Below are 72,089 nucleotides of genomic sequence, written 5' to 3'. Positions count from 1 at the left end.
CGCTTGGGAAAGTTTTACTTGACACTTTCCCAGGAAACTTTTTATCCATTATTGTTACAAGTTACAACTATGTTAAAGATTCTACTTCCATTTTCAGATAAACCCCCACTTTAGAGCAAGGAAAGTTGACAACAAAAAGAACCACTCTTATTAGTGGGTTGAGATCTGCCTGGATTCTTGAACTTAATTAGTATCCGACCGATTTGCATACTTTTATCATATATTTTCAACCTAACCGATTGAGCTGACACCACTATAAAGGGCCGAGCTCCAGCACTTCGATACGACGATACCATCTAGAGGCAAGGGAAAAAATAAAATAGAATAAAATAAAATGGGCTGATTAACATAAGAAATATAAGTCAAACTGGCAAATAATTTTTTCACAGAACCCACCAAGTGCATAGCAGAGCATGTCTATGTTCTCTGCCATGACTCTGGCTGCTGGGTTTAGACAACATAGAAAAACTCTTTTTCATGCTCAAAATCTAAGAGAAGTCGGCATTATAAATAATTTTGAATCTATAATGTACTAGCAGCTTAAAGACATGCTCTCAAGCAATAAAACTCGCACACTTGTTTCTGTTCTGTAGAAAAACAAACAAATGAATATTATCCAATCACCGTTACCGTATACCATACATACATCATCATGGATCACAATCTGCAGAAACTGTGAACTTGACACATTTAAATCATGTAGCATTTGATAATGTTCCCATTTTATATACCAGAGCTTAAGATAGTTTTCTGTTCAATACCACCACCACATCTCCAGATGTCCGAGTCAATTTGTCGGGGGTCTGTGAAAACACATGACATATCTTCCAATGATGTTTTTTATGGGAAGGGGTCCCCTGTTCATTAATTAGACATGGATAATAAAGATTTATAAATGAGAAAATCAAGAGAGTAGAACCGAGTGGCAAGTTCTTCAATAAAATGTCAAATTAGAATATTAAGTACATAGCTCTGATATATTCCTCTAGATAGTCTTCCCTATGATATATGAACACTTGAAAAGGGGAAATTAAGAGGTTACATAAAGCATGGGTGTATAGAATCAACAGAGAATACTTACCAAAAATGCGAATCGTAGCTTTTATTACGGTTGTCACCCAATACATAAACATGGCCTTTAGGCACATACTGCCAAGAAATTCAAGAAAAGCTAAAATTAGTTAGGAAGCAGCAGACGCAAATAGTAGAAAATATTAATGAGAATGATAAATGATACGAAAAATCAAAGGCACACAATGAAACAAAACTAAAATGATCGGATATCCTGATTATATTCCATCTCAACAATAGGGAGTACACCAGATACTTCATGTTCTACCTCAAGACATGGAAAACAAATTATATATGGTATATTGATCATTTTCCATAGCAGTTCCTACCTACAAATTCGCTCATAGAACGTTCTGCATGCAGAGAAAATAATTGAAAATAGTGTACTCAAATGAAACGACAAAGTGAGAGCTCACAGTTAAAGCTGACACATATGTTGGTGGTCCTGCTATAAAATCTTCATCCTTTGCAATTCCATTGACATAGAGTGATCCATGATTAATCTACAAGGTGTTGGAGAAAAATATGCATTAAAAGAGCCTGACATTTTTTGTAGTCCTATTGGCTTTTGTGAACAGTATTAATGATGAGCAATAGATGAAAAGAAATTTTGAACTTCACAAAATTGTTTAACACAAAGTGCAAGTAGCCATACTTCAACCCAGTCCCCTGCTTTGGCAACAATTCTCTTTATGAACACATTTCTTTCCCCATCTCCAGGCTTCTATAGACAAACAAAAATACTATAAAATTTGTGTAAAAGAATTCCAGACGTGCAATTAAGTTCCATAAAATAGCAACAAACCTGTGTTGGATCCCAGAATGTTACGATATCATTTATTGCAGGACTTCGGATGTAGTATGAGCCCTGACGAAGTTATCATGTGATCATACCGTTAGTCATGATAAGAAGTAGAAATAGCAAAAATGGCAAAATCAAGTAGATTCATTATTTTTAACAATTCTATTATAACCATAGCCTAACGCTATTGGACAAAACAAAAGAATAAGAAGATTGAACTTCAACCTTTAAAGTTCATGGAAAAGAAGTGGCTGAGTTTTTCAGAGCCTTCCTAAGAACACTGAAAATAGCTTTGAGGAAAATTGGTATGAGCCAACGGTGCCCCTCAGATGAATCTACATAGCAGTTTTTATACCAATTTAACAGACTAATAGAAATTCACAAGTTGAATGTGACAAAATTTTGATAAATTAGCAAAGCCAATCTACCCTTTCTTCACATTATGTTTTTGTTTTTGTTTTTGTTTTTTTGTTTTTTGTTTTTTTAACAAAAACTAGTTATTATTCTGCACGTGCAAATACGATTGTCAGTGGAACTTCTTGGGGTTTCCCATCATCAATCCTACTGATTCTCCAATTAATGTTAAGATTTAACCTGCAGTTAGAACCATGCCACATATATTCGTCCCTCAAATCAGTTTGGCAGATGACTGCTTATCATTCAAAAGACTGCATCACTACTTGTATAGTAAATAAAATTTCAGTCTCTTTTTATGAAAATTATTGTAATTTTGAACTTAAAAGAAAAAAGCACAACATATGGATCGGAGGGAAAAAAAAATATTTGACACAAATAAAGCCAGGGATCAATCATGAATAAGCATCACAAGAGAAATCCTAGGAATAGGATTTGGCTATGCCCTGTAAGTGGTATCAACTAACTATTGATTCTTCCTCCTACTCCTCTTAGAGAAACTGTGTCATGGCATTCCCACATTGGTCTAGAAATTCATTCCTTTTTTCATAAGAGGCGGCCCGGAAATAAAAGAAAGTAAAGAAGGTAATCAAGGCATCCAAGAGACACTTCCATGTACTACTTACTCCAGAATATAGAAGATCAAATGAGGAAAAAGCACTCAAAATATTCAAATTATTAGCAAGACGTCTACTTCCTAATGCCAATCAATAATAAAAATTATAGTCCACAAAATGTGAAGCCAAAATCCAAGAATTTTGCTATTGTTTCAATCAGCAAAGATGAGATAAGTAACTGCCAACCCATCAAGCATCCAAGGCCCAAAACTCAATAAAAGTTTCTGAACTTCAGCTGAGTATATATCCAATTGTAACTGTATGCCAGATTTAAATGTTCAATTCCACCAGCAGCTTGGGAAAAGTAGAACCCCTAATTCCCCAGTTATAGTTAAAGGTATATGCCTGCTGTTATAATCTCTTATGGTAAATAGGAGACCAAACGACCTCCTAACTCATTGCATGTTGTTACAGTTTTACAGATACATTAATCATAACAGCGAAAAGTTCCATCCTGCAAACATAATCTCTTCATACCATGTACACTTATAGTTGTACCCTCTTTCTTAAAATACCAGATAGACATGAGGACAATGATAATTTTTTTTGTCTTTGTGGTACAACTCTGATGTTATAGGTATGCTAAATTACATAATTTTCTTCCTAAACGACTTTTGGAATCACAAAGCAGTTGAATTTCTTTTCACTTTGATGAACCGACAACCAGCATCTTTTAATGTTTAGCCTGATTATTCAGACAGACTATAAGTTACTGGAACACTGGAAAATTATTCCCAAATCACAGTTGAATAAATGATTCAACACATAGGAAAGGGTGGGAAAACGGTCAAAATCAGAAATATATTCATAACTGCAAAAAGAAGTAGAAACAATGATATGAATTGTCAATCATACAAACCTACAAGTTTTACACTAACAGAACTGAATGATAAGTCATTAGCATTTCATCCCTTACACTTGGAAAAGTATACCATTTCATTAGATTTCAATGGATTTTTCTTTCCACAGTACAAGTTGTGGCTACCTCATAAAGTGCTGACAAAAACAGAGTCTAAAGCGGAGAAACAATGCCATCATGCGCTAGTAAAAGTAAGTATGACACATCTAAAAAAGCAACCATTTCCACAGTTAAGAATCCCTTTCTACACCAACCATCTCCTGAATGGAAATCAGGCTTACTTAGCAATGATAAATTTCAACAAATGAACATAGCATAAAATTAACCAGCAAAGCAGTAATAAATTCCACAGGAACACACTACCAGTCTTCCAAGCTTAAAACACAACCAACAAAAAACTTGCATTTACTTCCTGTATCATAAGCTATATAACTTGGATAGCTAACCCCATTACAGCTTTCCAGGAAACTAATCTACAAGGTTTAGTCAGATACATAAAAATAACAAATATATTCGACAAACTTATAAAGAAATAGGAAAATAAAATTCAACCAAAATCGAAGCCAGATTACGATCAAAGGCCAAAAACCTGTAAACTAATAAAGGAAAAAGAACTGCAAAGCTATTGAACCAGAAGATTAAAGTATTCAGAAAAACATTCTTTACCTTTTCGACAATGATTCTATCTCCAACACGAAGAGTTGGGTACATAGAAGAAGAGGGTATGAAGCGAATCTCCGAAAGCATAGTCCACAAAAGAAACATCACCAAGAGTCTCAGAAACCCATCAAAACCCGGCCACCGAAAAAACCCCCAACTCTGGCAAGGCATCCACTGAAGCGAGGTGTATGTAATCAGCAACTGGGACAATGCGGAAGGTCTTAAGAAGCTCATTTCGGAGATCGAAGGGCAACAAACCCAGAATTCGATAAGAATACAACGCGATCGAACAAAAGCAAGAAGAAGACGAGCAGAGAAAGAAAGCTTGGAATGCGAGGAGGGTTTTTATGGGGGGTTCTAAGTTGAGAGTTCCTGAAAGCGATGGTTTTGGGTTTAAGCAGAGAGGAAAAGAGGAAATGGGTCAGAAGCAGGAAAGGTTGGAAAGGGTTGAGATCGCCATGGGAGACTCTTCTGAGAGCTCCGGAATGGGAAAGAGAAAGAGAGAAATGGTGGAAATGGGAGTGTTTATAGTGGGACGGAACAGAGAATTTTCTTGCTTGTTAAGTTTCCAAATAGTCATGGCCAATGACTTTCTTGGAAGTTGCCGCGTTGACTGCCTCAGTCTTCGTTTGTACCAGTAACGATCACCACCGTTGTCCCTTACCGTCTATCCGAATCTTTTTAACTTATGTCTTCTATTATTATTATTATTTTTACACTAATGGTATGTTTTTATTATGTTCCAAAAAAATAAAAATAATATATAAAAGAAGTTTTCTTTTTTTCTGTTTTTTTTTCGATGTATATTTCTAATTCTTTATATATGTTTGAGTTTTGCGAAGATAATTGATATCGACCACCATATCAAATTATTTGTAATTTGGGATAAATGTGTCTGTTCCTTTTTTTTAATATGAGAGTTGTTTAATGTCGAGTAATATAAGACTTCTTGTAGTATGTTGTGTTATGTTAGAGCCTATACTTATAAAATGGGACAAATGCATTTTCATAACAAATATATACATTCCAGCAAAAAAAAACACAAATATATACATGTGAATATATACATATATATTTCGTTCACTTTATTGAACATGATATCAGTATTGATATGGCACAATACTAAATTAGGATAAAAAAACAAATATATAAATTTTTTTATTTTTTTTCTAATCTAATTAGCCAACCACAAAGTAAGCTAATATAGATCAATTATATATACATATAAATAAGTATTGTTATATGTTACCACTAGTGATGATTACTAGATTACGTTATAAATTTTAATTGAGATTTTTAATTTTATTATTTTTTATATTAAAATTTTAAAATTAATTTTTTTAATAATAATCATTTAAATTGCTATATAGCATGCCAATTTCACTGGTAATCATTTACCAATGGAGATAAATAATATATTTATATTTATATATATTTATTTAAGATGTTTATTATAAGTTAGGAGAAATCCAATCATAGAAACATATATATGCATATATAATATATTTATAAATGGTTTTGTTATAGAGAGGATTAGGTTCTTTTCAAAAAATGAAAACTTAATGCTAAGCATTATTTAATGAGAATTAGTTTTGTGTCAAAGTAGATATATATATATATATATTTTTTTTTTTCACAAAACATGCCTACATAGTAGATATGTTCACTCCGGGTCAAAATTAACCTTCTTAAAATGATAATTAGTTTTAGATTCTTTCCATAAAATGAGAATCTAATCCTTTCTATAGTAAAATTATATGTATATATGTATGTATATATATATATATATATACACATACAAGTTTGAAGTTGGCTTGCAAAAAATATGAGCCAATCGTAAACAAATATAAAGTTCGAATAACATACAAGCTGATCTTAAATAGCTCAAATTTATATATATATATATATATATATATATATGCTTCTAGCCCAGGCTCAACCCGCATCAAAATATTGTCCTCTTTGGCCCAGTCCATCAGGCCTCAAGGTTTTATACCCAAAACACGTCTTGAAGGGAAAGGTAGCATCACACTTATAAGGCATCACACCTCATCCTTTCCAACCGATGTGGGATATTGGGATATTACACACCCATCCTTCCCCCTCCTGGGGCCCAGAGTCCGTCCTGGCACACCGATCCGGGTTAGGCTCTGATACCATTTCTAGCCCAGGCTCAACCCGCATCAAGATATTGTCCTCTTTGGGGGATATCTAGTTCAAATTGGGTTGGGAAATTCTTTTCAGAATGTTCTCCACTCCAAATTGGAACAGATGTGCTGTTGATGATCATGTAGCCGCTGGGGCGAGACATGCTGTAATGAGAATGATTAGAAAAAAGATATTTTGAAATAATGCAAAGAGTTGGAAAAGATGCAAAGATATATTCAAAAGATGCAAAGATATATGAATATATTTTGCAAAATAAAGTTTGAATGATTTGAAATGTATAAAAACATGAGTGATTGAAAAATGGAAGATAAAAAGGAGGACGATAGATTTGGATTTGATTGAGCTGTTTTGAAATAGATTGATCTTGAAGAGTCTGGACATTATTTGATTGAAGTAAGAAATCAAATTTGATTTTTTCACCTAAAGGGTGACTAATTATTCCATCATTGGTTGTAATGAATGGGTATAATAGAGAAAGGAAAGGGATTCCGAGGATGACTTGATCTGTCATATTTTTAATAAGAACAAAAGAGGTTGTATAACTGATTTGATTATGACAAATTTGGACTTGATTAATTTCATATTGTAAATCCATTTTACTACCATTGACAGAATTTAATTTTTCTTTTGTTTTAGTATAATATTGATTAGGGATAAGACTTTCATGAATGCAATTTAAATCTGCACCTGAATCTAAAAGTGCAATTGTTGTTAATTGAAAATCTTTTATGAGTAAGGTGATTTTAATATGCCATTTTCTAAGTTTGATTTTTTGAATTGAAGCTATGCAATTATGATGGGAAGATCCTTCTTCCTGTTCATCAGGTTGACTAGGATGGGGGTTATCCTGAATGAATTCCAATCGATGTTTGATTAAATGATTTTCCATTTGTAATTCTTTAATTTCAGACTTGATTGTTTTAATTTCTGTTTGTAAGTCTTGAACAGTTATAGGTTTATTTTTGGATTTATTAAATGTTTGCAAGGCTTCTGTTAGACATATTTTTTGAGTACTTTTATGATGTTGATTTGTTTCTTTGTGATTATCAGTGATTATCTTTTTATATTTTTTCATGTATTCTATTCTTTCGTCAGGATTTTCTAATTTACTAAGTAATTCTAAAATGATATCTTCATCTTCGGTAGAAGTAGTTAAGACACTAAGTGATTGATTACAACAGGTATCTAGACAACAAGCATCTAAACATCCTAAAGTAATTTTAGGGTTATCTGTGTCACGAGTTGATTCAGTGTGAATACTTGATTCATCAGAACTTGATTCAGTGTAAATATTGTTTTCACTATGTTCATTATCTGTGTTGTGTATACCTAAAACATTGATTAAGTTTTGTTTTTGATCTTCTGGTATTTCTAATTGTTTGATTGTTTGCTTAGCTTTGCAGTTATTAGCAAAATGACCAAATTTATGACATTTAAAACATTTAATTTTAGTATTATCTTTTGAATCTTTTTTATTTTAGTTGTTTTATAGAATTTATCAGGATTAGGTTTATTGAACTTATGAGATTTATAATAAGGTTTAGAATTTGAATATTTATTATGTCTAAGAGTGTTCTTATATGATTTGTTTTTGAACAGTGAGAAACAGTTGATTGGGCACAGTTGATTGAACAGTGAGGAACAGTTGATTGAACAGTGATCTACTTTCGGCTCTTTTTACTGTTCATGAATAGTGATTGAACAGTAAAGTCTCGTGATCTGCTTTTGTGGGTGGAATTTTGAAAGTAACTTTGTACTGTCAAAGATTCCTTCTGTTGATTATGACCTCAGGCTTCCAGCATGTTGTTGATGTTGTGATCTTCTTCGTCATCATACTGGTAAGTGTTATCTTCGTCTGGATCGATTTCTATATCTTCGTCTGATTCTTGATTGTTATTGATGATTCTTTCAACATCTATATTGATGATTTTTTGTTTTTGGAACATTTTATGATAAATAGCAGCAAGGTCTGGATACATTGTTTTGTAATGAAAAGATGTAAATACATCATTCCATACATAACGGAATCCTTGATGTAAATATAATTTTGTATATTGATTTTCTTTTGCTAAAAAATATTTTTGATTAATGTGTTGGAGATTAAAATTGTCTCCATACACTGCAGCTCTCCAATGGCGTAGCTGTTGAGTGATTGGTCGGGAACATCTTCGCACCTGTTCGTCTTGGCGGAAATGATTAGTAGCATATTTTGATTTTTCAAAAGTGATTAGGTGGCGTGCTGGTTCCCATCCTTGGATCCATTCTGGGGGAGTGGATGTGATGTGAACAGCAATATATCCTTGTTGTTTTAGTGGTGCTGAATGGTGAGGTAAAAAGAGGCAGGTGATGGCCATTTTGATTAGTTCAGTACAGTTTTGGGCTTGATCTGTGTGGGTGAATATAATGGTACCAACTAATCCCCAGTCAAAGAGGGTAGCCCAAGTGATTGTTTTATTTTGAAAGATGAAATTATGAAAGGTTGGGGCATATAGGCAAACACGGTAAATACAATAACTGATTTGGTGAGGACAGCCAACATGATTGAGGGGTATATTTTCAGGGTCACATGTGGTACATTTGATATTGGAAGGATGCAAAGCAGCTTCCGAATAGACATACATACCATGGGGATAGGTATTGGGTGATTGGATAAATGAGCGTAACATTTTTTGAAGAAAATTGAATTCATCATAAAATTGTTTTCTTTTGATTTGCCAAATGCGGAAAATAATATCACTGGGTAAGCCAGCTTGATGTAACCATTGATTAGGATAGAAAAATATTCGGACAGGATTCCAAGGTAAGGTGGAATTTTTGATTAAAGGATAAGGATTGTCAATGAGCTGAAAAGGTTGATTGGAATGGCTGGTTGAAGCTTGATTGGGATTAAAAGGTTGTTTTTTGGTCCAATAATCTAGATCTTGTTGAAGGTGATTAATGTGGAGTTGGTGGATGGCATTATTATGAAGTAGAGTTTGGATTTGGTGTTCAAGGCATTGATTTTTGTGTTTGAGTCCATGAACTCGGAATTCTAAAGGATGTTCTATATTGAGGATATCAAGTGGATCTTGGATTTGAATAAGTTGATTAGTGGGATGTTGTGGGTTGACAAAACCAGTGATTGGGCGAGGATGATTATGTTGCATTTTCTGGGCTGATTGGGAACTAGAAGCTTGATTATAGATGATTTTTTGGACAGATCGTAGAGTTTTGGAGAACTCTAGATCCATTCGGACCCAAGGGTGAATAAAGGCTTGTGGACCTATTTCTCGATGGGTGATTTCAAGGGCTTGATGGAGACTGTAATAGCCGCGGTATTGGGTATTGATTTGGCCTGCTATCTCATGGGCTATTTGGGACCATGTTTTATAAAGGCCAGGGTTTGGGCCTGTGAATAAGATATAATGGGAATAGTATTTACTATCAGGTTTTTGTTTGATTGATTGGAGATAAAAACAAAGGTTATCAAGGGTTTGAATAAAATCTATTTGTTCTTCGGGTGATTCAAAATGGGTTTTATTCCAAACGGAATTGATTAAGGCTCTGATACCAACAGGGGAAAGGAAGTAGAGTATTAACAAGAAGAACAAGAATAATAAGAACAGAGTAGAATAAGTATAAGCGGAAGGAAATGAAAATGACAAAAGTTAAAGGCGGCAAAGCCAGCCAAGAACAATGAAATATAAAATATAAATATAAAATAATTAAATGAAAATAAATATGAAAATATTGAAGGCGGTCTAACCAGCCAAGCAATATATGAAAAATAAATAATGTAAATGAGAAATAAATAATGAATGATAAATATGAATGCTTACTTGATTACGAAGAACCAAAGTGTTACAAGCACTCAACACTCAACACTCAGAATAAATAAATTGATTACAGAGTTTTTTGGGATAGAAGAAGATTGAGAGAAGAGGAGAAATATGCCAGAAACTCTCTAAACTCACTCTTAGCTTCAGTCGGAAAAAACTCCAAAAGGGAAAAACTTGAAAGGAAAAATGAAAAACTTGAAAAACTTGGGAAAATAAAACTTGTTTTTGGAAGAGGAATGGGGCTCCTTTAAATAGGCAAAGGAGGACTCGATTCCTGTTCATGAACAGTTGATTGAACAGTGAGGAACAGTTGATTGAACAGTGATTTGCTTTCGGCTCCTTTTACTGTTCATGAATAGTGATTGAACAGTAGTCTCGTGATCTGCTTTTGTGGGTGGAATTTTGAAAGTAACTTTGTACTGTCAAAGATTCCTTCTGTTGATTATGTTTTAGTCAGATCCTAAATCATATGGATCTTGACTTTCTTGGTAGTCGGCCCATCTTGTGCCAAAAGGTTCCTTTGATCGGGATGATTCTGCTATTGGTTGACTGGAGGCTTCATCAGATGTCTCTGAGTCGTTTGATAGTTGATCAACTTCTTCAATTAATTTTTGGATATGAGCAAGCATTTCTTTCTTTGATCTGGTTGATTTACTGGAAGTTTGACTGGAGGATGATTTGATTGGCTTGGGAGGAGAAATGGGAAATTCATCCATGACCATTTTATGAGTTCGGTCTGAATTCCATTTATCCCACCATTTGACTGAATGAATTCGGTGAATAATATCCTGTTCTCGAGAATATTGCCATTTGAATATCCAAGAGACTTTATATTTAGACATAAAAATTAATTCAATGGGAAAGCCATTTTCTTTATAATTGATTTGATATTTTTTGGAAAAATGATTGATTAGGTTTTGAATTTGTGATGGAAGATGTTCCTTTGCAGGACCATGATCGCACCACCACTGGAAAAACCAACTGGGAAAATTTCTTTGAAATTTAGAATCCCAGCTAATGAACCAGGAATGAGAAAATGATTCGTTTTGATGCAAGAAAATATAATCCCATGCATCAATATAGTCATAGTAATTATATGTATAGGGAATCATGGGGACATCACCAGGATAAGTGATCTTTTTTGATTTGTAGGCTGGTTGATTCCATTCTTCAAGGATTATTATTTTATGGATCCAGAATTTATTGGAAATAATGGTTTGATTATCATTTTTATCAAAGAGTGGGGTTATGGTTGCGGATTGGGTATGTTGGAGAATGGCAGTGTAGTATTTTAAAGTTATTCCAAGTGATTTTGGTATGAAATAGAAGTTGGGTGGTAAGAATTGATTAATGATTTGGGGAATGGTAGGTAATTTAGTAAGAGAAGGTTCGATGTAGAATAAAAGGTTTTTGGTAATTTCGAAATAAGGGGTTGATTTGGTTTGTGATTGGGCAAGAGGGGTGAATGGTTGGCTAGATGTTAAACTGTATGGATTGTATGGTTTGGTCAAAGCGGTTTGATAATTGATTTGACTGATTGGGATAGGATGAGTAAGATGAGTGGATTCTATGGGAATTATGGATTGATTTTTGGTTATTTGATCCTCATCGGGGAGTTTTTGATTATGGGATGATTGGGTGTGATGTTGAGAAAGAGGGATGGATGATCCCTTGTGATGGGGAGGAGGAATCAATGATTCCTTTGGGGTTGATGACCCCTTTTTCTTGGGAGGCATGATAATCCTGCAGAGAGATTTCTTTTCCTGTAAAAATTCTCGGGTTAGGAAATCAGGTATGCAGTTTTGATTTCCTTTAATGTATGCAATGTCAAAGTCAAAAACACTTAGGATAGCTTGCCATCGGGCAAAAATCTGTTTAGATGCAAGATTTTGAACATCTTTTTCCAAGATATATTTGGCACTTTGGCAATCAATGCGAACTAAAAATTTTTGATTAAGTAAATCATCTTGAAATTTGGATATACATAATACTAAAGATAAAATTTCTTTTTTAATAGTACTATAATTGATTTGAGAAGATGTCCATGTTCCAGAATGAAACCGGACGATTTGTTCTGGAGAATCAGAGTTGATTTTTTGTAATAGAATCCCTCCATAACCTATGTCGGAGGCGTCAGTTTGAACAATTTTGAAAGCAGAAGGGGAAGGGATGCCAAGACAAGGAAGAGTCTTAACATAGAGTTTGATTTCGTGAACAAGCTTAGTATGAATGGAAGACCAAGGTGGAGGTTCTGATTTAAACGATCAAACAAAGGTTTACATTTGATTCGTAAATTATTATAAAATTCAGCAATATAATTTAAAGATCCTAAAAATCTTTGTAATTGATTTTTATCTAAAATTTCATTAGGAAATTTGTTAGCAAATTCAATGGCTCTTGTGATAGGAGTGATTTGGGATTGGTAAATATTAAATCCTAAAAATCTGATTTTGGTTTGGAATAATTTGAGCTTAGAGGCAGAAACAACTAAACCATGTTGTTTGATTATGTTTAAAAATGTTGTTAAATGTTTCCAATGTTGATCTATGGATTGTGAATAAACTAAGACATCATCTATATAAACAATGGTAAAATGACTGTATTGATTAAAGATGTCATTCATCATATGTTGGAATTCACTAGGAGCATTTTTTAAACCAAAGGGCATTACATTCCATTCATAATGACCAAATGGAGTAACAAAAGCAGTTTTATATCTTTCTGATTCATTGATTTCTATTTGCCAAAATCCTGATTTCATATCAAATTTGGAAAAAATAGTAGCTTGATTAAGTCGTTTAATTAAATCTTGTTTATTTGGAATAGGATACCTAATCCATTGAAGACACTTGTTCAAAGGTTTATAATTGATTACTAATCTAGGGGAGCCTCTTTCTAATTCAGCATTTTTTTGGACATAAAAAGCAGAACAAGACCAAAGGGATTCACTAGGACGAATTAATTTTTTCTTTAAAAGATCATTGATTTCGGTTTTGCAGTATTCCATTAATTCTTGATTCATTTTGATGGCTCGGGCCTTAGTTGGAATGTTTCGTTCATCAAAATCTTTTATATAAGGAAGTTGAACAATATATTTAGCTCTATGCCAAAAGGCATTAGGGATTTCAGCACAGACTTCTTTGATTAAATGTTGTTGGAAATCATTGATTTTTTGTTGATTATAAGAGGTAGATAATTGATTTTCGATGTGTTTATATTTAATTTCGTCTTGTAAATAATGTAGATGTTTAGTTTTATGTTGAATGAAATTAAATGTTTTTAAATTAGAATTTTGTTGTATATTTTTTGATTTTTGAATAAATTTAAATTTGATTTTTTCACCTAAAGGGTGACTAATGATTCCATCATGTTCTGTGGTGAAGGGGTATAACAGAGAGAGAAAAGGGGTGCCTAATATGACTGGATCTATTAAATTTTTAATTAGAACAAAGGAGGTGATAAAACAAACATTGTGGTGGCAAATATGGGCTTGATTGATTTGATACTTTAAATCCATTTTACTACCATTGGCAGAATTTAATTTTTCTTTGGTTTTGGTATAATATTTACTAGGTACAAGACCTTCTTGAACACAGTTTAAATCTGCACCAGAGTCTAAAAGTGCAATAGTTGATAATTGAAAATTTTGAATGACTATGGTGATTTGAATGTGCCATTTTTTAAGTGTAGGTTGGGGATATAGAGATTGATTAGAGGATGTAGGTTGAATTTTTAATTCTTTTATTTCTTTTTTGATTGATTTACATTCAGATTGTAGATCATGAATGGTGATTAAAGTTTGTTTTCGTGTGTTATTAGGTTTTGAAGGAGGTGATCCTATATTTTCTTGTGATGGTTTATCTAAAGTATTGAGACTAGGATTAAGGAGTGGTTTTATACGGGAAGAAGAAGACGTAAGTTTTTCAGAGAGGTGGCTTGACACGACTGTTGATTTATCTGGTGGTTTTCCTGTTTCTTTTGGTAATATGTTTATGTTTAGTAAATGATAATAATCTTCGAGAAAATTAAAAAACAAGATATTAGTTTTAAGATCTATCATTGTTTCTTTCCAACTAGATAAAATATGGGCTTTTTGTTCTTTAGTGTGTGATCGTTGGTAATTTAATAATTGATCTTTATGTTTTTCTAAATTAAATTCTTGATTTAGATATTTGTAGTTTAGTCTCCATTGATTAGTATTGACTTGTTGGCAGAGTTCATCTTGATGTTTTAATTTTGGTATAGATCTGAATTTTTTATTATTAGATGAACCTAAAGATATATTAGAAGTATTATTAATAGATTTACTAAAGACAGACTTACTACAAGAGGGACGACAAGAAGGATAACTAGTATGTTCTTCATTAATTATGTCTGGTATTTGATTTCCATTAAGCGATGACCTAGAGCTGGTACTTAATCTAGAACTAGTAGAAGAATTAGTTCTGAATAATCTATCCATTTTCGAATTTTAATTTTTAAAACTCTATTAATTCAAATTTACTATTGTCATATGATTGCTCTCTTCCCTTGACCTCTCAGACCGCTCCTCTCATGCCTCACTTGGGACTTATTGTTCAGACACGGACCATTTACCGTTCAGCTAGGGACGAACACGAATGACAATAATAAAGTTGGCTTAATAAACCTTTAGAAATTAAGACAAGGAAATGAATGAATTAAGCAGATATAATACTCTACGGGTGCTAAAAGAAGTAGCAAGCATATAGATCGGAACACTTATGGCTTTGATACCAACAGGGGAAAGGAAGTAGAGTTGATGGGTGTGTAATATCCCAATATCCCACATCGGTTGGAAAGGATGAGGTGTGATGCCTTATAAGTGTGATGCTACATTTCCCTTCAAGACGCGTTTTGGGTATAAAACCTTGAGGCCCGATGGACTGGGCCAAAGAGGACAATATCTTGATGCGGGTTGAGCCTGGGCTAGAAATGGTATCAGAGCCTAACCCGGATCGGTGTGCCAGGACGGACTCTGGGCCCCAGGAGGGGGAAGGATGGGTGTGTAATATCCCAATATCCCACATCGGTTGGAAAGGATGAGGTGTGATGCCTTATAAGTGTGATGCTACCTTTCCCTTCAAGACGCGTTTTGGGTATAAAACCTTGAGGCCCGATGGACTGGGCCAAAGAGGACAATATCTTGATGCGGGTTGAGCCTGGGCTAGAAATGGTATCAGAGCCTAACCCGGATCGGTGTGCCAGGACGGACTCTGGGCCCCAGGAGGGGGAAGGATGGGTGTGTAATATCCCAATATCCCACATCGGTTGGAAAGGATGAGGTGTGATGCCTTATAAGTGTGATGCTACCTTTCCCTTCAAGACGCGTTTTGGGTATAAAACCTTGAGGCCCGATGGACTGGGCCAAAGAGGACAATATCTTGATGCGGGTTGAGCCTGGGCTAGAAATGGTATCAGAGCCTAACCCGGATCGGTGTGCCAGGACGGACTCTGGGCCCCAGGAGGGGGAAGGATGGGTGTGTAATATCCCAATATCCCACATCGGTTGGAAAGGATGAGGTGTGATGCCTTATAAGTGTGATGCTACCTTTCCCTTCAAGACGCGTTTTGGATATAAAACCTTGAGGCCCGATGGACTGGGCCAAAGAGGACAATATCTTGATGCGGGTTGAGCCTGGGCTAGAAATGGTATCAGAGCCATAAGTGTTCCGATCTATATGCTTGCTACTTCTTTTAGCACCCGTAGAGTATTATATCTGCTTAATTCATTCATTTCCTTGTCTTAATTTTTAAAGGTTTATTAAGCCAACTTTATTGTTGTCATTCGTGTTCGTCCCTAGCTGAACAGTAAATGGTCCGTGTCTGAACAATAAGTCCCAGGTGAGGCATGAGAGGAGCGGTCTGAGAGGTCAAGGGAAGAGAGCAATCATATGACAATAGTAAATTTGAATTAATAGAGTTTTAAAAATTAAAATTCGAAAATGGATAGATTATTCAGAACTAATTCTTCTACTAGTTCTAGATTAAGTACCAGCTCTAGGTCATCGCTTAATGGAAATCAAATACCAGATATAATTAATGAAGAACATTATAGTTTCACCTCTAATGAATCAATCAACCCAGACTGGAATATTCCTCCAGTTTCCCCTAGTGAAATTTACCATCATAAAACTTGGTCTTTGTCCTCCTTTAAAAGTGAATCACATATTAAAACTGTTGACCAAGTTTACACAATTAATAAGGATCATGAAACTTGCCAGTTAATCACTAAATCAAACATTAATCAACATTTAAAAGATGGTTATAAATTCATGCATATAGGATTAGTCCAAATCGGAATCAAACCCCTAACCAAATTAGGAACCAATTCATCTATACTACTGTGTCTTAGAGATGCAAGCTTTAAAAACTTTAATGAAAGTGTTTTTGGAGTTATAGAAACCAGTTTATGTAATGGTCCTGTTCATTTTGACTATTATCCAAATTTTCCAGTCAGTTTAACAGATCCATGCATATTAAAAGTTTTAACTCTTAATCTAAAAACTTCGGGTTATAACTTCGACGAAGGTCGTCAACCCTTAGCCTTAATTTACAGAATTCATTATAAAGTCTCAAGAACTAATATGAACTTCAAAGCTAAACAACATAATGCTAAAGGTCATACTATGTTAATCCAGAGTCAATATCAAGATTTAAATATCAAAATTCCTAAATTAATCAAATGGTCTGATGTTAATTTACCCTCTGATTGGGTATTAACTGATGTCCGAAGTCCAACACCTATTCAAAATATATTAACCAACACTGAATTCATCTCACAATCTGATGATGGATCAGTTCGAATCTCCTTTGATAGAAATCCTAGATCTAATCAACCCTTAGGAGAAACCTCCTCCCGAAGATCCCTTAATCAACCAATCATCGAGTCAGTCTCTTCTGATAGTATATCTCGAAGAGATCATGAAATAGAAAAAGATTTACAAAGAATTAAAATTCAAGAATTAGAACAACAACTACACAAATTAAGATTAGAAAATGAACTTAAAAATCTTAGATTAAAACCAATTCACCACATTGGACAAGTTAGTCAACCTCGTTACAGTGATGAAGAAATCCAATCCACACAATCACCCACAGCTTCAGATTTTATAGATCCCCAATTAAACACCTTAGATACACCCTTTAAACCACACTGGAAACAATTAAATCACGAAATGATGTCTGATAACAATCATGACAAACTAATCAAATATCGACAATCACACACTAGAAATCAAAAAGAAGATATTTGGCAAACTTGGAAACAAACAATGTTACAACTTAAATTTGATATTAAATTTTTTGATTTTCTTGAAAAATTTTACTATCCTTTAAATAATTTAAAAACCTTAACAAAAGATAAATGGATTAAATCCGATAAATCCACAGTTCTGTCTAGCCACCCTCCAGTTGAAAAAATAATCATTCCTCATTTAAATAACCAAGTCATAGCTTCACCCTTTAAAACTTCCACAAATGAAAATAACGATTTAATTAATGAAACTAGGAAAGTCATTGAACAAAATAATTACACCAATCAAAGTCTCATTACAATAGGTAAACAGTTAGACAAAATAGAAACTAAAATTGATAATTCCTCTAAAGAAGAAATTACACCTCAACCACTAATAAAATTTCCAGATATTACAAAAGCTCCAACTCTTCCAAATAAAACTAATCAACTGAGTCAACTCTTAAAAGAATTACAATTAAAAACTTCCAAAAATGAAGCCTCTTCCTCAAATCTAGCTACCATCAACAATAAATCTTCTTCTGATACAGAATCAAATCAATCTTCCTTGGATAATCATATTAATAGACTTAAAAATCAAAAACCAAGATTTAATACTTTTAAACAATGGAATAATAAACCATTACGCCCCGAATTTCAAGAATCCACCTCTAAAAATTAATTCTCTGTTAGTTCTGATAAATTATACGAATGGAATATAGATGGTTTAAAAGAACAAGAAATACTAAACAAATTACACCACATGTCCATGGTTGCTAATAGTTATTTTACTAATCAAAACCTTCCCCAACCTGACATTGTTGAATTACTAGTCACAGGTTTTACCGGTACTCTACACTCCTGGTGGGAAAAACATTTAACAGATCAATCTAAATCAGAAATCATTCATGCAGTTAAATTAGATGAAGAAGGATTCCCCATATTTGATGAGTCAATAGGTCAAGGTGTTCCAGATGGCGTCAATACCTTGTTAGCTACAATAATTAGACATTTTATAGGCACCCCTACAGCTGTCACAGAACGAATTCATAGTCAATTAACCAATTTACACTGTCCTACTCTTAGTGATTTCGAATGGTATGTCCAAACATTTACCACTGGAATCATGATGAGAGATGATAGTAATCAACCTTTTTGGAAAGAAAAATTTATTAATGGTTTACCCCAATTATTTGCTAGAAAAATCAGAAATGTCTTAAGTAATGATAGTGGTCACATAGATTACGATTCATTAACTTATAGCGATATAGTCTCAATCATCAAAAAAGAAGGATTAAAAATGTGTACTGATATGAAAATAGCTAATCAACTAAATAATGATAAAAAGAAAACTAAATACGAATTAGGAAACTTTTGTCAACAATATGGTCTATCTACTATAGCACCCTCTAGGCAAAACAAACTCAAAAACAAATCATATAAGAACACTCTTAGACATAATAAATATTCAAATTCTAAACCTTATTATAAATCTCATAAGTTCAATAAACCTAATCCTGATAAATTCTATAAAACAACTAAAAATAAAAAAGATTCAAAAGATAATACTAAAATTAAATGTTTTAAATGTCATAAATTTGGTCATTTTGCTAATAACTGCAAAGCAAAGCAAACAATCAAACAATTAGAAATACCAGAAGATCAAAAACAAAACTTAATCAATGTTTTAGGTATACACAACACAGATAGTGAAAACAATATTTACACTGAATCAAGTTCTGACGAATCAAGTATTCACACTGAATCAACTCGTGACACAGATAACCCTAAAATTACTTTAGGATGTTTAGATGCTTGTTGTCTAGATACCTGTTGTAATCAATCACTTAGTGTCTTAACTACTTCTACCGAAGATGAAGATATCATTTTAGAATTACTTAGTAAATTAGAAAATCCTGATGAAAGAATAGAATACATGAAAAAATATAAAAAGATAATCACTGATAATCACAAAGAAACAAATCAACATCATAAAAGTACTCAAAAAATATGTCTAACAGAAGCCTTGCAAATATTTAATAAATCCAAAAATAAACCTATAACTGTTCAAGACTTACAAACAGAAATTAAAACAATCAAGTTTGAAATTAAAGAATTACAAATGGAAAATCATTTAATCAAACATCGATTGGAATTCATTCAGGATAACCCCCATCCTAGTCAACCTGATGAACAGGAAGAAGGATCTTCCCATCATAATTGCATAGCTTCAATTCAAAAAATCAAACTTAGAAAATGGCATATTAAAATCACCTTACTCATAAAAGATTTTCAATTAACAACAATTGCACTTTTAGATTCAGGTGCAGATTTAAATTGCATTCATGAAAGTCTTATCCCTAATCAATATTATACTAAAACAAAAGAAAAATTAAATTCTACCAATGGTAGTAAAATGGATTTACAATATGAAATTAATCAAGTCCAAATTTGTCATAATCAAATCAGTTATACAACCTCTTTTGTTCTTATTAAAAATATGACAGATCAAGTCATCCTCGGAATCCCTTTCCTTTCTCTATTATACCCATTCATTACAACCAATGATGGAATAATTAGTCACCCTTTAGGTGAAAAAATCAAATTTGATTTCTTACTTCAATCAAATAATGTCCAGACTCTTCAAGATCAATCTATTTCAAAACAACTCAATCAAATCCAAATCTATTGTCCTCCTTTTTATCTTCCATTTTTCAATCACTCATGTTTTTATACATTTCAAATCATTCAAACTTTATTTTGCAAAATATATTCATATATCTTTGCATCTTTTGAATATATCTTTGCAACTTTTCCAACTCTTTGCATTATTTCAAAATATCTTTTTTCTAATCATTCTCATTACAGCATGTCTCACCCCAGCGGCTACATGATCATCAACAGCACATCTGTTCCAATTTGGAGTGGAGAACATTCTGAAAAGAATTTCCCAACCCAATTTGAACTAGATATCCCCCAAAGAGCCTTAATCAATTCCGTTTGGAATAAAACCCATTTTGAATCACCCGAAGAACAAATAGATTTTATTCAAACCCTTGATAACCTTTGTTTTTATCTTCAATCAATCAAACAAAAGCCTGATAGTAAATATTATTCCCATTATATCTTATTCACAGGCCCAAACCCTGGCCTTTATAAAACATGGTCCCAAATAGCCCATGAGATAGCAGGCCAAATCAATACCCAATACCGCGGCTATTACAGTCTCCATCAAGCCCTTGAAATCACCCATCGAGAAATAGGTCCACAAGCCTTTATTCACCCTTGGGTCCGAATGGATCCAGAGTTTTCCAAAACTCTACGATCTGTCCAAAAAATCATCTATAATCAAGCTTCTAGTTCCCAATCAGCCCAGAAAATGCAACATAATCATCCTCGCCCAATCACTGGTTTTGTCAACCCACAACATCCCACTAATCAACTTATTCAAATCCAAGATCCACTTGATATCCTCAATATAGAACATCCTTTAGAATTCCGAGTTCATGGACTCAAACATAAAAATCAATGCCTTGAACACCAAATCCAAACTCTACTTCATAATAATGCCATCCACCAACTCCACATTAATCACCTTCAACAAGATCTAGATTATTGGACCAAAAAACAACCTTTTAATCCCAATCAAGCTTCAACCAGCCATTCCAATCAACCTTTTCAGCTCATTGACAATCCTTATCCTTTAATCAAAAATTCCACCTTACCTTGGAATCCTGTCCGAATATTTTTCTATCTTAATCAATGGTTACATCAAGCTGGCTTACCCAGTGATATTATTTTCCGCATTTGGCAAATCAAAAGAAAACAATTTTATGATGAATTCAATTTTCTTCAAAAAATGTTACGCTTATTTATCCAATCACCCAATACCTATCCCCGTGGTATGTATGTCTATTCGGAAGCTGCTTTGCATCCTTCCAATATCAAATGTACCACATGTGACCCTGAAAATATACCCCTCAATCATGTTGGCTGTCCTCACCAAATCAGTTATTGTATTTACCGTGTTGGCCTATATGCCCCAACCTTTCATAATTTCATCTTTCAAAATAAAACAATCACTTGGGCTACCCTCTTTGACTGGGGATTAGTTGGTACCATTATATTCACCCACACAGATCAAGCCCAAAACTGTATTGAACTAATCAAAGTGGCCATCACCTGCCTCTTTTTACCTCACCATTCAGCACCACTAAAACAACAAGGATTTATTGCTGTTCACATCACATCCACTCCCCCAGAATGGATCCAAGGATGGGAACCAGCACGCCACCTAATCACTTTTGAAAAATCAAAATATGCTACTAATCATTTCCGCCAAGACGAACAGGTGCGAAGATGTTCCCGACCAATCACTCAACAGCTACGCCATTGGAGAGCTGCAGTGTATGGAGACAATTTTAATCTCCAACACATTAATCAAAAATATTTTTTAGCAAAAGAAAATCAATATACAAAATTATATTTACATCAAGGATTCCGTTATGATGTATTTACATCTTTTCATTACAAAATAATGTATCCAGACCTTGCTGCTATTTATCATAAAATGTTCCAAAAACAAAAAATCATCAATATAGATGTTGAAAGAATCATCAATAACAATCAAGAATCAGACGAAGATATAGAAATCGATCCAGACGAAGATAACACTTACCAGTATGATGACGAAGAAGATCACAACATCAACAACATGCTGGAAGCCTGAGGTCATAATCAACAAAAGGAATCTTTGACAGTACAAAGTTACTTTCAAAATTCCACCCACAAAAACAGATCACGAGACTTTACTGTTCAATCACTATTCATGAACAGTAAAAAAAGCCGAAAGCAGATCACTGTTCAATCAATTGTTCCTCACTGTTCAATCAACTGTGCCCGACAGCGTACTATTCAATCACTGTTCAATCAACTGTTCATGAACAGGAATCGAGTCCTCCTTTGCCTATTTAAAGGAGCCCCATTCCTCTTCCAAAAACAAGTTTTATTTTCCCAAGTTTTTCAAGTTTTTCATTTTTCCTTTCAAGTTTTTCCCTTTTGGAGTTTTTTCCGACTGAAGCTAAGAGTGAGTTTAGAGAGTTTCTGGCATATTTCTCCTCTTCTCTCAATCTTCTTCTATCCCAAAAAACTCTGTAATCAATTTATTTATTCTGAGTGTTGAGTGTTGAGTGCTTGTAACACTTTGGTTCTTCGTAATCAAGTAAGCATTCATATTTATCATTCATTATTTATTTCTCATTTACATTATTTATTTTTCATATATTGCTTGGCTGGTTATACCGCCTTCAATATTTTCATATTTATTTTCATTTAATTATTTTATATTTATATTTTATATTTCATTGTTCTTGGCTGGTTTTGCCGCCTTTAACTTTTGTCATTTTCATTTCCTTCCGCTTATACTTATTCTATATATATAATCTATATATAAAAAGTGCATCATTGATTTAATCATGTATAATACTTATAATATTAATTTAATAGCGTGAAAAGCTTATAATATATAAATAATATCATAAATATTAAATTTTATAAAAATTTAACAAAACAAATTAAATGCATTAATAATTCAATAATGCGAAAAAATTAATACAATAAAAATTTAAATTTTTTGGACTTTTATATTAAAACAAACTGAGCTTAGCTAAATTGGAATCTTTTATTGATATGTCAAGCTAAATTTGAACAATAAATCTCAAAATTTATAAGTTTGAACCTAGCTTGATCACTATAAAAATGATGCAAATCAAGCTTGAAAATTGTAATACTTAAATCAGTTTATCTCATATCCTACTTACGTTGTGCATTTATCAAAACCACAATTACTAAGAGTTACTATTTTACCAATTAAAACTTTTATTTTAAATCATTAATTGACATGACATCTTTAATATTTACCACATCAATACATTTCTAACAAATCATTTTGTAAAATTGTAAAGTTTGAGGATTTACTAACGTGAAAAAAAAAAAAAGGTTATACCAATTATAATAGAAAGCTTCTTCATACATTTTGTATTGAATAAAAAAAAATTAAATAAACAAAAACGAACTAAACTTTAAAAAGAACATATTTTATTTGAAAAATGTTACTTCTTCTTACTGATAATGAAAAGGGAAACAAAAAAAGAAAAAAGAAAAAAAAAGGGCTTTTCAGCTCCCTCACCAAACACTTCATGCCCAAAGGAAGAAGTAAATCAAAAATAGAATGATCTATAATAGGTTTAGTTTTTCGAACTAAAGCTTCCTTACAAGACTGATTTTCTTATCAATGAAACATACGCTATATAATAATTTTACTAGCTATCATTAGACGTTTTGCTTTTCCATATCAAATTTTAAATACTAAAAAATTTTTTAAAAAAAAAGATTAAATGCCTCCATGATAATTGTCACATATAATAGTCCTACTGATATTAATCACTTTAGTGATAAATAGTAAAACTCTAATTTATCTATTTGCAAATATTCCAAACCAATAGGGTAACCTTTGCAATTTTCCAACAAAAAAAAAAAAAAGGTAACTTTGTAATTAAAAAACCAATGATGGATTTTCACTTTGAACCCTTAAGTGAGTCAAATCAAGTTAAGTAACAGGGCTTTCAAGTTTGAAACACATGATTTAAGAGCTTGAAAATTTTAAAAATATTTTACTTAAGATTGACAGAACTTATTCATGTAAAACTTTCGCTTAATTTTGTTTGACTTATCTTAAAACTTGACCATTTGATTTTTATTTTTAAAAATAAGTTATCAATAAACTCCATCTATTATATTAATTTTTTTATTTTTTTGAAAATTTTATAAAATGAAATATGAAAGATATTATTTATGTATTATAAATATTCAATTAGATTTAAATAATGATATAACTTGTATATAAATATCTACAAATGATAAATTCGAATTACTGGTGAGTTTTAGTTAATGTTTAAAAATGACTTGTTTGACAGGATCCGCCCCGGGAACCCGCCTAGGACCTCCCAGGTAATCCTGCCTAGAGAAGTCCTACTGCACAATCCCTAGAAATATCCAATGGAACCTTACCTTAAAATGTAGATAATTAAACACCAGCATTAACATTAATACCTCAATATATATATATATATATATATATATAAATAAGTCCACAACATGCCTACTGTACTACAGGCTATAACTATATACATGAGTACCATGGTCTCTATTGAGTCCCATATTTAAAATTAGAGCATTCTAAGAGTGTCAACAAAGTCTATGAGTACAAATAAGTAATAAATAAGTCCAGAAGATAACAATAGGTAAAAAAATGATAAATACGGCTGCTGTAGTGGAAGGAAACAAGCGATAAGCTGTACGCGAGGTAGACTGCTACTAGCTGCCTGGGCCTAGGGGAACGAATTTAAAATAATAAAACGTGAGATAAAGAAATCTCAGTGAGTGACATAGTATAATAGAAAAATAATGATTTATTTCTGAAAAATCTTTCTCTCAAGACCTCTCATTCCACTTGTTGAACAATTCCCCGTTTAAAAATTATTTCACAAAATCCAAACTTGTACCCCAATTAATATCATAAAAACCGATGCTCAAAAGTATGAATGAACGATCATTGTAATATTATGAAATGTCTAAAATCAAGGTATAAACATTTGAGCATAAACTATAATAAATACGGTTTCACCAAATAAATATGAAAATGCAGAAATCACCACAATATTTGTAAAGCAACAATATATACAAACATATACAATGTACCATACGATGTACCAATCTGTAAACTGTGGGATACACCCACCTCACGACCCTCAATATATGAACGGTGTCGTGGAAATAATAAATGACCGTCTGAATGTACCCAACCTCACGGTCCGTGGCAATAATAAACCGTTGGATAATGTCAGCCTCACGCCAACGTGGTAATAATAATAAACAGTCGGATAAATACGACCTCACAGTCCGTGATAATAATAGATAACCGATGGATGAAACCAACCTCACGGCACCGTGGTAAACCCAGCGCGCTGTAATATAATATAATATAATACTGATCCAAAGTATTGGTATTACATGGTACATCAATAAAAAAAAATAACCAATAAAGTATACATAAAACAATCTTGTAAGATTATATATATACTTCTCCAAACGATACTGTATCATAAATCATAATTTAACATTTAAACTTCCACCGCTTAATTAAATATTTCAAAAATCTCAAAACATCATTTCATATGAAAATTAGAAATACCACAGTGAAATATATTCACCGTAAACCAATTTTAAGCACATAAAATTATAAAATATTTGATCATGTTTAAAATTATATGATTTTGAATCTGGTTTCTCAAACCAAATAGTTTCCAAAATGATTTAAAAACTCATTTAATTATCAAAATATTTAAATACCACAAGTCCATTTATGGACCCATTAAAGTTGGAAATCACTTAAAATATTATCAAAAGTCATATAAAATGATAACACATATATGTGAAAGCAAATATTTATATATGCATAAAACAACATTTCAATCAAATGGTATATACGTAAAATATTTAAACCACATATATATTATACTATATACCCAAAACATTTAAAAATGATATAACCACTCACGGTACTGTAGATGTTCACGCATGCTCCTCTATAAGATCGCCTCCAGGCTCAACTCGAGTGCCTGTAATATAATAAAATATTCCTTATGCTCCAAACAACTAAACCAGAGACACTTGTATAATTTAAATGTCTTAAAATAATTTAAAGTACTACAAAATTGTATAAATTGGACATCGGACAGTCCAATTATACCACGTGTCCTTAAGACCCGGTACCTAAAATTGGAGATTTTCACCTGAAGCCTAATATTTCGAAATCAAACCACCTAATGGGTCATAATAATATCCAATTTCACTAATTCAACTCCAATTTTAACTAATTTGACCAATTTTATCCAAATACAATCCCCAACTTATCTGAAAATTAACTAATTGATCCAAAAATAAAAAAATTATCAAATGACCTCCAAAATTCACAAACTTTATATTGAAGGAAAGCCCAAGAGACAAGAAACTCATCAGTATGCTCACCTTGGTCCAAAGTTTCCTCCGGTGGCCGGAAAACACTGTTGAAGCGTCGGCCGAATTTTCCATTGTTGGATCTTTCAAATGGTGAGAAATCTGGACAAAATAACCAGGGAAATGGGTTCAGAGCGATCAAAAAATAGTGGAAAGGGTGTATGGGTTGGCCTGAAACGGCCAAGAAATGAGAAATCTGACGACCCACCTCGCCGGCTGCCGCGGACTTCGCCGATCCTATCTGGGCATGTCCGGCCGCTTCTTGCCGTGAAATTTCACAGCTGAGCTCGCCTTCAAGTGACCTTCCTAGGTGGCTGGCGCGTGTAAGTGGTGGTTGGCTGAAAATGGGCAAAACGGCAGTGACCTGGTTCAATGGTAAATGGATCGAAACGACCCAGTCCGAACCCATGGGTTTGAGGAGAGAATTTCTCAGGTTTTGGGGAAGAAATGGGTATTTTGAACTTTGTTTCCTGTTTGACACACTTACCTAGGCTTATATAAAGCCTTGGGTCACTAACAGACAAAAACTGGGGACTGGCTTGGACACTGATTTAAAATTTATGCTTAAAATTTCTTAGAACCATAATTTTTTATTCGTAACTCAGAATTTGGCGTGCCGCCAGTTTATGAACTCGTATCGACGAGATCTACACAATGATACCTTAGTCAAACAAAAAAAATTAGCTATTGAAAAAGTCAACTTGAACCCATATATTGTTCATTTGGTCAAACTTAGTCAATTTGTTTAAACTTGTTTAATCATATATATTTTTTGGTACGGAGTGTTACATGTTAGTTTCACTTATTGTTCAAAATTGACTTATTTTTTGAAAATTTTGCTAGCCTTTTTTAGTTTTCATTTTTGTTTCACTTTGTCCATTTAGTAATCAAATTATGAATCAACTTATATATCTCATTTGAAATAACACTTTTAACCTTTCTACTTTTTTGTAGATACAAATAATCTATTTATTATTTTATTATTTATATTGGTCTTCAAACAAAAAAAAATAAAATTATTTTTTAATATTTTATACATAAATGTTGTGAAAAAAATTGGTTAGTTATGACTTTTATATATGAATAAAAGAAAATGTTACAATTGTGATGTTGAATAAAATATATAAGTGGATTAAAAATTGACAAGCAAAGTGTGTTAAATTAAAGTGAAGCAAAAATGAAATGTAAGGTGCTGTCAACAGGAAAAAAAAAAAATCAAGGTTATGGCAAAATTTTTAAAAATAGAGATGCGTTTTAGTTTAAAAAAAAAAAAAAAAAGATTTCCAAACAAAAGGATTGAAATGAAATTTACCCAAAAAAAAATAAATAAAAGAGCCAAATTTTATCGATTATCCAGGTCAAATTATTAATCTCTCTCTCTCTTTCTTTCTTTCTTTTTTTTTTTTTCTTTTCAAAATTACTAATTTATGCCAAACATTATATGAAAATAACATCTATCATCTAAAAAAGAATTTATCTTTGATAATAGATACCATTTTGATATTGTCATTTTTATAATTTAATATTGATATGAATTTTTTTTTAATGGTTAATGTCAATATCAATATTAAATTTTATAATTCATGCCTCAACATGATAAAAAATAAAAAAATTAAATTTTAAATTTGATTAAATAGCAATAAAATTCACTTTTAATTATTTTTTTACCAGTCAAAAACAAAAGTAGTATTAACTAATTTATTAAATAACATGAACTCATATACTTTATAAAAATGGGATCTAATAGCAAATTTTATCAATTTTTAGTGTGATAATAAATTTACAATTAGACAAAATTTATCATTTGCAATTGAAAAAGTAAAAATATATTTATATACTATAATTTGGCAATAAAATGACGGAAAGACACCCAATTGGAGATGCCTAAAAGAATCAAATTAACATTTTTTTTTATAGAAAATAAAATTAGATTATTTAAGTAGCAAGCAAGCAGAACAAAGAAGAGGCAATGTCGCAAATCCTTTTAACAATGGCAAAATACGGAAACAAACAATGGCTTTGTAGTCCCGTGGACAAGTCAGCGTATTCTAGATAGATAACAGGTTCAAGAGGAGGAGACGAATAATAAAATAAAATAAAAAACCGAAAAACATAAATAAAATAGCGGCTCTCCCCAGTAGCAGCTCTCCAATCTGCTTCTTCTTCACGATCCCCACCTAGGTTTTGTCTTCTCCATTTTCTTTCTCTAATTCACGATCTTTAATCACATATTCATTTTTTTTCTTTTATTTTCATTCTCTTACGACTTTTGTTTGGATTTTCGTTGTTCTTCTGCAATGATTGGTTTTATGTTTGATTGTTTTTTCTTCTCTCTTTTAACTTGCCAAAATCTCATATGAATGGCCATTTCTGTTTTTTTTTTTTTTTTTTTTTTTGGGGAATTCCTGAAATTTGGTATTTATAACGTTTGTGTTTGAATGTACACTGCGTTTGAATTTCAATGGAATAATAGGGTTCTATGACACTTTTCAAGTTATAATAATATGGAATAAGAGCTGTTCAGAGTTCGCAATTAGATAGATTATCACAATGTGTCAATGGTCATACATAACTAGATTTAAATGGAAAAAAAAAAAAAAAAAAAAAACTTATGCAGAATTTCAAGCCAGCCTTCTTGTTTCTAAAGGTGGGGTGTACAGTTGAGTTGTTCAAAAACATTGGAAGTTTCTTTCATGTAGGAATATGATTTTACAGTGGGAGTCATTGATTGTTTTCAACGTTCCCTATTTTTATTTTTATTTTTTATTTACATGCTCTCAAGCTATTGAAAAATGTTGCAGACCATAGTGGAGGATAAACTAAGCGGAAAAAGTTTTAGAAGATACCAACAATAAACTTGATGTACATGTAATTGAAATGGTGGGAAGTAAGTAGGAGGAAAATGGAATGGGCGGCAAAGGCAAACCATATGGGAGGGATTCCAAGGAAGATAGTGATCACGGCGATTGGGGGTTTTGCAAAGGCCTATGCTTCCCTTTTCAACTCAACCTTCATTCACAATGCCGATACTCTCATTCGTCTTGTCCAATCTAGACCTCCCAGAATACCCCTCATCACCGTAAGCAACCATATGTCCACCTTGGACGATCCTCTTCTCTGGGGGTTCAGGGGATTTCCAACCTGCAATCATAAACTTGCTCGTTGGGTTCTCGCCGCTGAGGACATCTGCTTCAAAAATAGTATCTATTCTTATTTTTTCAGACTTGGTAAGCAAACTAATTTTTTTAAAATTTTTTTTTCCTTAAATTGTTTATTTCAAATTGAAATTGGTGCAGGGAAGTGCATACCTATTACAAGGGGTGCTGGAATTTATCAAAAGCATATGAATGAAGCTCTTGACCGCTTAAGTGATGGAGAATGGGTAATTTTGCTCTTTTTCTCGCCCTTCTTCCCCCTCTATTTCCTTGTGTTTGGACTTACTAAGCTAGATCCTATTTGTTAATGGCTGGAGTTCCTGCCTTACCTGCCTTTGTATCAAACAGCCAGATTGTTGATGCACTACAGTTTTTGCTAATGCTGCATTATCTTTTGTCTACGTAGTTCATGTCATTGACTCATTTTGTTTCTTGTAATCAATGGAATGGTGCATTTTTAATGAATGCACTTAGAATTTTGTTGACTCCTTCTGCTGCAGTCCATGTTATATTTTCTGTGTCAATGCAAACTTTGCTTATTCCATAGTTTATTGGCAGCTTCATACATTCCCAGAAGGAAAAGTATCCCAAGAAGATGCACCCATAAGGCGATTGAAATGGGGAACTGCTAGTCTCATTGTTCGGGCCCCTATAACCCCAATTGTTTTGCCAATTGTACACAATGGATTTGAGCAGGTAGTTTTTCTAATTTTTTTTATATTTATTTTTATAGATTTCTGTGAATATGCTAAGAATGTTTTCCATTTCATATACATTATTTCAAACAAATCATCTGATGCTTTAAGGTGTGAAAATTTATCCTTTTTTGGGAAAAGCATCAAATGAGTTTGTGGTATTTCTGACAGGACTAAAAATGCTAGCCACCAGTTGTTTTGAAATTCCTTATCATTTATCCTCTTAATTTATAAAACTAAAATTTCTCTTGTTGTATTTTTCCAACATACATTTTGTCATATGAAGTCAGGTTTGGATTGTTTGACCAAGCAGTTGAACCATGACTGGAATCTAACCCTGAAATGATAGCCAGTTTGTCCTGGTAATTATATCTGCTCTAAACATTGTTTTGAGTTGTTGCTGTCATAGCATATTGGATGTTGGAAAACTTCTTGTATTCACCCTCCCCCAAAAACACTTACACACATGACTGCTTCAGGTGCCATTTGTCATCTTACATGGAAAGCATTAACACACATGACTGCTTCAGGTGTCATTTGTCATCTTACATAGAAAACATTACCATCTTATCCCGAAAATATGATGTATAAGAACAATTAAGGTGGTTGGACCCTAATTCATGAGAAAGGCAAAAGATTATATTGGTGCCCATCATTTAAACATACAGTTTGACCACTGAAAAATATCATTTTTCGTCGAGAAAGCTAGTTATAATATGTTTGACCACCTGTTTATTGCTGCTAAATATACAACAATCTCTTTATACAACAAAATTTAAGCTTTCTTTATCAAAAGGAATTTAAGGAAAAAAAAAAAAAAATGTTGCTGGATGGTACCTACTTCATTGCCTCCAACCGTTTCTGGTTCCTCTATTGAAACAGGATCCTTCATTGATTTGTTATTCTGTCCACTTTTTCCAATTTCTGTCTCAACTCTTGATTAGTTTTCAAGATTGAATGACCAATTCTTCTTTGGATCCTCAATTGGATTGTTTTCCAAGAATGTTGAGCTGGGTATGTAAGCCATGTATCCAGGAGGAACTTAAAAGAAGAGCTTTTGGTTTTTTGCACTTGCTGCAGGAATTGGAGACATGAAAAGGGAAAGATGGAAGAAGCTGCTGTAGGCAGCAGGAACATATGCAACTACTGATATTGATGTCGAGGCTTTAATGCCTGTAGACATTCTGTTTGCTGCCTGACCTCAATGTTCTTGACCCCTGGTCCTAGTTGTCCCATTCATTCCAACGCTTTTGCTTCTCCTTTAGATGCCAGATGCTTATTTCAATGTCTTTCTTAGTACTGTCTTGGGCATGACTAACTCTTCTAAATACTCTTAGATTTGCACAGTTTCAGATTGCTATATTATATAAGTTCATTGTGTGAAATTTTTTAAGAACATAATTTGATTTTGTTTGCTATGACATATCTGTTCATATTTGCTCCTGTTTAATTTTTCCAGGTGATGCCTGAGAAGTTTTTTTGGGGTAGAAGGCCACCTATTCCATTATGTAACAAGAATATTAACATAATTGTCGGCGAGCCAATAGAATTTGACCTTCTTAAAATGAGGCAGATGGCAATTTCTCTGTCTCATAATGTGTCATCTCCAGCATTAGGATGGCCTACCTGCGCTAATGGTCTGGACGAGGCAGCGCAAAGATATCTCTACACTGCAATCTCTGAGAAAATTTGGACTGCCATGGAGAACTTACGAATTTTGGGTAAAAATTTAAAGCCTAAGCTCCAAGAATAATAGGTAAGAGCATTTTGATGATCTTTCCCAAAAAAAAAAAAAAAAAATTCATAATAAATGAGGGATAACAATCTTTTTTGGAGGATTGTCCGATTAAATTTTTGTAAAATCTCTTTATTATTTTATTTGTTTATCTAAATTGCTTTCTTTTAAGTGCAAATGTAATCCTTCTTGCTTTTATTTACTGCAGTGTAAGATTCTGCTGAGCTAAATATTATGCTTATGAGGCACAAAAAACTCTCAATTTGCTTTTGTGTCCAGTGGATGGAAAGCATTAATGTGATAAATTTTGCTTGTAAGTAAAACGAAGATGTTTTATCAAAAAACAGAGGAAAAGAAAAAGTAAATAGGATTTAGGCATTATTATGAAATGTTATTCAGTTCGTTTTACAACAAAATAAATAAATAAAATGTTATTAAGTTTAGCCATTTCAATTAATTATGTGTGATTCCTTGTGTGCACTGGCCAAAACCGGCTTAGGACCTCTTTCCTAAAACATATTTCCTTAAAATAAAAAATAGTGGCCTCTTAAAAATATAAAGTGTCCCATTTTTTTTTTTTTTGTTATTTTTTGAAAAATATGTAATTTTTTATTTATAATGTAATCTTTTGAAAATAGTTAATTTTTCTTTCATATACCTATTTTTCCTATGGAAGGTACGTAAAAATATTTTATGACGTTATTCAACCGAAATTTTCATTTTCTATCCAGTTGTTTGTTTCTATATTTTATGATTTTGCATGAATGTTAAGGTCATTTTCCGAGGGAAAAAAAAAAAAAAAAACTTCATTTCAGTTTGATTCAAAATTGTAGCACATAAATCCCAATTTAAGATGTATTTGGACAACCAATAAAGAAATAAAAAAAGAAGAAGATGTATTTGGACAAAATTTTGTGTACATAATTATTAGTTTAATGAAATAATTTGTATCATCATCCATTTCAAAAATATATTTTATTCAGTATCCCTAATCAAAATTTATGACAGCTTTATTGGCCAACTATAGCTCACATGTTCTTTGTATCAATTTAAACGTCTTTCGTCCATCCATTCTTCATCTAAACTTATTTTTTACCATATTACCAGAAAACAAAATTAATAAATAAAAAAAAAAATTTCCTTTTTTTTGCTTAAATAAAAAAAACTCATTTCTGACTTTGATTTTTGAGGCCGTTAATTGAATACACTCCCATCATAATAAAAAAATAATATATAAATGAAATGGAAATAAAAAATTCTTCTTGTTCAAAGATAAAATCTACGAATAACAAAGTTCACAACTATTCACCTAAAAAAAAGTTCACAACTTGGCCAAGATATTAAATTAGGAAATCTACATCAACATTGATTGAGAAGATAATTTAATGTTTCAAAAAGAAAAACAATCAAATTAATTTTTTTTTTCTTTGAAATATATATATATATATATATATTTATAAAATTTTGACAAATATTCTTGCTTGCTTGTGTTTAGAAACAGTTTTTCTATATTTTAAAATTAAAATTTGTTTTTGGAATTGGAGCTGTTAGGCTATCGTATGAATGGGAACAGATTAAATAAATAAATAAATAAATAAAATAACAAAATCCGGAAACACATTAAAAAAAAAAACGCGGCTCTCCCCGGCAAGCTTCTTCTGCAAGTTCTCTCCTCTCCTGCACCGCATAGGTTTGCTATTTTCTCTTCTCTTTCTTTCATCTATTTTCTTCACGATCTCTGCTATCAGATATGAGATTTTTTTATTTAATTTTTTTACTAATTTTGTTTGGCTTGTTTAATTTTTTTTTTTTTTTTTTTTGGGTGAGTTTTTACTTGTTAAAAGCCAAAATTGATGTCTACTTCTGATTTTTTTTTTTCTTTTGGTTTGGAATCGCTCTGGATATCTGAAATTTGGTATATATCTTTTGTGTTTGAATGTCCACTGTGTTTGAATTTTAATGGAATATGCGGGTTTTTTTTTTTTTTTTTTTTTTTTTGAAGTGGGTTCGAATTTTGTGTAGGTGGTGAAGTATTGATTAGAAAAGTAAGTGTTTATTGAATCATTTATTTGGGTTCAAACGAATAATAAAATGGAATAAAAGCTATTGAGAGCTTGCTTAGCCTAAGATTTGTGAGAAAAAAAAGTGATGCCAAGTTGGAGCATAGATCACAATTTGTGCAATGATTATTCATAAGTAGATTTGTCAGGAAAAAAAAATTATATAGAATTCGAAGCATTCTTTGTTGTTTCTAAGGTTGGATGTAAATTTGGGCTGTTCAAATTTCGTTTAAGAGTATGATTTTACAGTGGGAGTCATTGATTGTTTTCAACATTCGCTGATTTTTTCCATGCCCCTAAGCTATTGGAAAAATGTTGCAGGCCCCCTAGTGGAGGAGAAATTAAAAGAAAAGTTTTAGAAGATACAAACACTTCACTTAATGTACATGCAATTGAATTGGTGGGAAGTAAGCAGGGGGGAAATGGAATGGGCAGGAAAAGGCAAATCATATGGGTGCGATTTCAAGGAACATGATGTTCATGGTGGTTTGGGGATTTGCAAAGGCCTTTGCGTAACCTTCTCAGCTCCACCTTTGTTTACAATGCTGCCACTCTCATTCATCTTGTCCAATCTCAACCTCCCAAATTAGTGCAAAAGCAATCTGGCTGTTTGTTGCAAAAGGCTGGTACTCCAATCTTGCCTAATTGGATATAAGCTTAGTAAATCTAAACATATGGAATTGGGAAAAAAAGAATGCAAAATTACCCATTGTCCATCAATTAAGTGATCAAGAGCTTCGTTCATGTGCTGTTGATAAATTTCATCAACTCTTGTCATAGGTATGCACTTCCCTGCGCCAATTTCATTTCAAAATAAACGATTCCAAATAATAAAAGAAAAAAGAAAAAGATGTTAGTTTGCTTAGAAAGTCAGAAAACATAAGACAAAATTGTATTTTTGAAGCAGATCTCTTCAGCAGTGACCGCCACTAGCGAATTTGTGATTGGAGGATGGAAATTCCTTGAACCCCCAGAGAAGAGGATCAGCCAGGTGGACATGTAGTTGCTAATGAATGAGAGTGTTGGCATTGTAAACGGTGGAGCTGAGAAGGGTGGCAAATGCCTTTGCAAAACCCCCCACAACCATGAACACCGTCTTCCTTGGAATCCCTCCCATACGCCCATTCCATTTTCCTCCTACTTACTTCCCACCATTTTAATGTTTTCTAATAATTATTGAGGCCTCTTATTGCGTTGTTGGACAACATAACTTTTTATTTACTTTTTTTAACATAGCAAAAGTTAAGAGTTTTACAGTTTTATTATATTATATATATAAAAAGAAATTGTGTTGTTATGGTAATAAAAGTGCAAAAACTGATAAAACTCAATTGGTTGGTGTTTGTTATAGAAGAAGAATAAGATGAAGGTATTTGATGCGCACTGTCACCTGCAAGACCCGAGAATCTTCAGCAAAGCATCCCAAGTGATTGCCAAAGCCGTTGATTGTGGTGTTGTTCGTTTTGTGGTGAATGGAGTGTCAGAGAATGACTGGCATCTGGTGAAGCAAATGAGCGAATCTTATTCTAATTCTGTCATAATTCCTTGCTTTGGTCTCCATCCCTGGTATTATGCACTAACTAATTCTAAATCAATCTTCTTTCTTCTTGTTGATAAATTCGGAAATGGAAATTTTAGGTATGTTGCGGAAAGAACGCCTAGTTGGCTTAACACCTTGAAACAATTGTTTGAGTCTACACCCTCTGCTGCTGTTGGAGAGATTGGGTTGGACAAAGGTTCCCGTGGAAAACAAGTTCCTTTCACTGAACAGGTAGTTTTCTTTTTAGCACTATTATATGCTTTCTGCTTTATGTTTCAATTACTTTTTAAAATGCTCTTCTTGTCTTCAGCTTCAAGTATTTGAGCAGCAGCTTAATCTTGCCAAACACTTAGGAAAACCTGCATCTGTACATTGTGTTCGCGCTTTTGGGGATCTTCTTCAGATATTGCAGTATGCGTGTAATTAATTTTCGCCATACATTGATCATATTGTCATAAGATTTATATCTTATGATGAATTATTGTTATCTCAGACGTATGGGGCCTTTTCCTGCTGGCATAATTCTTCATTCTTACATGGGTTCTGCTGAGATGGTTCCTGAATTTGCCAAGCTTGGTTCTTACTTTTCATTCTCTGGATTTCTCATGTCCATGGAAGCTCGAAAGGCTAAAAGGATCCTGGAGAAGGTTATTTTCCATCACATTCTATCATGTCATCTTTTATGTCAAATCCCTGAACATTGTCATAAATTATGTGGTCTTCCTTTTGTAGGTTCCTCTAGAAAGAATCTTGTTGGAGACAGATGCACCTGATGCATTGCCCATGTCCAAGTTAGATTCCTTGTATCTGGTTGAAGGAGATTCTTCCCTCGAACAGCTTCAGGTCCAACAGGGCATTTCAACTTCAAATAGTGCTGCAACTCTCCCTGATACTGTAAGGGATGCATCAGCCCTCCCAAAAGGAACACTTAATCATCCAGCAAACATTCTTAATGTAAGTCCAGCATACGCTTCTCTACAATTGAAGTAAATTATATAATATTTCTTATAAGCAAACATGCCCTGTGTAGATTTTATCCATATCTTACAAGTGATCAATTTCGGCGTGCTGATGTGATGGTAGATATTATTCCAGTAAAAGCTTTGCACTCTAGTTAAGGCAGCATCATTTGTATCATGGTTGTCAACATGAATAAATTTCCTTTTCCAAATTAATTTGGTCTTTTGGGAAGTGTTATCCTTGTGCTTCTCTTGTCTCATATTTTGTATATCTTGCATTGTGAAAATTCACCACAATTTGATGTGGATAACATGAAATCATCCGAGGAAAGGAAAAAATCACGATGAAATATTTAATTGGAGTAAATTTTTACATCATTAAAATGTATTTTTTACTGCAACTTCCATTGTTTGAACTTTGGATGGAATAGATCCAACCAATCAGAGGAAAAATGTTAGAATAATTTTTATTATTTTTCTTTCCTGATGCACCATAATGTAGTATTAAATTTCATTTCTGTACATCCAAATTTTTTGAAACTGTTATCTTGAAGAAGGTATTTTATACTCTTATTATCTCTTTACTATGTTGTGTTTCAAGTTCGGTTTAGTTTTATGGTAAATGGCTCCGTTTCAGGTACTCACTTATGTTGCCTCTTTGATGGAGATGACTACAGAGGACCTTGCAGAAGTAAGTTATCAGAACGCAGTACGCTTATTCTCATTTGAAGATCGTTCAAGTTGTTGAAAGAATGAATCAGTTTTCTCATTACCTTGTCATATATATAGGATCTACATTGTACCTATTTTTACTTGAAAATGTATGATACATGTATACTCTTAAATAATACATGGGAAATGAATTTTCTACTTGGTTACACTATGATCGGCGTAGTTTTTGCCTGTAACAAAATATTAGTAAGCTATATTTTCGATTCCAAACGTCATGTGCTCAAATTCTGCAGTCATGCAAGAAAATGCAGGAATCATATCAGATGAATTTCAAGTCCTATGACATTGTTCACTCATGTATCCAGAAGTAGTTCAAACATTTCATTAAGATTGATTGGATTTCCCATAAATTTTTAGAGTTAATGTGGAAATGGATCACTGTTTTTCCCCCACCTTTTTTTTTTTTTTTCTTTCGTTTTTGGTCCTTATTCTAAATATTGAAAAAACATTTTAAGACACATGTTGAGATAGAATCAAAAACTCGTGTACTCCACCACAACAAGATCTTCGCAATGTCTTTAATAATTAGGAACAAATGCCACAATAATTTTTAATTTGTTGGTTGTAACACGTTTTAATTTGCTATTTTTTCAATATTGTAATTTTATTATGAAAATTATCAGTACAAGTATTATTTTTTTTAGAACTCTTATTTATAAAATGAGGGTTTATGTTTAAATATTTTATTTTTGTGTATTGTCAGAATACTAAAAGATTATTTAAATTGTAGTGTAGATAATATGATTTGTAGCATGGATGAAGTTATATTTTAAATAAATAATGTTATATTTAAAGAATAGTAAAATAGGAAAAAGTTATATTGATATTTTTCATAATAAAAATATAATATTAAAAAAATAACAAATTAAAAGAATACAGGCGAAATTTATCCTTTTTTTAATTATAGAATATTAGCAAGATTTTGTTTGCTTGTATGCCCAAAATAATAAAGTGAACGAGGATGAAATAATTAATAGACTTGACGGACAACAAAGTACCGCCATTATTTCTCCACAAAAGGATAGCATAGAAGTTGACAATATTGTCAAAAAAAAAAAAAAAATGGAAAGAAAAGATTGAAATTGATATCCTCCTTCCCCACCCAAATAAAATCCTCCACTTAACGACTTAAAATCTTACACGTGTTAATTTTAGAGAAAAAATAAAAATAAAAGTGGACCCACTTTTCGTTGTTCATGCTTCAACCACGCCATGTCTTACACGCCACAACCTCAACCTCACGCCACTCCACTCATCTTCTGCTTCTTCACTCACTCGGACTAAAATCGACCAAGTCACTCAGTTTCGGACTTTCAATCCCTGATGAGTCTCGCTCTGAAGGAGCCCATGAAACCCACTTTGCTTGTTTCTTTTCTTCTTCATTTTCTGGTTCTGTTATCCCATGCGACGACGGACCATGATGCCGATTCCGGTAGCAGCGGCACCAGTATAGTTTTCACCACGCTTGGCAGACTAGACTACGCCTTCGACATCTTCAGCCTTCCCATTCAAAACCCACCCTCTGAAACCCGCGAAACCAAAATCACTGATGGTCAATCGGTGAATTTCAATGGCCACTTTCCATCTCCATCATCGATCTCTCTCCTGCGCAATCGGACTCTGATTCGAACCGTCGGTGGACGACCTGACGCACCGCCTCTGCAACTCATCTATGTAACCGAGAGAGATGGGTTGTCTAATATATACTATGATGAGGTTTATTCCGACGATCTTTTCCCCCAAATCGCTGGAAAAAGATCTGCTCTCGAAGTTCGGAATCGAGTTCAGATACCTTTGTTGGATTTGAAACAGAGCGAACATCGAGCTTCTATGAAAGACAAACCCAGTTTGACCGGAGATTACTTGGTCTACGTTTCGACCCATGAGGAATCCGGCGAGGCCAGGACGAGTACGGCTGCTGTGTACTCCACCGAGTTGAAATCCGGCGTGACTCGGAGACTGACTCCGTACGGTGTCGCTGATTATAGCCCTTCGGTTTCGCCTTCTGGGGATTGGACGGCCGTCGCTTCGTACGGACCAAAAGGATGGCAAGGTGAGGTTGAGGAACTCAGTACGGATATCTATGTTTTCTTGACTCGGGATGGGACTCAGCGAGTCAAAGTGGTTGAACACGGTGGTTGGCCTGCTTGGGGAGACGAGAGGACTCTGTATTTCCACCGGAGAGGAGAAGATAAGTGGTGGAGCATTTACAGAGCGATTCTTCCGAAAACCGGTCCGATTTCCACCGAATCGGTGGTCGTTGAGCGAGTCACCCCGCCGGGTCTCCACGTCTTCACTCCGGCGACATCCCCGGGGAACAAAAAGTTCATCGCCGTTGCAACGAGAAGACCAACTTCTCAGTTTCGCCACATAGAGCTCTTCGACCTCAAAACCAACGAGTTCAAAGAGCTGACTCGTCTTGTGTCGCCAAAATCCCACCATTTGAACCCGTTCATCTCGCCCGATGCAACCCGGGTCGGGTACCACCGTTGCAGAGGACAAGAAAATGGAAGAGGAAGCTCCAACTCCAAGCTCGTACTTCAGAACCTTCCAAGCCCAGTTCCGGAGATCTCTCTCTTCCGAATCGACGGTTCCTTCCCGAGTTTCTCACCCGCCGGTGATCGTATCGCTTACGTCGACTTCCCAGGTGTTTACATCATTGATCCTGACGGTCAGAATCGACGCCAGGTGTACGAAGCAACCGCCTTCTCCACCTCGTGGGACCCAGTTCGCAAAGGGATCATATACACCAGTGCTGGACCCGAATTTGCCACTGTGAGTACGGAGGTTGACATCATATCCATCGACATTAACGATGTTGACCAACCAGCCGTCAAGAAGTTGACCACCAACGGCAAAAACAATGCTTTCCCTTCAGCTTCACCCGATGGTAAATGGATCGTCTTCAGGTCGGGTCGGACCGGGTACAAAAACCTGTACATAATGGACGCTGAGAATGGAGAGAAAAGCGGGCTCCGCAGGCTAACCGAAGGTCCATGGTCCGATACCATGTGTAATTGGTCGCCCGACGGTGAGTGGATCGTGTTTGCTTCGGATCGGGATGACCCGGGTAGTGGGGGCTTCGAATTGTACCTGATCCACCCGAACGGAACCGGGTTGAGAAAATTGATACAAAGCGGGTCGGGTGGTCGGACCAACCACCCGTGGTTCAGTCCGGATGGGAAGAGTGTAGTATTTACCTCGGATTACGCAGCTATATCAGCTGAGCCGATATCAAACCCACATCATTATCAGCCTTACGGTGAGATCTTCACGGTGAAATTGGACGGGTCTGATTTGAGGAGGTTGACGCATAATTCTTATGAGGATGGGACCCCGTTTTGGGTTCCGAAACGCATCAAGGCCGTTGATGTGGTGTGGCCTGAAGATAAGCCACTGTGCGAATTTGAGGATTTGCACTGGCTGAATGAGATGCCAAGCCAATTGTTTGGGGCTAAAGCCAGATTTCCCAACATGACTTATCAGTGTGGTGTGTCGTTTTAGTTGATCAAACATTTTGTTTTAGGTTCTACTTTGTATTTCAGGCTTGCATAACGGTGTCTTTATATATATATATATATATATATGTATATATGAATGTAGAAATCGCCCACGAAACACATTTTGTAACATATTGTAACATATAATAACAGCATGGATTTGTTGTTGTATGTTTCATATATTCCGTAACTTCCATTTTATGGAATGTTTTCGACTTCCTTCACAACAATAACGATTCTATATATATATATATTATATAGCCACACACATCTTCTTAGCGAGTATTTTGGAGGTGTACCAATAAATAACCAAAAAAAGGAAAAAGAAGAAAATCTAGAATTGATCAATTGCGTTTAATTTCATATTATTTTGCGTTTTGAGTTTCCTCCTTAATTTCTCTCTGGTATCTCGAACATATTCTGACAATTTGCCATAGAGATGGCGATGGTTGCATACCTAACAACCGCAACACATGGAGATGGCTTATGGATGATATAATCTCAAACAACACAGTCTAACTTAAGCTTAATTTGCAACATTAATTAATTGATTTGTCGGGTAGATTAGAATGTAATGCTTCATATTTGTGCTATTTCAAATGTGAAATATATTAAGCTACCTAATGTCAATACAATACAATATAATAAATATATGTATATATATATATATATAAATAGGGATATTGGCGCATGTCGTGCCTAAACTATACCGCATTTTGCACTTTGATCTTTCTATATTTATTTATTTATTTTTGTTTTTGTACATTTGGTTCCTAAACAATTTATCATTCAAAAATTTGTTATTAGGAGGGACCGAAGCACAATTTCGGTACATTTTTCCTTGGACCATATGTACCAATATTTAAAAAAGTAAAATAAAAGTACTTTTTAAAAAGATTTTTAAAAAAATAATTTAAATTTAAAAAATATTTTAACTAAAAAGTTGTACATTTCATACCAAACCATATTTAAGATTGAATTCGGTACTAACGTTTTTGAAATTTTTTTAAAAGAATATCAAATAAAAAATAATATAAAAATATATAAATGTTAAATAATATTTTCTTATAAATTATAAAAAAGTAAGATAAATAAATGAAGGAAGTAAGAAGAAACTTCGGTGAATGGCATTTGACTCTAAGAATAAAGTTTTTAAAGAATTATTTGTATATATATATATATTTTTTAAAATTTTTATCTTTTTTAGAAAATAACAATTCAAAACAATTTTAGTACTTGCCTGACGTTTTACTTTCCTGATTATCTATTTTAAAAAATATAATTTCTTAAGATTTTTAAACAATTACTTATGAAAAATATTTTATTTTTAATGAAATTATTTAAGGCTTTTTTTAGAGTTTATTGGATATGTGGTCACTAAACTGTGTCAACGTTACACTTTGATCCCTTTCACATGGATTTTTGGACGAAAAATTGGTTAAGGACTAATAATGCAACAAAATCAGCAGTTGACCATGTTGCTTAAAATAAAAAAAAAATTAGAGAGCAAAGTTTGAAATATAGTATGGTTTAGGGACTACATGTGCGAATATCCTCTCTCTCTCTCTCTCTCTCTCTCTCTCTCTCTCTAAATATATATATATATATATATTATAATGTTACATATGTTTTATGTTTTCAAAAAAATAAAAACAGTTTTTACAATTATTTGGTAATTAAAATTGTTATTAATGATTAATTATAATATCATGATCAACCAAATTTTTGTATCAGCCTAATCGATATTCTTTAATTAATTGTTTATTGAAACAAATGTCTATATTTAACATTTTAAAATTTAGTCTTCAGGTATTTATAAGCTTGATTCAATGGTAAAAGATAAAAACTATTGAGATGTAAAAGTTTTTTTTTTTTTTTCTCTCTGTATAATGATCTAAATTTGAATATTTCATTTTTAATATCAAAACTGAGGTTTTCAATGTCTAGTTAAAATCCTTCTTCTTCCATCTATAATGTTGAAAAAAAAAAAAAAAAAACATATTTGCAATGTTGACCTTAGCTTTTGTGTTCTAGATATTTTTGTTAAAACAAGGAAGAATAGAAGAAATTAAACTTATATTCTAAAATTGTTGTCTGATTACAGTATGTGGTAATTAATCATATAATTTTGGATCGATATCAATTTACTCCGATTTAAGTTAAAATCAATATTTATACCTCTTTGGTTTTAAAAATATCACCTACTTTTCTTTTCAAATTTTTTTACCTGCTTACTTATTATTACATTCACATCCTTACGCTTAATATCAATTTCTACAAGATTATAATTGAAATTTTCAAAACAAGATGGGTTCAAAAACCAACATACGATCAACTTTGATGATAAAAGGTTCCATTATCAAATGGTACAGTCAAGCATGGTTGTCCATCTAAGACGTCGATCCTCTGTTTGGCTTTTTCAATATTAGTGTATGCTTGACTTCTTATCTTGACTATTTATTTTAAAAATCATTTAATTCATTTAATAAATCACATGACTTTCATATGGCTACTAAAGCTCGTCTCATGTGCTTTACATGTGAGGTTTTTTTATTTTTTATTTATTTATATTTTTAACTTGTTTCTTTGTCCCCTCGGTTTGAGTACGTTATTCAATGGAAGAAAATAAGATTTGCTTTACCAACCCAAAAAAAATAAAATAAAATAAAATCCATCCATATAAACAAGGAGAAGCTGCTGGTAAGCAATGGATAAAAATAAAGAACTTTTACATGCTTGTTTAAATTAACAACTTCTTTGTTGTTTAAGTCTAGAGCACATGATGGGAGTGTTGGGTGATGTAATTGGACAGAGAAAGAGAACAGAAGATGATTCAGGGATAGATCAAGAAATTCATACAAGTCTCCTACATAGTTGATGTGAAGCCAAAGTTATCGCTATGGAAGAAATTAGAAGGGGGGGGGGGGGGGGGGGGATTCTTTTTTAATTATTGGAGATGACAATTGCAAAAACTTGAAGTTTCTTTAATTTTCCTCCATTGCTTACCAACAGATTCTCTCTATTTATGTAGATTTTGTTTGTTCCATTGAAGATCAAACTCAGACAAAAGGGAAAAAGCAAAGAAAAGATAAAAAAAGAAAAAAAGACAAAAAGAAAAACTCTTGTGTAAAGCACATAAGATGATCTTTATCAGCCATGTGAAATCCATGTGATGCGCCTTTTACTTTTACCTAGGGTGGACAAAAATCAAACAAACCAACTAAGTCGATATATTTGATTTGGTTTGGATTGATTTTAGCTTATTAATTGGTTTGATTTGGTTAAATATATAAAAAAACTCAAAACGATCGGTTGGGATTGCGGATTGCGGATTGAAGGAAATTTTATCCAATCCAATCCAATCCGCATCAAACCGATCATAAATTAAATTAATATTTTATTTTACTTATATATATAAATATAATATATAATTATAAAATAAAACTATTATTTTATTTATTGTGAGAATGGGATTGAAGAGTATGGACGAAGACCTTTTAAAACAATTTTCATTTTTATGGATTGTTAGTTTATTTAATTATAAGTTCATTTTGAAATTTAAGATTCAAATATAGGTTGTATTCTATTTTATAATTAATAATGGTTGTAGATTTGTTGTAAAATTTATTTGTTGGTATATAATGTATTTATATAATTAGGTTGTAGTTGTCAACTTATATTGTAGTTGAATGATTTGTTGTATTATTTTACTTGTATTGTAGTTGTATGGTTTCATGTTATATTGTAGTTAATAGTTAGTTTATTTGGTGTTTTTGCTAGGTGAATGTATGTTAAAATTACTTAATTTAGATATTATTTAATTTATATAATAGCTTGAAAAATATACTTAATTCAAAATATAATGCATGAATATGATTGAAGATTGATAATTAAAAAGACCTAAAAAAACTTTATGCAATTTTGAGCCCAATGTATACAATTTCTATATCAAAATAGCATAAATATAAAAATTTGGGCCTAGACCTAATATGAGATCCAAACCGATCCAAACCGTTAATTCAATCCAAACCAACCAATGACCATCGGTTTGGTTCAATTTCGGATTGAACATGGCAGTTGATTTGGTTCGGTTTCGTACCCAATCCAAACCAAATTGGTCGCTTCGGTTTAAAAAAATCTATAAAACCGAACTGAATCACACCGAACCCACCCCTGCCTGTGGATTAAATGGTCTTTAAAATGAATGTCCAAAATGGGAATTTAAACACAAACACTGAAAAGGCCAAACAAAAATCTTGGTCCGTCCATAAAAAGCTGAAACAAACTTGCATGGAATAATTCATAGCAAGGATTGACATATAACTCTCTAATCTAAGCCATGAAAGTTCTTGCCTAGAAAACATAAAATATTTAAATTCAAATGAAACAGCAAATAAATATGATATTATGAATTAAAAAAAAAATTAAGTTAATCTTACAATCAACTTGCACTTGACAACTTAAAAACAGAGCACAAAACAAACATATTGTCAAAGTTATTAGGATTATAATTTCTCCCAACAGATTAATCTTGCCATGTTGTCAAAACTTTTTTTTTTCCTATGTTGATAAACGTGTTTATATATATATATATATATATATATATAGGGTCATATTCAAATTAAATCTTTAATAATAAAAAATAATGAGAAATTAAAAAGGTAAGAGTATTTATATGCTGTATATATTCAAGAAATAACGATACTAAAAATTGTAACTTTATTGGAGGGAAAAAAAAATTAATATAACTATGGTTGCAAATTTTCTAGGAAAATTACAATAACTTATAAAGATATTAAGTACTATTTAATAAGAAAAACCTAATATAATAAAAAATGACCCACCTTATTATTATTTTTATTATTTTTATCTTGTAATTTAAAATTTCAATTTTTAAAACTATTCAAAATATTTTTTAAGAAATTTAAAAACAATCAAAATATTAGGGGCTGATTAAATGGGGAACTTATGTCATTGGACATTAAATGTATGATTAAAGGAGAGTGGAAATAAAGATTACGACTTTTTAACTTATGACAGATAATTTCTTCTTTCATACACTCATCCAAAATTTGAAAATAAAACCTAAATGGAAATATTTTGTCAAGGAAATGATCTTATAGCTGAATATTAAACCAAGTAAGTGAAGCTTAGACAAGGTTAGAAAAAGAAGCAACATACTTCCAAATTCGCTTTCTTAATGATGTGCATGAGAGCACCTGAAGAACACCACAGTACCTACAACCTCTAAGTCATTTAAAAAAATATATATTAAAAGAGCCAATCTACATTAATCAACTTAGACATTTACCAGTATACTTGAAATCAATGAAGGGTGATCAGAACCTGTAAACTCACATGCAACTCAGATAAATACACATATTATGCATTATAACAATTATGTGTACGGTGTATCTATCAAAGTAGCACGCATGTACAAACAGGCTAATACCCAATTTTTTTGTAATGACATATCTTAGGCCTAATAAATCATTTTACCATACAGTAGTAGCCCAAAGAGGGAAATAAAAAATGAAAGCGTTAATCCCCAATTTCAATTGAGTGCGCCAAATTTCAACTTTTCAGATATATGCCTTTATTTTTATTTTGGTTTCGATTTATGCCTCCATTTTCAATTTTTTAGTTTTACTTTTATTTAATATTTTTGAAACAAATTATCTAATTTACAACCTATTCGGAATCTTTTTTGTATTTTTATTTAATTTGAATATTTTATATTTAACCTTTAAACTTATAATATAGAATTTTATTCAATTTTTAACGGTTTAAGTTAATAAAATTCTTTAATTTATAAGAAGATATTTTTTTAGCATAATTTTCATAAGATTTATCTATATTAAAAAAAAAAAACTAAAATTGTGAATTAGTTGAAAGAATTGAAATGAAGCCTAAATTCGAAGCAAAATGAAAAAAATAAGGGCACTGAATTGAAAATTTTGAAACTTTAGGCACTTAATTAAAATTGGAAGCAAACTTAAAGGGGCTAAAATATACTTTACTCAAAAAGAAAAAAAAATAAAAATCATAAAACTCAATAAGGAATCGATTCAACTAGATGCATGCAATATCTTTTATAAAATACTAGAAAATACCAGAGTTGGGACACGATGCGTAATAATAAGGTAAAAGATAAAAAGAGACACATACAGATAAGAACCGCCATTATTTGGTTGACCAACCAACGTGATCCTGATCCAAAAATAAAATATAAAAAAATAATGATCTTACACCTACAGAAAGTACAGGTGACGGCATAAGCAGTTCCACGTGTAAATTCCACTTCACTTTTCTGCCACGTCATAACTTATGCTTGCTGGGTTTTATTTCATTCAAACTCAGCTTCTGCTACAAAGATCAATTCAGTGAGATAGTCTCACGGAGTTAAAAGACCATGAAACCCATCTTCTTTGTTTCTTTTCTTCTCTATTTTCTTGTTTCTTTATCCCGTGCTACACCCGACCACCATGAAGACACCGGCAACGGTGGCAGCAGTATCGTTTTCACCTCACTTGGAAGATTAGACTACCAATTCGACATCTTCAGCCTACCCATTTCGAAATTACCAGCATCTAAACCCCGTGAAACCAAAATCACGGATGGCCAATCGGTGAATTTCAACGGCCACTTTCCCTCTTCATCGTCTTCGTCATCCTCTCAAACTCTTATTCAAATTGCGGGACCACCTGAACCACAGCCTCTGCGGCTGGTCTACGTGACAGAGAGAAATGGGTTTTCTAACATATACTACGATGAGGTTTATTATTATGATGATCATGATCTTGAAGTTTCGGATCGAGTTCAGTTCCCTTTATTGGAATTGGGAGAGAAAGAGCAGCGGATTTCCATGAAAGACAGGCCCAGCTTGGTCGGAGATTACTTGGTCTACGTCTCGACTCATGAGGACTCGGGCGAGCCCAGAACGAGTAGTGCCGCTGTATACTCGACCGAGTTGAAATCGGGCGTGACTCGGAGATTGACGCCGTACGGAGTGGCTGATTACAGCCCTTCGGTTTCTCCTTCTGGGAATTGGACCGCGGTGGCTTCGTACGGTGGAAAAGGATGGCACGGTGAGATTGAGGAACTCAGTACGGATATCTACGTTTTCTTGACTCGGGATGGGACTCGGCGAGTCAAGGTTGTTCAACACGGTGGGTGGCCGTGTTGGGTGGACGAGTCGACTCTGTATTTTCACCGCAGAGGTGAAGATATGTGGTGGAGTATATACAGAGCGATTTTGCCGGAAACGGGTTCGCTTTCTACCAGGTCGGTCATGATTGAGCGGGTCACTCCACCGGGTCTCCACGTCTTCACTCCGGCGACATCGCCTGGGAACAAGAACTTCATCGCCGTAGCGACGAGAAGACCCACTTCTCAGTTTCGCCACATAGAGCTCTTCGACCTTCGGCGCAACGAGTTCAAGGAGCTGACCCATCTCGTCTCGCCGAAAACTCACCATTTCAACCCATTCATCTCGCCGGATTCATCCCGGGTCGGGTACCACAAATGCAGAGGAAAAGAAGATGGAATTGAAAGCTCCACTATCCTATTCCTTCAGAACCTCCCAAGTCCAATCCAAGACGTGTCTCTCTTCGCATTTGATGGTCGGTTTCCTAGTTTCTCACCTGCAGGTGATCGTATTGCTTACGCGAAATTCCCAGGTCTTTTCGTTGTTGATCTTGACGGTCAGAACTTGCGCAAGGTGTACGATGGAAATGCGTTCTGCACAGCATGGGACCCAATACGTAAAGGTGTCATCTACACCAGCGCAGGACCCAATTTTGGCTCAGTTGATACGGAGGTTGATATCGTATCCATCAACGTTGACGATGTTGACCATCCAACTATCAACAAGTTGACCACCAACGATCAAAACAATGCTTTCCCTTCACCTTCACCCGATGGTAAATGGATCGTCTTCAGATCGGGTCGAACCGGGTATAAAAACTTGTACATCATGGACGCTGAGAAGGGAGAGAGGAGTGTGCTCCATAGGCTAACCGATGGTCCATGGTCAGACACTATGCCTAATTGGTCACCAGACGGTGAGTGGATAGTTTTTGCTTCGGATCGGCATGACCCGGGTAATGGGAGCTTTGAATTGTACTTGATCCACCCGAATGGAACTGGGTTTAGAAAATTGGTACAAAGCGGGTCACGTGGGATAACCGCCCACCCGTGGTTCAGCCCGGATGGGAAAAGAATAGTATTTACATCAGATTATGGGGCAATATCAGCTGAACCAATCTCAAATCCACTTCAATATCAGCCTTACGGTGAGATCTTCACGATTAATTTGGACGGCTCTGATATAAGAAGAATGACGCATAACTTTTACGAGGATGGGACCCCTGTTTGGGTTGGGAAACACATCAAGGCCGTTGATGTGGTATGGCCCGAGGATATGCCTGCATGCGATTTTGAGGATTTGGACTGGCTCAATAAGATGCCAAGCCAGGGGTTTGAGGCTAAAGCCATGATGATTAAGATGATTAAATGTGGTGGGTCGCTGTAGTCGTTCATTTTTTTTTTTTTTGTTTACTTTTTTTTAACACTTCTTAGTTATTATATTTCAAGTGAGTATATTTATTTTTATTGGCCATGAAAGTATAAAAATATTTAAAAATTCCATGTTTAATTTTTGGGACTGTGAAAGAATTAGTGTACAATAATCTTATTTGTTTGGGTCTGAAGTGTACAATAATTTTTAAATACAACATACGTAGATGTGTTTATATGTATGAGTAATAATATGTTGGCTTAAATAATTATTGCAATGTAAATTCCAATCAATGCAAAATAAAAAATACTTTATTTTATTTTTATTATTAGAATATATGATCTAAAACAATATCAAAATTGTGCTTGGGTACCTCATAGTAATGGATTTTAGAATGGTAAATTAGTTAAAGACTAATGGTGCAACAAAATAGGAAGACGAGGAATCAAATTGTCAGAAAAACAAAAAAAAAAAAAAATGCCTGAAATATGGTATAATCTAGGCACCACACATTCTAATATTCATATATATATATATATATATATGGAAATTCTATAGTGAGCACGGTCCGTATGAGAATCGCAGTATTAGTGATGATTTTTTATAGTATTAACGACGGTTTCTTAGAAAATTGTTATCAATACTATAAAAAACCGTCATCAATATTATGGTCCGTATGAAAACCGTCCGCACCATAAACGGACTGTATATATATATATATATATTATATTGTATTCACATCAGGTAAGCTAATATATTTTAACACTTAAAATGAAACAAATATGAAAAATTACATTCTAATCAGCCCATAAATCATTTAATTGATGTTGCAGACTAAGCTTAAGCTTTAAAAGAAAGGAAAAAAGAAAAAAGAAAAAATAGTAATCTCTATTGTTTAGAAAGGGAAAAAAAATAAAAAAATAGTAATCTCTATTGTTTACATATATTATCTAACATACAGACTATTAAAATGTAATTAACTCATGATTTAATATATATATATATAAATGAATAGTTCTGCGTACTGCCAAATTGTAATTAACAAAATTGAGAGAGTACACATTGAAAAAGCTTTTTCGCTTATTGATCGGGAGGGTTAGTTTAGTGAAGCAAAACGAAAAATATTATAAATTTAAGACATTAAATGTAACAATTAGAAGTAAGAAAATGGGAGTGGTGGTGTTAAACCCTATACATATTATCACTTTATTTATTTATTTTTTACAGACACATATATTCGTTATAGTTTTCATGCAAATAATCAGGTCGACAAGAATTGAGTATGGATTTCATGGGAGGAGAAGGATTTTGGCTACGATGAATGATAATACTCCTCTGCACAACTCCATCACTATCTCTAAAATTTGATTCCTCATCTCCCTATTTTGTTGCACGTCTAGTTTTTTAACTAATTTACCCTTCTAAAATCCCTTATTAGGAGGTGCTAAAAGCACAATTTTGATGTTGTTTTGGATCATATGTTCTAATAATAAAAATAAAATAAAGTATTTTATTTATTTATTTTGCATTGATTGGAATTTGAGGAACGTACCTGTTTGTTTGCTTTTCTTTTTTCCATTGCAGAAACTATAATTTGTGACGGTGGAAAAGAAAAATAATATCTACTATTATATTTATTTATATATGACAGAGGATTTCTTTTAATATATAAATTAAACTTTATATTATCTACAACATAAAAAATATATAAACATAAATTTCTCTAACTTGTGCAATAAGTTATATATGCATGGTCAGCGTTTGTGTTGGGTTACTGGAAGTGCTGTATACTTTCGGTTTAGATTTTTCATATAATATATATATATATATATATATGTATGTATTGGTGTGTATTAGAAAGTTAATTTTTAAAAAAAATCCTAGTGAGTCCTTAGGTCCCAAACCCTTTTTTTTTGGGTAAATTTGGGAGGGGAGATTAGTTTAACACCAAGTCTTAAACCTACAATTTAAGAGATATCACTTATGTTCATTATAATTGAGCTGTCCACAAAGACCCTAACACCTAAAATTAGATGGAAAAGGTTACCATATAGGAAAATGCTTAAATACTGAGCTTTCGTCTTATTAATCTTTTTTGTTTAAAAAAAAAAAAACTTATACGTTTTCATCTAACCTTTTGCAATGTTGTGAAGTTAATATAACTGTATAACAATAATGTTACGTTCATCAAAACTAGGGGTGGGCAAAAACCGACCTGACCCGACAAAACCGACCAAACCGAAGAATTTGGGTCGGTTTGGGTTGGTTTTTATTGTTTAGTCGGTTTGGGTCGGGTTATACATATTTAAATGTTAGATTTTCGGTTCGGGTTACGGGTTGGAAGGAATTTTAACCCACCCAACCCGAACCGAACCGTTTCATAACCAAAGAGTCATTTTGCAAAAATTATTTTCATTAAATTATTTCTATGAAATTTTGTAAGCCATTGATCTCTCACCATCTAATTACCACCGTTGGATTTCAAGATGAAAACACAATACACAACAGTGACAGCACTCAACAGAACACAATCTCAGATTCTCACAAAACGAAATTGAAGCCCTAGCATTCGCGTCGCCAATCGCCACTCGCAGGCAGCATCCTCCGGCCAGCCACCACCCGATTGAACTCCCAAGCAACGCCACCACTCGTCACCCTCCCAAGTCCCAAGCTCTGCAGGTAAAAATCATTATATTTCTTATTATTATTATAGTGATTATTGATTGATTGAAATTGAAAGGAAATCTTTCATAATTTTATTTTATTTCGAGTTAGCAACTTCTATTTTATTTTTTTTTCGTTCCTTTCTGCTTCCCTTCGGATTGGAAAATTAAATAGATCTTTGCATCTCACACAATTCAAATCTTGTAACACTCAACACTTTCACGAGGCTCACTCTACATCCTAATTACACAAACACTGAAACACCTATGCACAAATTAAACAATTTTCCGGGAAATTGCAATCATCCTTCACAACCCAATTAAGCTAAAAACCCAGAAATGAAAGCAATGAAACACAGAAAACAAAGAGACAGAGACAGAAAGAGACTGACTTAGCTGAAGCAGACAAACGGAGTCTGGGCTCCACGGGACTCGGAGAAGCTCCTCTCATCTCAATCGATACAGCAACAAGATGAGAATGGCACCATCTGATTCTGATTTAGAGAAAAAACAAACACAAGCAGAAAAATAGAAAAATAGTATTTTTATTACTTTCTGGAAACACCCAAAAAAAAAAAAAACAGATTCAGAGAAAGCAAATACAGAGAACTGAAAATGAAAAGTAGAAAATAGTAATACCCAGTTGCTGTGATCTATTTAAAAGAGTGAGTAGCGGAGCTTTTGCTGGCTTAAAAAGAGTTAAAGACTGCCATAGAAGGCAGTTAATTCATTACTTTTTCATGCTCTTGTCTAAAACCCGGTAATCCAATAAAATATTGAGTATTGACTCAGACTAGTCAAATTTCCTCTTAAAAGATAGTCAAATTTCACTTTTTTTCTTTTCGGTGATGTTTAAGTTTATTCTTTTCTTGTGTAATGGTGTAGGTGCAGAATGATTTGGTTGGGGATAAGTGATATAAAAAAGAACAATGATTAAGAAAACTAAGTGGAAACTTTTTGGGTTATGTATAATTTCTTTATCAAATAATAGTAATTTTGAATCTAGAACTTTAAAAATATTTAAAAATTAATTTCTTTGTTGAACAATCTGTCATTGCCAATTTGATTCTTGCTCTTAATGGTTAAAAATGCATACTTGTACTCAATTATGTCATTTGCATGAATGATGGAAAATAAATATTATTTTTTTATTTCAATTCATTTATATTTATGCCCTAAAATCTTGTGCAAATCAGAGTGTTTATATTGTTGTTTGTTTGATTCAAATGGCTTATTTTGTTGAATGGTGGACTTGGCAGTATCTGTCCAATTATTATATAAATTCATCATAATAATGTTCATAATTATGTACAAGCTAAACTTAAAGTACAAGCTTCATATATATATATATATATATATATATATTTTATTTATATATTTATATATAATTATATATGAGGTTCTTTTCCTCAAGTCACTCAAAATTATTTATGCATAACTAAAACTTTTTGTCTTGATAAATATGAATAAAAACCTTAACCTGCATTTTTTGTTCACAATCGCAGAATATATTGGAAGAAAGCTACTTCTTCAGTCACCTTCAAGGACCAAACAGCTTGCCTGAATCACCTGTTGGACAGGCTTCTCAAACTCTCAGCAATCAGCACTAATTTGGGCAGTGAATCTAATTCCTCTCCAAATGGTAGAACAGATGTGGCAGGTTTGATAAGCTTCTAATTCTCTGGAATTTATTCTCTTTTAATTTCCTTTGGTGGTTGTTTCCCATTACTTAAAGAATCTATGCTATTTTAAATACATAAAATATTATACATGGAAACTATGGAATGCTGTTTTTTCTAATCAGTCTTAACACCAGGAGTTTGGATGGAAGAAGTGTATTTTTTTTCTGTTTTTTCTAATTAGTATTGCAATTTTATTTTTTTTATTTTGCTTTGTGGTCTAATATATTTTTTTCCCCTGTTTTGTAGATAAAATCAAACAGCCTATCGTGACTTGCATAAATCGAATAGCATTCCTTTTCTTTGTTTAATTCCAAGATCACAAACAATTGTGTGATTGTCTATTATTTGGAGGTAAGTTACTTAGCCTTTTTCTCGTTATTTTTGCATGTGGGAAGGTCAAAAATTGCTTTTGGAAAGTGTAGTGAAGCATAGGCTGTGAAATTGTTTGCTGTGAAGTTTGGAGATTGTGAAGTGATGTGTGACTTGATTGCTGTGAAGTTGTTAATATAACCTGGCCTGCTGATTTTGACAGCTATATGTATATATATTTGTATATATATATATATACATATATGTATATGTTTATTTTGTTTTTAATAGGTTCTAGATGGATGAAGGCCACAATGATTTGTATGATATTAATGAATTGGAAGAGTATTTAAATGAATCAGATAAAGCTGAATCTCAACCTTCACAGTTGGATAAACCTTATAAAACGCAAAAGAGAAAACCTTCTAGGGCTCCATCTTGGGTTTGGGAACATTTTGAAAAAATTCCAGATTATGATCCAAATAATCCTAGGTGCAAATGTAAACATTGTGGGGTAGATTATGCATGTAATACCAAGAGATGTGGAACTAGTACATTGCGAAACCATTTGATGAACCAATGCAAAAAATACCCTAATAGGATGGAGGATAAAAAGCAACAAGTTCTTTCATTTGAAAGTGGTAGTAGCAATTTGGTCTCTATGAGTACAACATTTAGTAAAGAGGCATGTAGGCTTGCATGTGCAGAAATGATCATCATGGACGAGTTACCATTTAGCCACGTTGAAGGAGAAGGGTTTAGAAAGTTTTGTAATGCTTTGAACCCTAAGTTTGAACCGCCATCTCGTAGAACAATTTCTAGAGATGTGTTTCAGTTGTACTTAGATGAGAAAAAATTTTTGAAGAGTGTGTTTTCATTGAGGAAGCAAAGGGTTTGTCTTACGACGGACACATGGACTTCCATTCAAAATAACAATTACATGACTCTTACCGCTCATTTCATTGATGATGATTGGAAGTTGCATAAGAGAATTTTAAATTTTTGTATTGTGCAAAATCATAAGGGTGAGACAATTGGTAAGGTTATAGAAAATTGTTTGATTGAATGGGGTATTGAAAGGGTTTTCACAATAACGGTTGATAATGCTTCTTCAAATGATGTGGCTGTTAATTTTTTGAAAGAAAAATTAAATTATTGGAAAGGAAATGTTTTGGATGGTGAGTTTTTACATGTTCGTTGTGCTGCACATATTGTAAATTTAATTGTGACATTTGGATTAAAGGAAATCCATGATAGTATTGCTGGAATTCGTAATGCTATTAGATATGTTCGATCATCTCCTTCAAGGTTAAACAAATTTAAAGAATGTGTAGAGAATGAGAAAATTGAATATAAAGAAACCGTGGTTTTGGATGTGTCTACTAGGTGGAATTCCACCTATTTGATGTTGAACTCGGCTTTGAAGTATCAAAAAGGTTTTGATAGGATGATAGATGCTGATGGACATTATCTTAGATATTTTGAGGAAGATGAAGTAGGAAGGAAGAGAGCCGGACCACCTCTAATTAAAGATTGGGATAGTGCAAGGGTTTTTGTGAAATTTCTTGCTACTTTTTATGAAGTTACCTTAAAGTTTAGTGCCTCTTTGACTGTTACTTCTAATATATGTTTTCATGAATTGAGTTTGATGTATAATGCACTTGTTGAATGGAGTAATAGTCAAAATCATTTGATGGCCGATATGGCAAAGAAAATGTTGATAAAGTTTGACAAATATTGGGGTTCACTTGGAAATGTCAACAAGTTGTTGCTTATTGCCATTGTGCTTGATCCACGATATAAGCTGGAATATGTATCATATCTTTTTGAGGATGCTTATGAAAGTGGTATGGTTGAATCTTTGACTAGGGATGTAAAAGATACTTTAGTTAACCTTTACAACTTCTATAAGGAAATTGATTCTATGAATGGGAGTTCAGTATCAAATTCAAATGATGGTCAATCAATGCAAGCACAACAAAGTGGGATGATGATGGATTCATTGGATGATGGAAGCATAGATGATCGTCGGCGTTTGAAAGAATCACAATTTAAAAAAAGAAAAATGGAAAAAAATGAATTGGAAATAAAGAATGAGGTTGATAAATTTTTGTTTGATCCATGTGAGGATGTGGAGAGTGAGAAATTTGATATTTTGGCTTGGTGGAAAAATAATTGGACAAAATATCAAATTTTATCTCAAATTGCAAGAGATGTATACGCCATTCCAGTTTCTACAGTAGCATCCGAATCTGCTTTTAGTACCGGAGGGCGTATTCTTGATGCATTCAGAAGTTCATTGGGTCCAAAAATGGTGGAGGCTTTGATTTGTTCTCAAAATTGGTTGCAATCAAAGCCTATGACGTATGATTATAGAGTTGAAATACCAATAGAAGATGTCGCATATTATGATTCTATTGAATCGGGTAAGAATTTTTTTTATTATTATTATTTGTAATTTTATTTTTATTATCTATTTTAGAGTTTTTAGAATTTTTTAGTAATATTTACAACTTCGTTTAGCTTACTAATTAATCTAATATCATATTTTAATTTGTTTAGGAGCATCTTGGGTTACAAAACAAAGTTTACCTCCACCTAATTGATATATGATTACTTGGTAAGTTTGTTGTTAATTCCAAATCATCAATTATCTTTTACGTTAGATAATATTTTAGTAATACACTTAATGTTTATTGATTGCTAATTATTTACATTTAATGCTTAATGTTTAATGTTTATTTATAATTTTAATGTTTGTTGAAGGATGAATGGAATTTGGTTTATTGAGGTAGTGAGCTTGTGGTTGCTGCTGGTGGCTTTTCATGCAATGGAGAATGTGGAAGAAAACAATATTTAAACTAATTTTTATTTTTATGGATTATTAGTTTATTTAATTATAAGTTTATTTTAAAATTTTAGATTTCAAATATGGGTTGTATTTTATTTTGTAGCTAATAATGGTTGTAGACTTGTTATATACTTTATTTGTTGATGTATGGTTTATAATTGGGTGGTGGTAGTAGTAGATTTGTATTATAGTTGTATGATTATGTGTTGTATTATTTAATATGTTTGATGCTTAATAATTAACTTATTTGGTATTTTTGTTTAGGTGGATGGATGTATGTTAAAATTATTTAATTTAAAGAATAATTTGAAAAGAATATCTAATTTAAAATATAGATTGATGATTAAAAAGGTCTAAAATTTTTTTTATACAATTTTGGTCCAAAAAATACCAAATTCGAAATATATATATATATATATACAATTTGGGCCGAGGCCCAACACGAAGCCCAGACCGGTCCAACCCGCAAACCCAACCCAAACCGATCAAGTATGGTCGGTTCGGTTTTTGTATTGGGTTCGGTTCGGTTCGGTTATGTAACCAACCCAAACCGAATTAGTCGGTTAGGTTTAAAAAAATCCCAAAAACCGAACCAATCCGCACCGAGCCCACCCCTAATCAAAACGTTTTCCAAATAATATATTATTGATTGGCATCTAAAATTATTAAATTCTTAGAATCCAATAAGTACTAAATTCTTGTACTCATGAAACTAGAACAAAATAAAGGACTTGCTTGGAATTTTGGACTGCACTGAATTTAATTGAAATGTTTAAAATAATTATGGTTTCAAGATTTACCATTCTAAAATATTTTCCGTTTTGGCAACGGACCCTAATGATGGTGTGCTATTATTATTATTATTATTTTGATATGAAGACTTTAAGTTAAGCTTATCTTAAAAAATGAAGGGCAATTTTTTTTTTTTTTTTCCTAATGTTATTTTAACTGCTTTTATGATATAATGTTGGATTTATTATGTTTTGTATTGGTTGGACTTTGAGGAACAGGAAAATCAGATTTGCACAAACTATGTTACTCTGCTTCCCCTGTTTTGCATATTAAGAGATGATTAAACAACCCAGAATAAGGAAATTGGAAATCCTTTCAGACCCAAATAATGCTTTAAAAGATTTCAGTATTTTAAATTTGCTTATTTCATTTACTTGTTCAGAAATCAATGTTCAAATCAAATTGAGCTGTTTATAGCACACTGCCACTAAGTTCAACCAGGTGGAATTATTGGCTTCCTTCCATCTGGTTTTGTATCAATAATTGAGTCAGGGTTATCCTCTCTCCATAAACCAATTATGGAATGCTAAATAAGGATCCAAATAGGTCTTTTTTCCAACAAAATCATTACAGGGAATGAGTTCTGCAATTAGTTATTTCTCTATATTCATGACCATGTATATCGGATGTTGCATTCACCACATTTTTGTTCTCTCCTATTTTCAGCATTTTCTTGATTGTAATTTCTATTAGGCTTCCCCATCCTCTTCTCTCACCCTTTACCTTTTGATGATTTATAGTTGATGCTATGATGTCAAGCAAACATACATGATTACTGACAACTGGCAAGGAGGTCCATGCATACCTGTGCAATATGCATGGAATGGACTCAAGTGCAACTCCGATCTTAGTTCAAGGATCATCTCCTTGTGAGTGCTCCTTTATCCCGTAAGGAAAGTTGAATAAACCCACATCAGTTTATGTATTTTTGAAACATTTTATCAAAAAGAAAAAAATAATAAGAATAATTAGAGATAGAACTGAATCTTGGTTACCTCAAAAGATGATACTTTGTGACATGTAAACAAGTGGGGATAAGTTCATTGCATGAAGTATACTTGCTGTGCATTTGCTCTAGATTAATTTATATTTACTCCATGAACTATGAGCAGGAACCTCAGTTCAAGAGGTTTACCAGGGAACATAATTGGTTCATTCTCCAATCTCAAAGCGCTACAATCACTGCGAGTATCATTAAATTTCTTTTAGAGTAACATTAAGTGATGGTAGATCCATGTATTAAAATGCATGTGTATCCAAACTTCTTAAAACATTTAGAAAGCAAAAATAGGAAGATTAACACTTGAATAATACATTCTCTGATATCCCTTCATGATAACAGCATGAACAATAACTAGAAATACGGAACACTGAAAACATGCGAGGTTCGAAAACGTGCAGATAATACGAGTTTAGTTTGACAGGACGATTTGACCATATTTACATTTAATAAGATTTAGCCGTATAGCATGTTAATCCTTATGAGTTGAATTTGTGGATATTCTGTATGTCCTAGCTAGAGATATTATTATTATTATATGTTTTATAGTTTTTAGAAATGGAATAATATGTATAATTTGTTAACCAATATACTAACTGAAAATTTCATGCTTTTCTCTTTGTTCTTTCTTTCAGAGATTTATCACACAATGACTTGACAGGAACCGTTCCAGTCTTTGGGAGAACTGCCATTCCTAAAACTTCTGTAAGTTAATTACTAATAATAATTTTAAGGATATTCCTTTGTGAATGGTGCTAATGATCACACTTTTTCTCCAGTAATTTGAAAGGAAATATGCTGGAAGGTTCAGTTCCTAGGAATCTTATGGAGAAGTCTAAGAGATGGGCATCAAAATTGATGTATGCATCTCTTCCATACTAAAGAACTCATTCTATGCAGCTTTTCAATGGTTCATCAATATATTTCCCCCTTTTGTAGATGGATATTATTTTTAAAACAAACTTATTGTCTTGCTTCCGTTACAGGTTACAGTGTTAACTGCGAATAATATTTCTTAACTTTATTTTGTTCACTTAAGAACACAAATTAATACATATATATATATATATATATATATATTAGATATTCTAATTTGTCTGTAACAGTGGCTAATCTAACAATGAATTATAAAAGAAAGATCTTTGGCCATACGATCATATTCAATCAATCATGCTAACAATTTGTCATGAACTATTTTATCCCAGTTTGGATGGAAACAAGAAAATTTGTTTGGCGGACTCGTGCAAAGAAGAGCATAGAGAAGCTTTTATTGCTAATTCATCAGTCCTGACTTTAGTGCTCCTATCTGGTATAACAATGTTTTGGGTTCGGAAAAGGAAAAGACAAGGAGGTAACTCTCTCTCTCTCTCTCTCTCTCTCTCTCTCTCTCTCTCCGTGTGTCTCTGTGTCTCTCTCAAACAACAGCAAAAATTACTGAACTGATTGATCCAAAATAGTATTGCATAAATGGAAAAGTCTGTATCTTATGATCACGATGAGATTGCAAAATAATGTAAAAGATAAGTAGGTAACCTTATTTTAGGACAGAACTATTTACAAGGCCTAACAACCTCTCTCTTAACAACCTCCATAGACTGAAAATAATTTTCACCATACCAAAAATAATGCATCAGTAACCAAGACCAAGTCCGATGTGTGGTTGCTCTGCTTAATGAACTTATTGGTATGTAGAATAACACAGCAAAATAACATGGAGTTTCAGAAAGTTGACTTAAGAATGCAATGCTTGTTCTGATCTGGCTGCTCATTTCCGTATCCAGATTACACTAACCCGAGCGGCTAAAATGTCTTTGCATGGGGTTTTGATGGTGCAAGCCCTGTGACCCTCATCTCATCTAGCCATTCAGGCACCACAACTAATTAACATTAACTTATAACATTAGGCCCTAAATTTATTTCCCAACTCTATTTGAAATTCTCTAAACATCACAGCATAATTTGTTTATGCAATCATGACGGTTTTTCCATGCTGCAGAAATATACAACAAATCCAAGAAAGAATTTTTATGGAAATCAAATACTCGCCCTTTCAAGTTTTCTCAGGTGGTGAGCATTACCAACAACTTTACATCACTAATTGGAGAAGGAGGATTTGGAAAAGTTTATCTTGGGAATCTGAAAGACGGCACTTGAGTTGCTGTCAAGTTACTCTCTTCATCATCAAAGCAAGGCCTCAAGGAATTTCAAACTGAGGTAGAAACAGTCCATCTGGTTTTCCTATGCACACAAGATACTAAGTTTTCATCTACAAACATGTCCATATGCTTTTAATATATGAGCACAAACTAATTTGTTACCGTTCAGAATTTCAGGTGAAAGTCTTGATGGGAATTCATCATAGACATCTGGTTTCTCTTATTGGATATTGTAAGAAAGGTGACAAGATGGCACTCATTTATGAGTATATGGCTTGTATGGTTTTTAGACAAAAAATACAGTAAAACGAAAAGGAAAGAAAAGGAAGCTTGAATTGGTGTGGAAACTTTCTGCATTCATTTCTGGACAAAAATATATAAACACAAGCTTACAACAGTAAATCACCTACTTTTCACCTACTATTGCAGTAATCATACCACCAAAAGATAAGTCATATTTTGGCTATCTAATACAACAATGTTTCATCAAAAAACTGAATATAAAGTAACTAAACATTAACCAGCAACTACGACCACAGTAAAAGTGTCATTACACTAACACTCCTCCTTGGCCTTTTTGTTGGAAACACTAAGATCATTTCTTAATGTTCCAAACCTATTTCTTGGCAATGCTTTTGTCAAAATATCAGTAAGCTAGACCTCAGACCTATAATGAACCAGCTTCACTTCACCATTTCTTTTAACTTATAAACTTTGTCTTCCTTTCTTTGAACAACAAAGCCTTCAGGTTGTTCAACATACACTTTTTCTTGCAAGTAGCCATTTAGAAATGTAGATTTCATATCTAAATGGTAAACTTTCCCACATTTTTGAACAGCAAGAGCTAGTAGAAATTTGATTGTCTCATGCCTTGCAACTGGTACAAACGTATTTCTATAATCAATACCTGGTTGCTGTACATAACCCTTAACTACCAATCTTGCTTTATACTTGTTTATTGTACCATCTGCATTGAGCTTGATCCTAAAGAAGCACTTCACTCCAATTGCCTTTTTGCCTTGAGATTTGTTCACCAATTCCCAAGTTTTGTTTTTGTTTATGATGTTGATTTTAGTTTCCATGGCCTCTCTCCACGTTTCGAATTGATTTGCATCATAGAAAGTAATTGGATCACACAATGCTAAATTGCACCTCTCATATACATCATTTAACGGTCCAAGGATTTTGTATCTCGGACATCGGCCAGGAGTCTTGTATCTTGGACATCGGTCAGGAGTCTTATATCTCGGACATCGATCAAGTGTCTTACACCTCAGACATCGACTAGGGGTTTTCTACCTTGGACAATTGTCAAAGGTCTTCTACCTCGGACATCGATTAGGGGTCTTCTACCTCAGACATCGGTCAGGGGTCTTCTACCTCGAACATCGGTCAGGGGTCTAGTACCTTGTATATCAGTCAGGGGTCTTCTACCTCGGACATCGGTCAGGGGTCTTCTATCTCGGATGCTTCTTTCGGATGCATCAGTAAAGGATCTTGTATCTCGGATCTTTCTCTCGGATGCATCAGTCAAAGGTCTTGTATCTCGGATGCTTCTCTCGGATGCATCAGTCAAAGGTCTTGTGCCTCAGATGCTTTTTTCATGTACACCAGTCAAGGATCTTATACCTCAAATGCTTCTCTTGTTTGCATCAGTCAAGGATCTTGTACCTCAGATACTTCTTTAGGTTACATCAGTCAAGAGTCTTGTACCTCAGATGCATCTATCGGATGCATCAGTGAAAAGGGTCTTGTACCTCGGATGCATCTCTCAGATACATCAGCCAAGGGTCATGTACCTCGGATGCATCTCTCAGATACATTAGCCAAGGGTCATGTACCTCGAATTCCAACAACATCTTCATCATTTGAATCAGCCTCCTCCTGAATTTTACCATGTTCATGGATAAAATTCTCTTCTGAGGCATGAACTTCACTCTTTTTCCAATTTCATTCTACTACAAAGCTTTTATCTTTTATTCTAACATTTAGAATTTCACTTCTATGTTGATTGTATATTGTGCAAGACTTATCTTGAAAATTCAAAGAATATCCATTTTCAATCATTTGTCCCACACTCAACAAGCGTTGATTAATTTGAGATACATATAACACATTTGAAATGAATTTAGTACCTGTTGAAGTTTCTACAGCCACATCTCCTTTGCCTTGAATTTAAATAAAATCTCAATTTCCTATTTGGACTTTGGAAACAAAGCTTTTATCCAAGGTGTTGAAGAGATCAGCATCATGAATCATATATTGAGTGCAGCGACTATCCACCAACCAAGCTTCTTTGTTGTCCTTTTTTGCATAACACGTAGCAACAAACAGCATTTTCTCACTTTGCCATGCTTCATCAGCAACTTGTATATGATGTGCTTGTTGTATTGGTTCTCCTTTGTTTTTGCAAACTTTTTCAACATGTCCAAGTTGTTTGCAAGCTTCACATTGAGAATATATAAACACAAGCTTACAACAGTAAATCATCTACTTTTCACCTATTATTGCAGTAATCATACCACCAAAAAACAAGCCATACTTTGGCTACCTAATACAATAGTGTTTCACCAAAAAGGTAAATATAAAATAACTAAATATCAACAAGCAACTACGACGGCAGTAAAAGTGTCATTACACTAACATGGCTACTGGAAAAGAATCATTTATCAGTTGGTGATTACCACATTCTACATTTACATTTCGAGTTTTTAGAAGTTTCAGCTTCTACATAGTCATAAGGGGAAACATATATATATATATATATATATAATCACAAATATAATTGACATCTTGTAATGCAGATACAAGAAAAATTCTCACTTAGACAGATAGACTGCAAATTGCAACAGATGCAGCACGAGGTCAATAGAAACCAAAAAAATATAATACTAATTTGGTTTTATTCTTCTTTCATTTTTTGTAAAAGCGTAATAGTGTAAGTAATCTGACAATAAATTGAAGTTGCAGGATTGGATTATCTACATAATGGCTGCAAATTCTGCAGTCATGCTAGAAAATGCAGGAATCAAATCAGATGAATTTCAAGTCCTATGACATTGTTCACTCATGTATCCAGAAGTGGGTCAAACATTTCATTAAGATTGATTGGATTTCCCATACATTTTTAGTGTTACTGTGGAAATGGATCACTGTTTTTTCCCCCTTTTTTTTTTTCCCCCTTATTCTAAATATTGAAAAAAACATTTTAAGACACATGTTGAGATAGAATCAAAAACTCGTGTATTCCACCACAACAAGATCTTTGCAATGTCTTTAATAATTAGGAACAAATACCACAATAATTTTTAATTTGTTGGTTGTAACACCTTTTAATTTGTTATTTTTTCAGTATTGTAATTTTATTACGAAAATTATCAGTACAAGTATTATTTTTTTTAAAACTCTTATTTATAAAATTAGGGTTTATGTTTAAATATTTTATTTTTGTGTATTGTCGGAATACTAAAAGATTATTAAAATTGTAGTGTAGATAATATGTTTTGTAGCATGGATGAAGTTATATTTTAAATAAATAGTGTAATATTTAAAGAATAGTAAAATAGGAAAAAGTTATATTGATATTTTTCATAATAAAAATATAATATTAAAAAAATAACAAATTAAAAGAATACAGGTGAAATTTATCCTTCTTTTAATTATAGAATATTAGCAAGATTTTGTTTGCTTGTATGCCCCCAAAATAATAAAGTGGACAAGGATGAAATAATTAATAGACTTGACAGACAATAAAGTACCGCCATTATTTCTCCACAAAAGGATAGCATAGAAATTGACAATATTGTCAAAAAAAAAAAAACAAAATGGAAAGAAAAGATTGAAATTGATATCCTCCTTCCCCACCCAAATAAAATCCTCCACTGAACGACTTAAAATCTTACACGTGTTAAGCTTAGAGAAAAAAATATATATATAGATAAAATTGGACCCACTTTTCTCGTTCAAGCTTCAACCACGCCATGTCCTACACACCACAACCCCAACCTCAACCTCACGCCACTCCACTCATCGTCTACTTCTTCACTCACTCGGACTAAAATCGACCAAGTCACTCAGTTTCAAACTTTCAATCACTGACGAGTCTCGCTGTGAAGGAGCGCATGAAACCCATTTTGTTTGTTTCTTTTCTTCTTCATTTTCTGGCTCTGTTATCCCATGCGACGCCGGACCATGATGCCGATTCCGGCAGCAGCGGCACCAGTATAGTTTTCACCACGCTTGGCAGACTAGACTACGCCTTCGACATCTTCAGCCTTCCCATTCAAAACCCACCCTCTGAAACCCGCGAAACCAAAATCACTGATGGTCAATCGGTGAATTTCAATGGCCACTTTCCATCTCCATCATCGACCTCTCTCCTGCGCAATCGAACTCTGATTCGAACCGTCGGTGGACGACCTGACCCATCGCCTCTGCAACTCATCTATGTAACCGAGAGAGATGGGTTGTCTAATATATACTATGATGAGGTTTATTCCGACGATCTTTCCCCCCAAATCGCTGGAAAAAGGTCTGCCCTCGAAGTTCGGAATCGAGTTCAGATCCCGCTGTTGGATTTGAAACAGAGCGAACATCGAGTTTCTATGAAAGACAAACCCAGTTTGACCGGAGATTACTTGGTCTATGTTTCTACCCACGAGGAATCCGGCAAGGCTAGGACGAGTACTGCCGCTGTGTACTCTACCGAGTTGAAATCGGGCGTGACTCGGAGATTAACTCCGTATGGTGTCGCTGATTATAGCCCTTCGGTTTCGCCTTCTGGGGATTGGACGGCCGTAGCTTCGTACGGACCAAAGGGATGGCAAGGTGAGGTTGAGGAACTCAGTACGGATATCTATGTTTTCTTGACTCGGGATGGGACTAAGCGAGTCAAGGTGGTTGAACACGGTGGTTGGCCTGCTTGGGGAGACGAGAGGACTCTGTATTTCCACCGGAGAGGAGAGGATAAGTGGTGGAGCATTTACAGAGCGATTCTTCCCAAAAACGGTCCGATTTCTACCGAATCGGTGGTGGTTGAGCGAGTCACCCAGCCGGGTCTCCACGTCTTCACTCCGGCGACATCCCCGGGGAACAAAAAGTTCATCGCCGTTGCAACGAGAAGACCAACTTCTCGGTTTCGCCACATAGAGCTCTTCGACATCAAAGCCAACGAGTTCAAAGAGCTGACTCGTCTTGTGTCGCCGAAATCCCACCATTTAAACCCGTTTATCTCGCCCGATGCAACCCGGGTCGGGTACCACCGTTGCAGAGGACAAGAAAATGGAAGAGGAAGCTCCAACTCCAAGCTCGTACTTCAGAACCTTCCAAGCCCAGTTCCGGAGATCTCTGTCTTCCGAATCGACGGTTCCTTCCCGAGTTTCTCACCCGCCGGTGATCGTATCGCTTACGTCGACTTCCCAGGTGTTTACATCATTGATCCTGACGGTCAGAATAGACGCCAGGTGTACGAAGCAACCGCCTTCTCCACCTCGTGGGACCCAGTTCGCAAAGGGTTCATTTACACCAGTGCTGGACCCAAATTTGCCACTGTGAGTACGGAGGTTGACATCATATCCATCGACATTAACGATGTTGACCAACCAGGCGTCAAGAAGTTGACCACCAACGGCAAAAACAATGCTTTCCCTTCAGCTTCACCCGATGGTAAATGGATCGTCTTCAGGTCGGGTCGGACCGGGTACAAAAACCTGTACATAATGGACGCTGAGAATGGAGAGAAAAGCGGGCTCCGCAGGCTAACCGAAGGTCCATGGTCCGATACCATGTGTAATTGGTCGCCCGACGGTGAGTGGATCGTGTTTGCGTCGGATCGGGATGACCCGGGTAGTGGGGGCTTCGAATTGTACCTGATCCACCCGAACGGAACCGGGTTGAGAAAATTGATACAAAGCGGGTCGGGTGGTCGGACCAACCACCCGTGGTTCAGTCCTGATGGGAAGAGTGTAGTATTTACCTCGGATTGCGCGGCTATATCAGCTGAGCCGATATCAAACCCACATCATTATCAGCCTTACGGTGAGATCTTCACGGTGAAGTTGGACGGTTCTGATTTGAGGAGGTTGACGCATAATTCTTATGAGGATGGGACCCCGTTTTGGGTTCCGAAACACATCAAGGCCGTTGATGTGGTGTGGCCTGAAGATAAGCCACTGTGCGAATTTGAGGATTTGCACTGGCTGAATGAGATGCCAAGCCAATTGTTTGGGGCTAAAGCCAGATTTCCCAACATGACTCATCAGTGTGGTGTGTCGTTTTAGTTGATCAAACTTTTTGTTTTAGGTTCTACTTTGTATTTCAGGCTTGTATAACGGTGTCTTTATATATATATATATATATATATGAATGTAGAAATCGCCCACGAAACACATTTTGTAACATATTGTAACATATAATAACAGCATGGATTTGTTGTTGTATGTTTCATATATTCCGTAACTTCCATGTTATGGAATGTTTTCGACTTCCTTCACAACAATAACGATTCTATATATATATATTATATAGCCACACACATCTTCTTAGCGAGTTTTTTGGAGGTGTACTAATAAATAACCAAAAAAAAACAAGAAAAAGAAGAAAATCTAGAATTGATCAATTGCGTTTAATTTCATATTATTTTGCGTTTTCAGTTTTCTCCTTACTTTCTCTCTGGTATCTCGAACATATTCTGACAATTTGCCATAGAGATGGCGATGGTTGCATACCTAACAACCGCAACACATGGAGATGGCTTATGGATGATAGAATCTCAAACAACACAGTCTTACTTAAGCTTAATTTGCATCATTAATTAATTGATTTGTCGGGTAGATTAGAATGTAATGCTTCGTCTTTACCACATTTTGCACTTTGATCTTTCTATATTTATTTATTTATTTTTGTTTTTGTACGTTTGGTTCCTAAACAATTTATCATTCAAAAATTTGTTATTAGGAGGGACCGAAGCACAATTTCGGTACATTTTTCCTTGGACCATATGTACCAATATTTAAAAAAGTAAAATAAAAGTACTTTTTAAAAAGATTTTTAAAAAAATAATTTAAATTTAAAAAATATTTTAACTAAAAAGTTGTACATTTCATACCAAACCATATTTAAGATTGAATTCGGTACTAACGTTTTTGAAATTTTTTTAAAAGAATATCAAATAAAAAATAATATAAAAATATATAAATGTTAAATAATATTTTCTTATAAATTATAAAAAAGTAAGATAAATAAATGAAGGAAGTAAGAAGAAACTTCGGTGAATGGCATTTGACTCTAAGAATAAAGTTTTTAAAGAATTATTTGTATATATATATATATATATTTTAAATTTTTTATCTTTTTTAGAAAATAACAATTCAAAACAATTTTAGTACTTGCCTGACGTTTTACTTTCCTGATTATCTATTTTAAAAAATATAATTTCTTAAGATTTTTAAACAATTACTTATGAAAAATATTTTATTTTTAATGAAATTATTTAAGGCTTTTTTTAGAGTTTATTGGATATGTGGTCACTAAACTGTGTCAACGTTACACTTTGATCCCTTTCACATGGATTTTTGGACGAAAAATTGGTTAAGGACTAATAATGCAACAAAATCAGCAGTTGACCATGTTGCTTAAAAAAAAAAAAAAAATTAGAGAGCAAAGTTTGAAATATAGTATGGTTTAGGGACTACATGTGCGAATATCCTCTCTCTCTCTCTCTCTCTCTCTCTCTCTCTCTCTCTCTCTCTCTCTCTCTCTCTCTCTCTCTCTCTCTCTCTCTAAATATATATATATATATATTATAATGTTACATATGTTTTATGTTTTCAAAAAATAAAAACAGTTTTTACAATTATTTGGTAATTAAAATTGTTATTAATGATTAATTATAATGTCATGATCAACCAAATTTTTGTATCAGCCTAATCGATATTCTTTAATTAATTGTTTATTGAAACAAATGTCTATATTTAACATTTTAAAATTTAGTCTTCAGGTATTTATAAGCTTGATTCAATGGTAAAAGATAAAAACTATTGAGATGTAAAAGTTTTTTTTTTTCTCTGTATAATGATCTAAATTTGAATATTTCATTTTTAATATCAAACCTGAGGTTTTCAATGTCTAGTTAAAATCCTTCTTCTTCCATCTATAATGTTGAAAAAAAAAAAAAAAAAACATATTTGCAATGTTGACCTTAGCTTTTGTGTTCTAGATATTTTTGTTAAAACAAGGAAGAATAGAAGAAATTAAACTTATATTCTAAAATTGTTGTCTGATTACAGTATGTGGTAATTAATCATATAATTTAGGATCAATATCAATTTACTCCGATTTAAGTTAAAATCAATATTTATACCTCTTTGGTTTTAAAAATATCACCTACTTTTCTTTTCAAAATTTTTTGCCTGCTTACTTATTATCACATTCACATCCTTACGCTTAATATCAATTTCTACAAGAGTATAATTGAAATTTTCAAAACAAGATGGGTTCAAAAACCAACATACGATCAACTTTGATGATAAAAGGTTCCATTATGAAATGGTACAGTCAAGCATGGTTGTCCATCTAGGACCTCGATCCTCTGTTTGGCTTTTTCAATATTAGTGTATGCTTGTCTTCTTATCTTGACTATTTATTTTAAAAATCATTTAATTCATTTAATAAATCACATGACTTTCATATGCCTACTAAAGCTCATCTCATGTGCTTTACATGTGAGGTTTTATTTATTTTTTATTTATTTTTTTAACTTTTTCTTTGTCCCCTCGGTTTGAGTACGTTATTCAATGGCAGAAAATAAGATTTGCTTTACCAACCCAATAAAATAAAATCCATTCATATAAACAAGGAGAAGCTGCTGGCAAGCAATGGATAAAAATAAAGAACTTTTACATGCTTGTTTAAATTAACAACTTCTTTGTTGTTTAAGTCTAGAGCACATGATGGGAGTGTTGGGTGATGTAATTGGACAGAGAAAGAGAACAGAAGATGATTCAGGAGATGATTCAGGATAGATCAAGAAATTCATACAAGTCTCGTACATAGTTGATGTGAAGCCAAAGTTATGGCAAAGAGGGGGGGGGGGGGGGGGGGGGGGGGGGGGGAATTTCTTTTTTAATTATTGGAGATGACAATTGCTTCACCCAAAAACTTCAAATCTTGAAGTTTCTTTATTTTCCTCCATTGCTTACCAACAGATTCTCTCTATTTATGTAGATTTTGTTTGTTCCATTAAAGATCAAACTCAGACAAAAGGGAAAAAGCAAAGAAAAGATAAAAAAAAATAAAAAAGAAAAAGAAAAAGAAAAACTCTTGTGTAAAGCACATAAGATGATCTTTATCAACAATGTGAAATCCATGTGATGCGCCTTTTACTTTTGCCTAGGAGTGGGTAAAAATCAAACTGGATCTATCAAACCAACTAAACCGATATATTTGGTTCGATTTTGATTGGTTTTAACTTATTAATAAGTTTGAGTCAGTTAAATATATAAAAAACTCGAAACGATCGGTCCGGATTGCAAGTTGAATGAAATTTTACCCAACCCAATACATGCCAAGCCGATCATCAATTAAATTAACATTTTATTTTACTTTTATATATAAATATAGTATATAATTATAAAATAAAACTATTATTTTATTTATTATGAGAATGGGATTGAAGAGTTTGGAAGAAGATTTTTTAAAATAATTTTCATTTTTATGGATTGTTAGTTTATTTAATTATAAGTTCATTTTGAAATTTAAGATTTCAAATATGGGTTGTGTTCTATTTTATAATTAATAATGGTTGTAGATTTGTTGTAGAATTTATTTGTTGGTGTATGATGTATTTGTATAATTAGGTTGTAGTTGTAGACTTATATTGTAGTTGTATGGTTTTATATTGTATTATTTTACTTATATTGTAGTTGTATGGTTTCATGTTATATTGTAGTTAATAGTTAGTTTATTTGGTGTTTTTGCTAGGTGAATATATGTTAAAATTATTTAATTTAGATATTATTTAATTTATATAATAGCTTGAAAAAAATACTTAATTTAAAATATAATGCATAAATATAATTGAAGAGTGATAATTAAAAAGATCTAAAAAAACTTTATGCAATTTTGAGTTCAATGTATACAATTTCTATCTCAAAATAGCATAAATATAAAAATTTGGACCTACGCTCAATATGAAATCTAAATCGATCCAAATCATTAATCCAACCCAAACCGACCAATGACTATCGGTTTGGTTCAGTTTCGGATTGAATGTGGCAATCGATTCGATTCAGTTTCGTATCCAATCCAAACCAAGTTGGTCGGTTCAATTTAAAAAAGTCCACAAAATCGAACAGAACCGCACTGAGTCCACCCCTGCCTTTGGATTAAATGGTCTTTAAAATGAATGTCCAAAATGGAAATTTAAACACAAACACTGAAAAGGCCAAACAAAAATCTTGGTCCGTCCATAAAAAGCTGAAACAAACTTGCATAGAATAATTCATAGCAAGGATTGACATATAACTCTCTAATCTAAGCCATGAAAGTTCTTGCCTAAAAAACATAAAATATTTAATTTAAATTCAAATGAAACAGAAAATAAATATGATATTATGAATAAAAAGAAAATAATTTAGCATGAAGTTAATCTTACAATCAACTTGCACTTGACAACTTAAAAACTTAGCACAAAACAAACATATTGTCAAAGTTATTAGGATTATAATTTCTCCCAACAGATTAATCTTGCTATGTTGTCAAAACTGTTTTTTTTTTTTCCTATGTTAATAAACGTGTGTATATATATATATATAGGGTCATATTCAAATTAAATCTTTAATAATAAAAAATAATGAGAAATTAAAAAGGTAAGAGTATTTATATGCTGTATATATTCAAGAAATAACGATACTAAAAATTGTAACTTTATTGGAGGAAAAAAAAAATTAATATAACTATGGTTACAAATTTTCTAGGAAAATTACAATAACGTATAAAGATATTAAGT

General features: G+C 33.2%; 6 protein-coding genes and 1 long non-coding RNA gene across 16 annotated transcripts in view; 5 read left to right on the top strand and 2 right to left on the bottom strand.

The window, feature by feature from the left end:
* LOC107421032 (chloroplast processing peptidase) overlaps positions 1-4,971 on the bottom strand; it is a 5,059-nt gene extending 88 nt beyond the window's left edge. Inside the window, exons 1-6 of one of the 4 annotated variants that reach the window (XM_060817437.1) lie at positions 4,430-4,967; positions 1,877-1,939; positions 1,727-1,795; positions 1,488-1,574; positions 1,082-1,149; positions 1-296 (exon numbers count right to left, since the gene is read on the bottom strand). The exon at positions 1-296 is cut by the window's left edge and continues 88 nt beyond it. In XM_060817437.1, the coding sequence (XP_060673420.1) occupies position 296; positions 1,082-1,149; positions 1,488-1,574; positions 1,727-1,795; positions 1,877-1,939; positions 4,430-4,657 (516 nt within the window). In that variant the 5' untranslated portion in view covers positions 4,658-4,967 and the 3' untranslated portion in view covers positions 1-295. Of the gene's footprint in view, positions 297-489; positions 858-1,081; positions 1,150-1,487; positions 1,575-1,726; positions 1,796-1,876; positions 1,940-4,429 lie in introns of those variants that run through there. The other 3 variants (XM_016030158.4, XM_016030157.4, XM_016030159.4) reach the window with 3 other exon arrangements.
* A 23,714-nt stretch (positions 4,972-28,685) lies between these two features.
* On the top strand, positions 28,686-32,765 carry LOC107421022 (N-acylphosphatidylethanolamine synthase). Of its 3 annotated transcripts, XM_016030140.4 has the most exons (6): positions 28,688-28,918; positions 29,539-29,964; positions 30,034-30,119; positions 30,451-30,588; positions 32,047-32,343; positions 32,531-32,765. In XM_016030140.4, the coding sequence occupies exons 2-5, from the start codon at positions 29,640-29,642 to the stop codon at positions 32,338-32,340; spliced, it is 843 nt and encodes a 280-aa protein (XP_015885626.1). In that variant the 5' UTR covers positions 28,688-28,918; positions 29,539-29,639; the 3' UTR covers positions 32,341-32,343; positions 32,531-32,765. The 3 variants fall into 3 exon arrangements, with proteins under 3 accessions (XP_015885627.1, XP_015885626.1, XP_015885628.1); XM_016030141.4 differs by lacking the exon at positions 32,531-32,765 and having other exon boundaries at positions 28,686-28,918; positions 29,539-29,937; positions 32,047-32,524; XM_016030142.4 differs by lacking the exon at positions 32,531-32,765 and having other exon boundaries at positions 32,047-32,524.
* Positions 32,766-33,854: 1,089 nt separating this feature from the next.
* LOC107421023 (uncharacterized) lies at positions 33,855-37,764 on the top strand. Of its 5 annotated transcripts, none has more exons than XM_025075150.3 (8): positions 33,882-34,012; positions 34,704-34,764; positions 35,737-35,948; positions 36,021-36,153; positions 36,233-36,333; positions 36,416-36,569; positions 36,655-36,876; positions 37,519-37,764. In XM_025075150.3, the coding sequence occupies exons 3-8, from the start codon at positions 35,746-35,748 to the stop codon at positions 37,627-37,629; spliced, it is 924 nt and encodes a 307-aa protein (XP_024930918.3). In that variant the 5' UTR covers positions 33,882-34,012; positions 34,704-34,764; positions 35,737-35,745; the 3' UTR covers positions 37,630-37,764. The 5 variants fall into 5 exon arrangements, with proteins under 5 accessions (XP_015885629.3, XP_015885632.3, XP_024930918.3 ...); XM_025075149.3 differs by having other exon boundaries at positions 35,734-35,948; XM_016030143.4 differs by lacking the exon at positions 34,704-34,764 and having other exon boundaries at positions 33,855-34,012; positions 35,734-35,948.
* Positions 37,765-38,743: 979 nt separating this feature from the next.
* On the top strand, positions 38,744-41,284 carry LOC107421031 (uncharacterized). Its single transcript, XM_060817367.1, has one exon. The coding sequence runs from the start codon at positions 38,937-38,939 to the stop codon at positions 41,115-41,117; it is 2,181 nt and encodes a 726-aa protein (XP_060673350.1). The 5' UTR covers positions 38,744-38,936; the 3' UTR covers positions 41,118-41,284.
* A 5,885-nt stretch (positions 41,285-47,169) lies between these two features.
* LOC107421020 (uncharacterized) lies at positions 47,170-49,956 on the top strand. The gene has a single exon (XM_016030138.4). It carries the CDS (start codon positions 47,526-47,528, stop codon positions 49,644-49,646), a length of 2,121 nt encoding a protein of 706 aa, XP_015885624.3. The 5' UTR covers positions 47,170-47,525; the 3' UTR covers positions 49,647-49,956.
* A 2,070-nt stretch (positions 49,957-52,026) lies between these two features.
* LOC132803678 (uncharacterized) lies at positions 52,027-53,064 on the bottom strand. Its single transcript, XR_009638907.1, has 3 exons — positions 52,934-53,064; positions 52,687-52,788; positions 52,027-52,304 (listed from the first exon to the last, which is right to left on the bottom strand). It is a non-coding gene; the product is annotated as an uncharacterized LOC132803678 (long non-coding RNA).
* An 11,969-nt stretch (positions 53,065-65,033) lies between these two features.
* Positions 65,034-67,521, top strand: LOC125423015 (uncharacterized). The gene has a single exon (XM_060817383.1). It carries the CDS (start codon positions 65,206-65,208, stop codon positions 67,360-67,362), a length of 2,157 nt encoding a protein of 718 aa, XP_060673366.1. The 5' UTR covers positions 65,034-65,205; the 3' UTR covers positions 67,363-67,521.
* Positions 67,522-72,089: the final 4,568 nt, after the last annotated feature.

Source organism: Ziziphus jujuba, chromosome 5, assembly GCF_031755915.1.
Source record: "Ziziphus jujuba cultivar Dongzao chromosome 5, ASM3175591v1".
Taxonomy (NCBI): domain Eukaryota; kingdom Viridiplantae; phylum Streptophyta; class Magnoliopsida; order Rosales; family Rhamnaceae; genus Ziziphus; species Ziziphus jujuba.
This window is presented reverse-complemented; position numbering and strand designations above follow the sequence as displayed.

Excerpts from the sequence above, each read along its gene's own strand:
- LOC107421020 (XM_016030138.4), top strand. The coding sequence starts at position 47,526 with ATGAAACCCATCTTCTTTGTTTCTTTTCTTCTCTATTTTCTTGTTTCT.
- LOC107421022 (XM_016030140.4), top strand. The coding sequence starts at position 29,640 with ATGGAATGGGCGGCAAAGGCAAACCATATGGGAGGGATTCCAAGGAAG. Across the intron at positions 29,965-30,033 it reads TTCTTATTTTTTCAGACTTG|GGAAGTGCATACCTATTACA; the intron begins GTAAGCAAACTA and ends AAATTGGTGCAG. Across the intron at positions 30,589-32,046 it reads TACACAATGGATTTGAGCAG|GTGATGCCTGAGAAGTTTTT; the intron begins GTAGTTTTTCTA and ends TAATTTTTCCAG.
- LOC107421031 (XM_060817367.1), top strand. The coding sequence starts at position 38,937 with ATGAGTCTCGCTCTGAAGGAGCCCATGAAACCCACTTTGCTTGTTTCT.
- LOC125423015 (XM_060817383.1), top strand. The coding sequence starts at position 65,206 with ATGAAACCCATTTTGTTTGTTTCTTTTCTTCTTCATTTTCTGGCTCTG.
- LOC107421023 (XM_016030143.4), top strand. The coding sequence starts at position 35,746 with ATGAAGGTATTTGATGCGCACTGTCACCTGCAAGACCCGAGAATCTTC. Across the intron at positions 36,334-36,415 it reads GATCTTCTTCAGATATTGCA|ACGTATGGGGCCTTTTCCTG; the intron begins GTATGCGTGTAA and ends TTGTTATCTCAG. Across the intron at positions 36,877-37,518 it reads ATCCAGCAAACATTCTTAAT|GTACTCACTTATGTTGCCTC; the intron begins GTAAGTCCAGCA and ends GCTCCGTTTCAG.